At 46.9% G+C, this 71,168-nt stretch overlaps 2 protein-coding genes across 2 annotated transcripts in view; one reads left to right on the forward strand and one right to left on the reverse strand.

Moving 5' to 3' along the window:
* Window positions 1-1,399: 1,399 nt before the first annotated feature.
* Window positions 1,400-40,687, reverse strand: MYH16 (myosin heavy chain 16). Its single transcript, XM_073214261.1, is given in 39 exon segments — window positions 1,400-5,407; window positions 6,367-6,371; window positions 6,415-6,509; window positions 6,511-6,605; window positions 7,172-7,762; window positions 8,289-8,346; window positions 8,458-8,572; window positions 9,499-9,542; window positions 9,544-9,692; window positions 10,652-10,840; window positions 17,970-18,077; window positions 18,171-18,301; window positions 19,380-19,386; window positions 20,645-20,670; window positions 20,673-20,760; window positions 21,885-21,938; window positions 21,940-21,979; window positions 22,340-22,452; window positions 23,379-23,407; window positions 23,410-23,445; window positions 24,200-24,317; window positions 25,929-25,963; window positions 25,966-26,107; window positions 27,537-27,655; window positions 29,222-29,356; window positions 29,359-29,493; window positions 29,821-29,959; window positions 30,748-30,824; window positions 30,827-30,850; window positions 32,286-32,310; window positions 32,313-32,386; window positions 32,765-32,828; window positions 33,787-33,861; window positions 34,592-34,685; window positions 34,999-35,026; window positions 35,632-35,760; window positions 37,879-38,089; window positions 40,479-40,531; window positions 40,534-40,687. Coding segments are annotated over 39 exon segments (4,137 nt in total). The 3' UTR covers window positions 1,400-5,074.
* Window positions 40,688-57,782: 17,095 nt separating this feature from the next.
* The window catches only part of KPNA7 (karyopherin subunit alpha 7), a 24,427-nt gene continuing 11,041 nt past the window's right edge, over window positions 57,783-71,168 (forward strand). Inside the window, exons 1-5 of the mRNA XM_037017971.2 lie at window positions 57,783-57,868; window positions 58,923-59,051; window positions 67,289-67,371; window positions 67,783-68,051; window positions 69,380-69,462. Coding sequence (XP_036873866.1) covers window positions 57,803-57,868; window positions 58,923-59,051; window positions 67,289-67,371; window positions 67,783-68,051; window positions 69,380-69,462 — 630 coding nt within the window. The 5' untranslated portion in view covers window positions 57,783-57,802. The remainder of the gene's footprint in view (window positions 57,869-58,922; window positions 59,052-67,288; window positions 67,372-67,782; window positions 68,052-69,379; window positions 69,463-71,168) is intronic.

Genomic DNA, 71,168 nt, shown 5'->3' on the forward strand with positions numbered 1-71,168 from the left:
CACAGATAGGCTCTGTGCCAGGTTATCTTGTTTAAACTTCATTCCTATGAGGCAGATGCTGTTATTATTCCTCATTGAATCGTTGAGAAAATAGGAGGTGATATAGGTTAAGTTGCCCAAGGTCAAGGTCACACTGCTGGGAAAGTGGAATCCATAGCTGTCTGACGTCAAAGTGTAAGAATTAGACTCATTTATGTAATTACAGAGATGAAAAGTAGATCAAAATAAGGGCAAAATATACCGTGACAAGTTCTGGCTCAGTATTAGGTGGGACTTCTGAACCGTAATTGTCAGCAAAACTGCAACAGGCTGCCTTTTTCCACCGGGAGGGCTCAGGTACAAGTTGGATCACCATTTTTTCAGGGCGGTTATGGAGGTAAACCCCCACTTGGCCGAGAGTTGGTCTAGACACCCTCTGAATGTCCCTTTGAGTGCTAAAATTCTAATACAATTCTAAGATTCCGTGATTTGGTGTCTCCTAGGAAATCCACACACACAGTTGGAGACCCTACCAGCAGAGGGCAGTGTCTCCACATTTGGTCCATTTGCACAGAAGGAACCCAGTGTTTCCGCTGGAGCACCAAGCTTAGAACCATCACAAGGAGGACAAGGGCCTGTGTGCAGGTAGAGAGGGTCCCCAGAAAAATGCTAATATCCCTTCCTCTACTAGTCTGGACAATGATTTCTGCCTGCCAGTGGATTGGAGGAAGTCAGAGTGCTGAAAGTCAAAGGGAAGGCGCTGTTTCCAGCAAGCGGGGGAAAGTTGCTTTCTGAGGGCTGTGAACTGTCAGCCCTCTGCCTCTGCACTCCAAAGAGAGTGAGGAGAAGAACAGGGTTGAGAAGTGGTAGAAGGTGACAGTGGAAACCCTGTCATACTTGGGAAGGTTGGCAGACCCAGGAATATTCAGCCCAGGGAAGAGAAACTTTCAGGAACCCTGAGGACTGTCTTCCATTAAGGTTGTTCTGCAGGGTTCCGAGTGGATGCCACCAGGGGACAGGCCTCAGCTTGATTTAAGGAAAAACTTTCTGACAATGTCAGGTAGGACAACCTTGGAGCACCTTGTTCTCCATCATTCATTGACTACATGTATTTATGCCCACTAGGCCTGGCACTCTAGTTGCTGAGGTTGTGGCAGTGAATAAAACACAGAAACCTGGCTGTCCTCACAGAGCTGACCTGCCCATGTCTGAATATCCCAGGATATACTGAGGTGGAGCTTGCCCGCGGCCTCATAGGTTGTTAGCCTGGATGGATCTTAACATCCCTTCAGATTCCATAATTTGCTCGTTTTATGAAACCTTGTTCATCTTCCTGTCTCTGATACACCCTTTCAGAATCTGCAGAGAAGTGACACCAAGTCTCACCAAGACTGCAGAGTTTTCATGGTTTCCAATAGAAACAAGTCTGTGAACTCTGATATATTGTAAAAATTGCCTCTCGAAAGTCTTAGGTTTGGAAGTCTTAGAAAAATAAAATTTCTTCACTTAAAAACAATCTTTAGTTGGTCTATTTTCATGTTTCTTTTATTTAAGCTGTATTGGGTCAAAGCATTAAAATTGCCAATGTGAGGAATTATTTCTAGAGAACAGCCAGGTCACACAGACATTACATATTCCATTCTTGACATGAACATGGAGGATCTCAACTAAAACAGACCCACTGTTACTGGCATCCAAGAGCGTACAGAGCTTGTGACAGTCTCAGAGAAGCCACACTAATTTTAGCTCCTCCTGGCTGGATATTTACATCCTTAAACCCATTACCCCCGCCCCCCTGGCTCTCTCTCTTCTTTAGCACCTGTTTCTTTCTGGCTTGCACTTTCCTTTGCATAGTAAACATTATCAGGATAGACCCAGTTTTCTATTTTTGTATATTTTTCTTCTCAATGGTGTGGTCTGCTGTTGAGATCTGCATCACCCTGGAAGAAAAAAAGAGGGGGAGCTGGGAGTTGACATCTTTGCCCACTTCTTGCTAGAAAGACAGTACCCCAGGATGCCAGGACTGCTTCTGCACAGGCTTCCTGCCTTGTAGTGGACACCATTGGGTCACACCTGGCTCTGTGAGGCTTTGAGGCCTAACTCCACCCAGGTGCTGAGAGGGTGTGAGTGTGAGTCCTGACGTGCAGTGCCCACCATAAGCCCAGGGGTCTTCTGAGGGGCCAAGAGGCTCATTCTGCCATTGTGACGTGTCTTCCTGAGAAAGAAAAGCTGCTGTTCATCATATCCCACAGATGGGTTTTAAAAATTGGCAAGATTTCTGTATGGAGATTGTGGAATACTTGGGCTCAACAGGGCCCTTCATGGCCTCCCTGACACCTGTCCCGTCAGCCTCGGCTCCTGCCCGGTCCAGCACTCTTGTCCCATCCTGAGCCCCTCCTCTGGCCACGCTGTACTCTTTGTGAATCCCACCTCTGCACTTTGGCATGTCAGACCCTCTGGAACTCATTTCTTTACCTGGTGAGGAATCAGTTTTATGTTTTCTTTTACATTTTTATTAATTTTTTTTCATTTGTATTTATTTTAATATCAGAGTCTAACAGTTTCATAAAGTATGTTGATAATGCACTTGGATGTCATGGTAGCATCAATTGCTATAAAAATTTCTGAAAACTTCCTCTCAGTTTCTATACGTCTGGTGTTTTAAGCAGGTAACAAACAGGGACCACCCACTGAGTGGCACTGCTCTAGACTCCTGTGCGGGTCACATTCTCTGTGGAGCTGCTGCATTCAGCCACCGCAGGTAAAACCAGTGGCTCCTCCCCTGTGATCTCTTCCCGTGAGATGTAAACACCACATGTCACAGAACATTTGCTCACAGCCTTGTGATTGAAGTGTGCATCTACCTCTCTGCCTGATTCTGAGCTCCACGATGGAGGACATTCTTTCTTATTCATCTCTGTAGCCCACAGTATAGGTCTATCCCATATTCAGAGCTTGGTCAGTATTTATGGGACCGAATACAGTGCCACTTTGGAAAATTCTGTGGGATGTTGGCTCAATGCTGACTCGTGTACTAGTTTGCTTTAGACATCTCATGGCTAATCTAGCCCTGTGGCCAATGAGGGGAAATGGCAAAGAGTGAAGATGGATCAGGACTTGGCGAGCAGACCCCAGGGGCCCAGCCGCATCACCAGTGGGTACTGTGGGCAGTGCTGTGGCCTGGGGGTGTGGAAGGAGACAGACCAACGATCAGGGCCAGCAGAGCCCAGGAATAAAGTCACCAAGCCAAGGCAGGGGATCTGCTTTACAGGGTGTCTAATACTGGCCACTAAAACTTAGCAGGTGGAAGGAGCTAAAACTCCTGCATCTGGGTGGTATGGGAAGCAGCCAACGAGTAAACCCCTGCCAAGGTGAGAGCTTAGGAGAGGGACTCCTTTCAGGTGTTTGGCCTGAGGGAGATAGTTACACAGTCATGTGCTTCATCCAGAGATAAGCCTCTGGTTTCCCTATATTCCCAAGCTAATCATTACTTGAGAGTAAGAGAATTAAGGAAAGATATTCTGTTCTATTTTTTGTTTCCTCCCTAACCAACTGGCAAGAAAAGCCTCAGCTTGAATTCAGAGGTCAGTGGGTTATCACATTTGGCTACAATCCAAACTGCCCAGCCCTGAAAGAGAGAGAGAGAGAGAGAGAGAGAGAGAGAGAGAGAGAGAGCTGTAAATGAGCAGGGAACTTTACCCTAACTGAGGGCTGGTTCAATCAGATGTCTGAACATGAAGCCAGAAAAGGTTCCCCGAATTCGCAGAGGTAGAGCATCAGCCCATCAGCAGGGAGACTCCATCTCCCTGCTCCTCACAACCCGAGCCAGGTCCTTGATCTTGAGTCATCCTGATTAAAGCTAAACAGTAGTTGAAATAAAAAATAATATAATATAATAATAAAAGCTTGCCTTTGCAAGGCAGGGGGCTGGTATGACCATGGGCAAGTCACTGAACTTCTCTGAGCTCATTTTCCTTACTTGAGAAATGGAGATGTTTGTATCTACCTCATAGGATAAAAAAGACTGTGAAAAACACTTACCACATGCCTGGCTCTTGTAAAAGTAGGAGAAACCTCCATTCCCTGGCTCTGTTTCTCCACAAGGGATTTCTGCTGCAGCATTTGTTCGCAGACTTGACCATCGCTATGAATACCTGGAGGGCTGGCTCACCATAGATGCTGGGTCCACCCCAGGCTTTAATGCAGCAGGTCAGAGTGAAGCTCAGAATGCTAACTCCCCTGGGCAAGCTGATGCAGCTGGTCCAGAGGACCGTGTTCTGGGAACCCCTGCTCTCAAATCATGTTCTTTGCCTCTCTCCTCACCTTTCCCTTGCTCCTGTCATGGGAAGAATGATTTAGCCTGAGATTGAAGAAGGAACCAGGAAAACAGGGTTGAACCCCCTCTGGTCTCCTTTGAATCTAGCTGCAGGGTCAGTGGGTTCTGGCCATTCCTCCTCATGGAACAGAGGCTGCTCCCCAGGGAGCTGGGCTGTGGTTGTTCAGCTTTGTCGGCACCTTTAATTCTGGGGTGAAGAACAAGGATGCCCATGGTGGACACCCATTAAATTCTCAATCTAGAATTATAGCATAATACAACTAGCTTTTTGACTTTTATACATTGGTCTGTATTGTTTTCTCAGTTGATTCTAGTTAAGGAAAACTGATTCTGAGATAAGAAAGGATTATTATAAATTGTCCACCTAAAATCCCACTTGTATTCAGTGCTCAAGAAATGGTAGCCATGATTATTATTTCCTTAATGTTAGAAACCTAAATTCAGATGGTACTGAAATGCTCAGGGCTAATGATTCTGTAGGGGTGTGAAGGTGAATATACCCTGCCCGTGAGCTTGCAGATGTCCCTGTGGACCTCCACTGAAAACAAACATGTACTTTGTGCCTATTTGCCGGGTTTCGTGTCAGGTGGCATTAGATGAGGGACCTGCCTTCACAGAGCTTCTGCTCAGCTGGGGGAGTGTCATGACCACCAGTACCTGTGATTCAGGTGGACAGCACCACGCAAGAGCTTTGAGAAGCCAGAGGGAGTGCTGCAGCTGGAGGGACAAGGGAAGCTTTGGGGTTCCTGAAGCAGGAGATCAGGCCCTGGCAGACTGGAAGCTGGGAAGCAGAGAAGTGGGAAGGCGCACAACAGGAGCAGGGCAGGTGAACTTGGAACTTGGGCGTGGAGAGTGGAGCCATACCACCTCCTGGCTGTGGGGAGGAACACAGAGGCCCTCCTCAGAAATGGTTTTGAAGGAGCCTGTCTTGGACACCTGGATGATCTCCACTGAGATAATGCCTTTGCCAGCCATGTGGTGTCTGGTGAACAGCTTGTTGCGAGTGGTCTCGGCCATGCTGGCCCGCTCCTTGGCGTCATCCAGCTCGCACACTGTCTTCCTGTAGCAAGCCAAGGTCTGGTTGACCTGCAACTCCTGTGACAAAGGCGTGGTGGAAGGAGGGGTGTAAACCTAGCTCGTTCTGGTTAAGTGAGCATTGCTACCAGTTTAGGTGGATATTTGAGAGTGGCATTATTCTGTAAGTCTTGTTACAATACACAGCAGTCCTAGGACAGGAACATTTCCCAGCTCGTCAGAGACAACTTGTGTCTTCAACACTTGCAGCTGATTCTTTTTGGTCTTGATGTCTGTATTTCAAAGTAAAATGTGCTCTGTTGCTGCATCTATAATTTGTGGTTTCAGGCATTAGTTATTGGTGTCCCACTGTGGAAGATGGGATTTAGCATTTCACACCCCTCATTTCCCAATAGAACATTTTGATTAGATGCATATTTACTGGAAGTCTAGTCTTTATTGAGCCTTTTGGGAAGGGCATTGGGTGTGTGGGTGGCTGATGGATTCAATGTGGTGGCCCCAGAATTGGCAGCAAATGACAGCGGAATCAAATATCTATGTCCGGGGATGGGGTGGGATGTGGACATGTGGTGTAGGAGTGACACTTGAAGCCTCCATTTGCTAACCATTTGATTTTGACTTTTTTTTGCAAACATAACATACATCCCCCATTCTGGTCTGTTCCCCACTTGCAGAACAGACTAAACATACCAGCCTTCCTGCCTTGTGTCAGGAGGATCAAGGAAGGGCAGGTCTTGTGTTTAACAGTGTCACCAGGAGGGAGAGGCCACAGGAGGCAGTGGAAGCAGAACAATGGCCACTAGGACCTTCCCTGAGCTTAGCTCACCCCAGCAGAGGGGACTTCAGTTGGCATGGGTGGTCTTTGTGGGTAGTCTCATTTATCACACATCTTCTCTCCGGCGCGCAGTGCTCAGTCCACTTCCCTCCTGACAGTGAGGATGAAGTGCCGTGGGCGTGGAGCTCACAGGAGTCGTCCTTTGGCCAATGCTTGGTTAATTCTAATCAAGTGTTAAGACCTGGGCTGGGAAGGGAAGGAGAATCAGGGATGCGCAGTGAGCAGCCACCACTCTTCAATCTGCTGCTGTGCACCTTCAGCTTGTTCTGCAGCTTCTCCACCAGCTCCTGCAGGCGCTGGTTGGTGTTGTGGTCCCCCTCTGTCAAAGACAAGGTCTTTGAGGTGGCACTCGTTCTTCCGCAGCGTCTTGTCCATCTCCACGTGCCATTCCTGCTTGCCATCCAGCTCAGTCTCCTGTTCCTTGATCTGATGGAGGGAGAGAGGAATGCAGCTGCAGGAACATGTTATTTTTGAACTTCGGAGCTCCACTGAAGGAGCTCTGGGCCTTGGGCAGGGGTGTCGTGGCTCTGGTGTCCACTTCTGGCCCAGGGTGAGCAGGGGAGCCCTGGACACGAGGGCTAGGTGGGCTCTGCCTTTCACGGGCTGGGCCTTGGTTGTCACTGTCCCTGTGCCTCAAGTGTCCTCCTCCAGGAAATGGGGCAGGCAGGGGTCAGACAAGGTGAGCAGACCTCCTGGGCCCTTGCAGCTCTGACATCCCAGGAGGTAAAGACTAAGGCTTGCTGTAAGTACAGGGACAGAGGAGGAATACTGGGAACTCTGCTTGATGGCTAAGGCCATTCGGGGGAAAGGTGGCAGGGAGAGGAGACCTTTGCATAAATAAATTAGAGCTGTTGTCTCAATTTCCTTTTCTTTCCTAGCAACTGAATAAACCCGTTCCTCATCAACCACGGAGTTTTGGGAAAAGGAGCCCTCTGCCCTTGCCTGGCCGTATCTCCCTTTCCTCTCCTGGCTCAGCTCAGTGCTGCCCTCAGCTTGGCTTCCGGCTTCACGATCCTGTGCTTCCCTCCTTTCAGCTGCTCAGCCTCCTCCATCTCGGCCTGCAAGTCTTTGATGGTGATCTCATTCTTCTTCTTGATTCTCTGCAGGTGCATGCAGTGGTCCTGCTCTCGCTGCAGTTCTTCCACTGTGCGGCAGCTGCAGGGTGGGCGGCTGGGAGGAGAGCAGGAGCTGGAGCGGGGTTCCCTTCCCGGCTCATAGAGCCTTTGAGAGACAGCCACCTTGTCTCCTGGGAAGCTAAGGGGTTCATGAGGCGAGCCTCGCTGACATGCTCCTGGGGTTTGGGGGAGGGGACGCCTGGTGCTCGGAGGAAAAGGTGGAGGAGGCAGGCCAGCCAGTCCCGCGGGCTCCCCAGCTGGTTCTGCCCAACCACACTCATTGCTCTCTGCGCCTTGAGGGGCACAGCCCAGAGGGTGGGGAAGGCATGATCTGGGATAGGGGATGCAGGCTGGTACCTGCCCCTGTGTGGCCTTCAGCAAGTTGTTTTGCCCACTCATTCCTTTTTTTTTTAAGGTATCATTGATATACATTCTTATGAAGGTTTCACAAGAAAAACAATGTGGTTATTACATTCACCCTTATTATCGAGTTCCCCCCATACCCCATCGCAGTCACTGTCCTCCCCATTCATTCTTGCATTCATTCCACAAGTACTCACGGAGGGTCTGCTGTGTCCTCGGTGTGGGTCTATGCTTTCAGGACGTAGTACCAAATACGGCCAGCAGTGTTCTGGGAAGCCTGGTGTTTCAATCAAGTATGAGATCCCTGACCATAAAATCTGTATTTACTCATCTTTAAAGTGGGATACATAGTATCCACCACTCGAGGTCGTATGTGTGAGCCCCCAAAGGGACACTGGGGCAAAAACCCCTGGTGGCACATCTTGCCGACGTCCATCCCTGAGCCCCTGGGCATGGCACCCATCTTGCTTCCATTAAGACTTCCCTCGTGGCTGCTTTAACCTCCTCCTTGCCAAAAAGCCTGCCCAGATGAATGAGCCCACCTCTGTGGCTCCTGTGATCTGTGTCCCCAGGCCTCAACTCTTACCTCCCACGTGATCATGTATAGCTTGTAATTATTCCTTACTTTCACGTTTAGCTTTTCAGAAAAGCCTCTGGCCTCCCCAGAGCATGGCCCATCCTCACTGGGGGTGTGCTGAGATTCCACAACGACCCGTGAGAGGGGAGACAGCCTTCCCTGGCCTGGGTGGCCGGGTCCTCAGCAGGCAGCCTGGCTCGGGGTGCTCACCACTTACTTGGCCCTCTTGTCAGCTGAGCTGAACTCACTGATGAGCAACTCATGCTCAGTGGAGATGCACCGGACATTGGACTCCAGCTTGCACTTGACCACGAGGAGGCTTTGGTTTTGGAGGAAGAAACGAAGACACTGCTGTGAGCCAGGAGTCTACACAGCCCTTCCCGTATCCAGGAAAGAAAATGACCTTCTCGCAGACACAACTGCCAGATCCTCCAATAGGAAATGGCCCTGGACCCCCTGCTCACAGTGAGAGGGCCTCTCCCCTGCATTCTTCTCTGGGTTTCAGAGGACTTGCATCATGAGGAGCCCAGGAATAACCTTATTTACGCTTGGGGTGGGTGGCAGTTCTAGAACAATCCTGAACTCAGCTGGGAAAACCCAGGTTTAAGCCCCTGTTCTTCTACCATTTGGATAAATTACTTACCTCTAAGCTTTGGTGGTCTTATCTCTAAAGTGGGGTTGTAAACCCTGTATGTCCTGTGCATTTTTTCTTCTGATGAATTCACATGAGATGGTAAGTAAGGTTAAGTGGTGATGGTGAGGGGCTGCGTGTGAACAGTGAGCAGTTCTGGTGTTACCACTGGCCGCAAACAGGGTCCCTGATGTTGACTGTGGATAAGCCACTTGGCTCTCTGGGCCATGGTTTTTCACTGGTGGTAATGGTGGTTCTTAAAATTGGCTGAATCATCAGAACCCCTGAAGAGTTTCTAAAAGTTTAGATTTCTTTAGTCCCATCACTGACCCATTGGGTCATCTCCAGGGGAGTCTGAGAATCTGTTTGTAAAAGCTGCACACTACCATGTGTGTGTGGTTACTACTGTGCACTGAGAAAGGGTCCAGGTGGCACATTTCATGTCACAGGTTTTACCATAACAAAGAGAGCTCTGCAGGTGAGTTCCCAGTATTTGCCAAGCGGGGACCCTTCCTGCCTCTGAGTTTCGAGGAGAGCCACAAGGTTTGGGCACTCTCCAGCCCTCACCCCACTGCCCCAAGTGTGAGTCCATGTGGCCCCACCCCGGGAGCTGCCATCCTCCCTGGGCGTTGACCTCGCTGTGCTGCTCAGTGATCGCCACCACATGTTCCCAGCCTGCAGGAATGCTTGCTGCCCTCCAGGCTGGAGCGCCCCTCCTCCAGCTCCGTCTGTAGGAGGCTCAGGTGCCGCTCCTGCACATTGTATCGTTCCCTCAGCTCCTCGTGCTGCCGGGCATCCTCATCCATCTGGACCTGCAGGTCCTGGTGAGCACGAGGACTGGGCTGAGCCCATTTCCTGGGTCCTGGCATGGTCCAGGGCTGGCTAGACCTGAGGGTGCTTTGACTTACCTAAATCAGACTCAGCAGGGAGCTGGGGTGGGGGTGGTGAGGTGGAGGCCACAGAGGAAGAGTATGGGGTGTAGACCTGCCTCTGGGGAGTTCATGGTCTGAAGAGGTCTCGCTAGCCAGGACCTAGGTGTCTGGAGGACACTAGGTAGGTGGTTACTATGAGATCAGTGCTTTCTTGATGATAAGAGCCCCTGGTGTTTCCATCAGCGCCTTCTCAAAGAGGCCTTCCTCAGTGACCTTTGATATTACACCCCAGGGACCACTACTAATCTCCCTTCCCGTCTTGTTTCCCCACAGCACGTATCACCAGTTTAGATACTGCAGTTTGTTTTATTTGTTGCTTATTGTCTATCAGCAGGGATGCCTGTTTTGTCCATCCGCCTATCCATAGCACCTAACAGAGCACCTGGACAGGACAGGTCTCCACTAAACCCATGTTGAATGGATGAATCCAGCTATGTATGCTTTATAGACCAGCCCGATGACAGAAAGCAGTAAAGGAGGACTTAGCTCTGTTTGCGTTTATTTCTTAAGGTGAGTGGGGGTACATGGATGTTTGTTATGTTCTTTATTTTTCTGTATCTGAAATAACTTAGAAGTGAAAAATGATTTTACAAAACTAAGGCAAGACCAACTTCATGTTTCCCTCCTTTCTTTCCTCTTTCCAGTGGCTCAGGATATGCACTTTGTTGATGGGGCCTCACATTTATTCACTCCCCAAGTCTCCTGCATCCTGGACCACCAGCCACCCTATGATCTCACGTCCATGCCTTTATCCTAGCTGGAGGTACATGTGGAATGGGCTCCCTGTGAATTTGCAGGCTCAGGATGGCTTGCTTTGTGATGAGCTTTTCCTCCTCCCAGATCACGGCCTTCATTTGCTGTGGCAGCCTTTGCAGTGTCTTCACAAGTTTGCTGTTTTTCTTGTTAGCATCGTCCAGCGGGATTTCCATCTCATTCAGATCTGTCTGTATCTTCTTCTTGAGCCGAAGTGCCTCTACCTGGCCCTTGGCCTCCACCTCCAGGCTGGCTTGCAAAGACTCGATTGCCCACTGGTGGTTCTACCTGCAAGTCCAAGCAGAGAAGTCCTTGGCATACTGGGCCCGCTGTTCAGTCTGTATTAAACTTCCCTAGGTTAGAGGTCTCTGAGCATCAATGTGGTATGGCCACCATGTTGTGAAATTAAACTGTATCTCCCCTTAAAGCATTTAATGGGGGTGTATCACACTTTGGGAAATGGAGTGGAAGGTCAGTGTTTGCCATGTGTCTTTGTGATCGCAATTCATTTATAACATGCAAAACAGCACTGCAAGGAAACTGAGGCTTGTAGATAGGAAAAATGGACCCATTTAGTCCATGACAGAGTCAGGATTCAAACCCAGATGCTAAGGCCCCTGTTTTTTTTCATTACAAAAATGAGAGCTTTGACAATACAAATCAGATTTACATCTCTCTTCAAAACAATAGTTATTAGTTGATTTTATTTAACAAAAATTGATTGATTATAATCAACATAATAAACTTTTCCATAAAGTCCTTAAATAAGTTGCATTGATCTCATTTTATAGGAAGGTACTAGAAGAGGTAATTTAGATGTTCGAAAAATATTTGTTTTACAGAGGCAAATAGATGTTAGCACGTAAAGACCCTGTCACCTGCCCCACATTGTATGTACCTCTGATCTACCCCTGAACACCCACTAACTATATGGAGGCACATTGCTGGATTTGCAGCATCCTTGAGGTGTATTCAATTTCCAGATATGAGAAAGGGTATCATGACATTGTCAAAAGTGAACAAAATCATGATTCACTTTGACTTAAAAAATAAATATAAGCAAAATCTACCAAACATGTTGAAAAAAATTTAAAGATCTAAATACATAGAAAGACATTCATGTTTATGGATCAGAAGACTTAATATTGTTAAGATGGGATTCAGTGCAGTCTCTATCAAAAATCACAACTGGCTTCTTTGCAGAAATTGACAGGCTGATGCTAAAATTTATATGGAAATGCAGTGGGGTCCAAAGTAACCAAAACAGTCTTGAAAAAGAAGAACAAAGGTAGAGGACTCACAGTTCCCAATTTCAAAGATTACTACAAAGCTTCAGTCATCAAGACAGTGTAGTCCTGGCATAGGGTTAGACATACAGATCAATGGAATAGAATTGGGAATCCATAAATAAGCCATCATATTTATAGTCAATTCACTTTCAATATGAGTGCCAACACCTTTCAAGGGGGAGAGAATAGTCTTTTCAAAAACTGGTTCTAGCAAAAATCTCTTGGACATAAACATGAGCAACTTCTTCATGAACATATCTACCCTGGGCAAGGAAAACAAAAGCAAAAATGAACAAGTGGGACTACATCAAACTGAAAAGCTTCTGTACAGCAAAGGACACCATCAATAGAACAAAAAGACATCCTACAGTATGGGAGAATATATTCATAAATGACAGATCCGATAAAGGGTTGACATCCAAAATATATAAAGAGCTTACCTACTTCAACAAACAAAAAGCAAATAATTCAATTAAAAAATGGGCACAGGATCTGAACAGACACTTCTCAAAAAAAAGAAATTCAGATGGCCAACAGACACATGAAAAGATGCTCCACATCACTACTCATCAGAGAAATGCAAATTAAAACCACAATGAGGTATCACCTCACACCAGTCAGGATGGCCACCATCCAAAAGACAGACAACAAATGTTGGCGAGGTTGTGGAGAAAGGGGAACCCTCCTACACTGCTGGTGGGAATGTAAACTAGTTCAACCATTGTGGAAAGCAGTGTGGAGGTTCCTCAAAAAGCTCAAAATAGAAATACCATTTGACCAAGGAATTCCACTCCTAGGAATTTACCCTAAGAATGCAGCAGCTCAATTTGAAAAAGACAGATGCACCCCTATGTTTATCACAGCACTATTTAAAATAGCCAAGAAATGGAAGCAACCTAAGTGTCCATCAGTAGATGAATGGATAAAGAAGATGTGGTACATAAACACAATGGAATATTATTCAGCCATAAGAAGAAAACAAATCCTACCATTTGTAACAACATGGATGGGACTAGAGGGTATTATGCTCAGTGAAATAAACCAGGCAGAGAAAGACAAGTACCAAATGATTTCACTCATATGTGGAGTACAAGAACATAGAAAAAAAAAACTGAAGGAACCAAACAGCAGCAGACTCACAGAACCCAAGAATGGACTAACAGTTACCAAAGGGAAAGGGACTGGGGAGGAAGGGTGGGAAGGGAGGAATAAGGGGGGGGTAAGAAAGGGGGCACCATGATTAGCATGTATAATGTTGGGGGGGCACAGGGAGGGCTGTACAATACAGAGAAGACAAGTAGTGACTCTATAGCATCTTACTACGCTGATGGACAGTGACTGTAATGGGGTATGTGAGGGGAACTTGGTGATGGGGGGAGTCTAGTAAACATAATGTTCCTCACGTAATTGTAGATAAATGATACCAAAATAAAAAATAAAAATAAAACAAAAAAACAGAAAACTGGTTCTAGGACAACTGGCTGTCCACATGCAAAAGAATGAAGTTGGACCCCATTAGGTCTTTATGGACCAAAGACCTAAATGTTAAGAGCTAAAACTATAAAACTATTGCCTAATCTAGGAAACATCAGCATAAATCTTTATGACTGGGTTAGGCAATGGGTTTTTAGATATGACACCTGCTATACAAGTGACCAAAGAAAAAAAATAGAGACACTGGGCTCCATCGAAATAAAAAATTTTTGTGCTTCAAAGGATATTATCAAGAAAGTGAAAAGACAACTCACAGAATTGGAGAAAATATTTGCAAATTATGTAGCTGATAAGGGTCTAGTATCCAGAATATATAAAGCACTCTTACAACTCAACAACAAAAAGACAACTCAGTTTTTTAAGTGGACAAAGGACTTGACTATACATTTCTCCAAGCAAGATATACAAATAGCCAATAAGCACATAAAAAAAAACAGTCAACACATTAGTCATCATGGAACTGTGATTTTAAACCACAGTGAGATGCTACTACTTCACATTCACTAGTTTGGCTATAATCAAGAATATAGATAATGATAAATGTTGAAGAAGATTTGGAGAAATTGACATCCTCATACACTGGGAATGTAAAACAGTGCAAATGTTTCAGAAAGAAATCTGGCAGTTCTGCATGAAGTTAAACAGTGTTACCATATGACCAGAAATACTACTTCTAGGTATCTATCCAAGAGAAATGTAAATATATGTCCACACAAAAACTTAGATATGAAAATTTATAGTGGCTTTATTCATAGTAACCAAAAGGTGGAAACAACCCAAATGTCTGTCCATTGATGGAATGGATAACAAAAGGTGGTGTTATCCAACAGTGGAATGTTATTCAGGAATAAAAATGAATGAAATACTTGCTGATTCACACACTTCAACGTGGATGAAGCTTGAGAACATTATGCTCAGTAAAAGAAGCCAGGCACAAAGGACCACATGTTGTATGATTCCATTGATATGAAATGTCCAGAACAGGCAAATCCAAAGAAACAGAAAGTCAGTGAGTTGTTGCCAGGGCTGAGGGTTGGGTGGGGTGGGGAGAAATGGGGCACAACTGCAAAAGGATATGGGGTTTCTTTGGGGGGAGGATGATAAAAATGTCCTAAAATTGTAATTATGATTGCACAACTAAAAACCACTGAATTTTTTCCCTTAACTTGGATGAATTGCATGGTATGTGAATTATAGCTCAATAAAACTGTTGCAAACAGACACCCACAAGAGCCATTTAGTGACAAAGCTAGACATTTAAGGTGGGGGTCAAGTTTCACCCAATAGTAGCTGCAGAGTCATGGGACTTCTCCCAGCGGCTCTGCCTACAACCTTCTTAGGAGTGATTGTGGGAATGTTGTGAACTCAAGAAGTGACGGTGCAGGAAGATTTCAGGCAGACAGGTTAGGCGGGGTGCCACTGTGGACAGTCCCAAATGTGCTGATCTCAGAATCACAACAGATCATATTTGTGTAAAACCTAGTGATGAATCCAAAAATTTCTTGAACCCTCAAACAGCATCATTGGTCACTGAATTAAAAAGAAATCTCCAAATCTAGCACTCCTTAGCATTCTTACAAATCAGTCCTTTTCCATGACATGTTGGATGTTTTCTAAGAGTTCATGAATATTTATGTAACTTATATCTGTATGGCTTTGCAGGTTCCAATGTGCTTTCACAGCTACAGCCTCCTTTAATCTCCACCACATCCCAGAGCAATCATGAGGAAGGTGTCGTCATTCTCATCTCTTAGGTGGGATAATTGCACCTATCTGACAGGGTTTTTCCCCAGGTTTTTTATTGTAAAATACACATAACTAAAAATGTACTATCCTAACCATTTTTAAGTGTAGTGTAGTGGTATTAAATACGTTCATAATGCTGTACTACCATTACCATTATCCGTCTCCTTATCCATCTGTTCATCTTGTAAAACTGAAACTTTATACCCATTAAACAATAACTCCCCCATTTCCTTCTTTCCCCCAGCCTTTGGCAATCATCATTCTACTTTGTGTCTCTATGATTTTTTTAAATTATTTTGGTATCATTAATCTACAATTACATGAGGAACATTATGTTTACTAGACTCCCCCCTTCACCAAATCCCTCTCACATACCCCATTAGTCACTGTTCATCAGCGTAGTAAGATGCTGTAGAATCACTACTTGTCTTCTCTGTGTTGCACAGCCCTCCCTGTGCACCCCCCCCGCACATTATACATGGTAATCGTAAGGCCCCCTTTATCCCCCACCTTCTCCCTCCCTTCCCACCCATCCTCCCCAGTCCCTTTTCCTTTGGTAACTATTAGTCCATTCTTGGGTTCTGTGATTCTGCTGCTGTTTTGTTCCGTCAGTTTTTCCTTTGTTCTTATATTCCACAAATGAGTGAAATCATTTGGTACTTGTCTTTCTCCACCTGGCTTATTTCACTGAGCATAATACCCTCTAGCTCCATCCATGTTGTTCCAAATGGTAGGATTTGTTTTCTTCTTATGGCTGACTAATATTCCATTGTGTATATGTACCACATCTTCTTTATCCATTCATTTTCTGCTGGACACTTAGGTTGCTTCCAATTCTTGGCTATTGTAAATAGTGCTGTGATAAACATAGGGGTGCATCTGTCTTGTTCAAACTGGGCTGTTGCATTCTTAGGGTAAATTCCTAGAAGTGGGATTCCTGGGTCAAATGGTATTAATATTTTGAGTTTTTTGAGGAACCTTCATACTTCTTTCCACAATGGTTGAACTAATTTACATTCCCACCAGCAGTGTAGGAGGGTTCCCCTTTCTCCACAACCTCGCCAACATTTGTTGTTGTTTGTCTTTTGGATGGAAGCCATCCTTACTGGTGTGAGATGATATCTCATTGTGGTTTTAATTTGCATTTCTCTGATGACTAGCAATGTGGAGCATCTTTTCATGTGTCTGTTGGCCATCTGAATTTCTTCTGTGGAGAACTGTCTATTCAGCTTCTCTGCCCATTTTTTAATTGGGTTGTTCACTTTTTGTTTGTTGAGGTGCATGAGCTCTTTATGTATTTTGGATGTCAACCCTTTATCGGATCTGTCATTTATGAATATATTCTCCCATACTGTAGGATACCTTTTTGTTCTATTGATGGTGTCCTTTGCTGTACAGAAGCTTTTCAGCTTGATATAGTCCCACTTGTTCATTTTTGCTTTTGTTTCCCTTGCCCGGGGAGATATGTTCATGAAGAAGTTGCTCATATTTACATCCCAGAGATTTTTGCCTGTTTTTTTCTAGGAGTTTTATGGTTTCATGACTTACATTCAGGTCTTTGATCCATTTCGAATTTACTTTTGTGTATGGGGTTAGACAATGATCCAGTTTCATTCTCTTACATGTAGCTGTCCAGTTTTGCCAACACCAGCTGTTGAAGAGGCTGTCATTTCCCCATTGTATGTCCATGGCTCCTTTATCATACATTAATTGACCATATATGCTTGGGTTAATGTCTGGAGTCTCTATTCTGTCGCACTGGTCTGTGGCTCTGTTCTTGTGCCAGTACCAAATTGTCTTGATTACTGTGGCTTTGTAGTAGAGCTTGAAGTTGGGGAGCGAGATCCCCCCCACTTTATTCTTCCTTCTCAGGATTGCTTTGGCTATTCGGGGTCTTTGGTGTTTCCATATGAATTTTAGAACTATTTGTTCCAGTTTTTTGAAGAATGCTGTTGGTAATTTGATAGGGATTGCATTAAATCTGTACATTGCTTTGGGCAGGATGGCCATTTTGTGTGTCTCTATGATTTTGACTAAGCATTTAATGTAACTGGAATCATACAGTATTTATATTTTCAAGGCTGGCTTATTTCACTTAGCATAATATCCTCAAGGTTCACCTATATTGTAGCATGTGTAGGAATTTCCTTCATTTTTAAGGCTGGAATTTTAATCCAATATTCCATTGTATGTATAGACCACATTTTGTTTATTCATTCATTCATCAGTGGACACTTAGGGTGTTAACATAGTTAAACCATTATGAGTAATGCTGCTGTGAACAATGGTGTACAAATATCTCTTTGAGCCCCTGCCTTCAATTCTTTTGAGTATATACTCAGAAACAGAGTTGCTGAGTCATATGGTAATTCTATTTAAAACTTTTTAAGGGGCCTCACCATTGCTTTCCACAGCAGTTTGTACGGTTTTACATTCCCACCAATAGTACACAAGGATTCCAGTTTCTCCATGTCCTTGTCAATTCTTGTTATTTTCTGTTTTTTGGATAATAGCCATCCTAATGGGTATAAGGTAGTATTTTATTGTAGTTTTGATATGCATTTCCCTAATGACTAGTGATATTGAGCATCTTTCCATGTGCTTATTGGCCATTTGTGTATCTTTGGAGAAGTGTCTTTTATGTCTTCTGCCATTTTTGAATTATTGTTATTATGGTTCATTATCTCATGGGTTTTTGTAGCAGGTACTGTATTTTCGAGTGTTTGTAAACCAGAGTGGCATATCAGTATAAGTGCCATATCTGAGATTCAAGGAGGTTCACCTTATTTGCTCGAGATCACATGATTAGTAGGTGACAGAGAGCTAGGTTTCTGGACTCTGCTCCATCATGCTACCTAAAGTCAGCTTCCAGTCCATCAACCACATACCTCGTAGCTTCAAATTCCTCTTCTTTCTCATGGATTTTCCAGTCAATGTCAGCTTTAACCTGGGCCAGTTCCAGCTGAATTTGAATCACCTTGCTGTCTTCAACCTGCCAGGAATATAAACATTAGTCTGTCTGGCCAAGCATGTGTGTGGTCCCTGGTCAAGGGTCCAGCCTCTGAGGTGATGGCCATGTGGTTACCTTCAGGGACTCAGTTTCTTCCAGAGCCACCTGGAGCTCTCCCTTCTCAGTCTCCAATTTTTTCTTCAATTTCTGCATCTCATGCATGCTCTGTCCTGTACCCAGCTGATCAAGCAGTTCCTTTATCTCCTCTGAAAAAGGAAAATTCCTGTTTACAAGGCATATGAAGACTACCAGCTTCTCAGGGTCATGGCATGCGGCACAGACATTCCTTTGTTGGGGCCAGAAGCAGACACTCTAGCCTCATTGTATCAAAAGAGATCTGATAAACTCCATTGTTGTATTGTGGAGCCTCTGGGCTTGGACACTGGAGAACAGTGGGCTCAAGCTTCTCTTTTTATAGATGACAAAGAGTGAGCAAGCACAGAGCAGCTTTGGGGCCAGTGCCCAGGAACTCCCCAGGCCTATTAGTCCTATATGAGAGGCCTGCCTTCCTCAGGCAGCCCCCTTCCCCCAACCAGGTCTCAAAACCCACCTCACAAGACCACTGTTGGGAAGATTAGAGCCTTTCTGATCTTCTTTCTCAGTTGGAGACTTCTCAGTTGCCCACCCAGAGGAACTCCCAGGGACCTACAGCACTTTGGAGTAGGCACAAATCTCAGCCCACAACCAGAGATGTCCAAGAAATGAGACTGTCTGGATTTCTCCATCACCAAACTCCTTCTACACCAAGCATCCTTGCCTTCAGAGAAATCTCATTTAATCCTGAATCTCCCTGCTGGGGTTCTAAGTTCTAGGGGTTTTGGAGAGCACTGGGGGCATCACCTAAGCCTCAGCTGTTAGTGTCCACCTGGTCTGGCATCACTGACACATCTGTGGCCCACATGGCTTCCCATCATCTGGGCGTGGTGGCTGTTTCTGGAACATTCTCTAGTGCGCTGCTCTGGGACTGCCCTCTGCCCCCACAGCCTGTGTGGCTATTCTCCTCCATGGCTCCCACCAGGCTGGGGCTGCTTTCAAGGTTTGCTCCCACCTGCCAGGTGAGGTGCATATTCCTCTGCTCTTAACCTCCAGGTTACTTGGGAGTTTTCTCATCGGTGCCAGGAGCTGGTAGGGGAGTGAGGAGGCAGGGACCCTCACTGGTACCTGGTATCAACCCCCTCCTATTTTCCTTCCTCTCCTAGTCCAGGCAAACTTTTTTTGGTTTAGTTGCTCATCCCAATCTCTCTGTCATGTATTTACTTTAGGTTCAAGTCCTTGGGTACTTACGCTTTTGGTGTTAAGAAAGCAGAATCATCCTGTTCTGTGTTCTGCCCCTGCCAGCAGAGCCTGCCTGGTCTTCAGGGAGCTAAGCTGTCCCCAGAAGCCCTGGGCCTTTACCTAGATATGAGGTGCCTCACACAACCCTTGAGCAACAGCAAGATGCTGTCCGTGTGCCTGGGCAGGAGCTGAGTCATACTGGCAACGTCAGCCCACCTTCCCAGGCTACATGACCAACAGTGCTCTGTGTTGCCTGGTGCTGTGAAATTGGGCACGTCACCTCCACCCACTTCTCCAGGCTTTCTTAAGTTTCCCATCTGTGAAAGGTGGGGTGGGAAAGGAGCTGTCTCCAAGGTTCTCTCCAGTCCAAGGATTCAACAATTCTGTGATGAAACCTGTGTTCCTCTAAGTCAGTTGCTACACACAGCATGTCTTAGTTGGAAGGAGGCCAAAGCTAACAGTTCTGGCAAAATGTTGCAATTTTGCTAATGCCCACTTGCTACAAAGCAAGCTCCAGGGAGCTTCAGATTCCTGTTTGCTGGGATGTCCTCATAGCCTGTGTCCCTGTGTGTGTTCCCATGATTGGCACACAGGAGGGGCTCTCTGAGCATTTGCCTAGTGACCAGATGTGATGGATGTACACGTGGCCCAGAGCTTCCATGCACATTGTGCCATACCAGGCCTGTGCATCTGCCTGTGCCTCCCATGTTGCATGTCGCACTGTAGATCTAGCTGGCCCTTACAATCCTGACAGGATTCTATGGGGCCAAGAAGTGGGACAGACACAGGCAGGCCAGGCCCCATGAGTCACGATCAGGTGGCCACTCTGTCTGAGTCAACCCCGACTCACCTGCCAGCTCAGGTCTGGAGCTTTCAGGTGGATGGGCTGGGATTAAGGTGCATCACCCCCAGACGTCACCCACACACACATACAGCTGTGCCCTGGTCAAATCTGGGACCTTGATTCTGACTGACTTCTTTTATTCTTAGCAGCCTGGGGCTCACACAGTCACAGGAAATACTCCTCTACTTATTAAGTACCTCTGTCTAAGCTGGGTTCTGACCCACATTACTGCTCATCACCCCCAAAGCCAATAAGATTGGCCTTAACCAGTCTTGGTTTTTAAGAGGGAGAGACTGAGTCTCTCAGCAGCTGAGAGGCTTGCCCAAGGCAGACAACTGGCCTACACTGAGCTGAAATTAACACCCTGAAGTCCACCTTCTTGGGACAAGGCTGAGTGGTGTGGGGAGGGAGCACCATCAGAACATCCTACCTTGGTGTGTCCAGTTTTGTATTCACATCCAGGTCAGTGGACCCCAGAAGCAGCTTTGAGGCTTCCTTGTTGTCTGTGAGCCCCAGAGGAATCACACTGGGGTTCCGCACTTGGTACTTGCCGGAAGAGAGATGGTGACAGTCGCCATCATTCCCAGGCTGGCAGCTCAGGAAGCATGTCAGTGTGGACACCCATTGATCCTGAGATGGCCTTGGAGTCAGGAACTGGACTTGTCTTGCAGATGCCCACGGCAGGCAGAGAAGACTTTGGGGAGCAAATGTTGGTGTGGGTTGGGAGTTCAGGGGAAGGTGCTCCTAGAAATGAAGACACCAAGATCTTTCCTTGCTGGTCCTTTCTTCAAGGCTCAGGAGAACTGCTTCTTGTCTGACCTGCCAGCAGCCCCCATTGTGATTTAGACAAGTCTTTCTCCAATTAGGAACTTCACAGGGCTTGGACAAGATGACCTCTAGGGACCCTTCCTGCTCCATTAGGCTGTGTTCATATACTCTTGCAAGTGGGGAGCAGGTAGAACTAAAATAATCCCTAAAGTGGTCATCTTAGTTTGGGGTCCTCCAGAAGCCAGCCCTGAGACAAGGATGCAAGTGCAAGTAGTGTATTTGGGAGGTGATGGAGTTGGGAAGTGGCGCAGGGAAGCCAATAAAAAGCATGTTATCAAGCCAATTATTACAATAGGCTGCTGGAGCTTAATGCTGCTGGGAGACTCTGGGAATGGTGGTGTGTTGGGACTGGCTCCCACTGGCTCATAAGAGCCAACTGTGTACATCTCTCCCTAACCACACTTTCAGTGATGTCACATTGATCACTCAAAATCAGCCAGAGGAGTATTTACACCATGAAAACTGGCAGACACTACAAATCAGGGCTTTTTTTTTAAAACCCAGAGAGCCTGTTGTTAACACTTACCAGCACTCCTAAGAGCCAGTATATAACACATCTTAGAGCTAGCTCACCAATGGTTGAGGGCTGCTCCTGAGGAGGCATTCATTCCTGGTACATTCATCCTGCCAGGTAGCAAGGCAGCCTCTGGCAGCCAGAGAAAGCCCTTAGGCAAAGAAAGGCAGGTGCTGGCAGTTGAAAGTTGGGCCAATGTGTACAAATGTAGTAACAGTGAGGTGGTATCATCATCCTATCCATGGTGTGTCCTACGATGGGACTCTATTTAACACTAATCAATCTGTGGGAACTCAGAACTGTACTCAAGGTATCAGGAAGACATCACTCACCTCTGTTTGAACTCTGGGTACTGCATCCTGTTCAGGAAGCCCTTCCTGCAAAATACGGATGCCTTCCAGGACTCCATTGCATCCACCATGCCTGCCAAGGGGGAGGACATAGGATTAGGGATCACGACTCTATCATGGCACAGGCCACTCCTTGCCACTCGAGGCTGAACTGAACATCCACGTTGTCAACCCATCTCCTCCCATCACTGTCTGGGGAGTCCCAGGGCCCCCACCATTACAAGGCCAAAGGCTCTCCTGAGTGTGACTTCTGGCTGATGCCCATCCAGCCAGAACATGATTTTTGCTTTACAAATAAGCTAGAATGTGATATTTGGATGATCTACTGTTGGGGAGTCTTTCAGTGCCCCATTTGCCCCAATCATCCCTAGTGATTAAAAATGAACTTAGTTTGGAGCAGACACTAGCTGCATAGCTCCTGAGGACTTCCAGCAGGGAGACAGGCCCCCATGTTGTGCCTGGTGGCTCGAACTCACTGGGGACAATGCAGTGGGCAAAGTGGGGGCAGGTGCCGTGGAGGGTGGCCATCAGTGTGTTCAGCTGCTCCTGCAGATGGAAGGAAAAGAAAGAGTGAGCAAAACTCAGCATTCATGTTGCAGGACACTCACAGTCAGGAGAGCTTCTTTGGAATTTAATTAAAATAAAAAATCAGTTCTTCAGTCACACCAACCACCTTTCAAGTACTCACTAGCCACATATGGCTAGCAGCTGACATATTGGATGGTGGCTGCCATATTGGGTAGCCTGTTGGACAGAAGAGAACGTTTCTGTCATTGCAGAAAATTTATTTGGGTAGTGCTGCCCCTGGAAGTCCAGTGACTTGCCCGAGGTGACATGGTTTACAAGAAGCAGGGCCCCTCCTGATTCAGTGCTGGCTAATGGGAGAGTCTTGGTACTAGAAGGAACTACACATGGTGCCCGTGTGGACAAACCCCTGCCATTGTTACCCTCCTTACTGGACAGTCCCTTGTCCTCTGCTTGGATACCTCCAATAAGGTGGCCCATTCTGCCTTAAGGCAGTCGGATCTTTGGGAAACAGTGAAGTATTTCTTCATGCAATATTTCCCCATTGGCTGCGTTTCTGCACTTTGATGTTTCCAGAAATGTCCAAACTTGTGGATGTTGTGACCAGTCCAGAAGACCTGCCAGCTAGCTCTTGGGCAGAAGATCTCAGACACTGATCTTTCCACTGGCCATGCCAGGCAAGTCCAGGAAAAGGGAATTCTGAATTTCAGTCTGAAATGATGTGGTTGGACTGGACCATCTCTTTCTGCCCTGTGGTCCTATGGATCTGTGACTATTTCAGAAGGAAACGGACTCTGAATGAAGCAGGTGAATGTGGGCATAAGAATGAAATCACCCTGTCCTGGGCTGTGAGGTGGCAGCCAAACTACCACACTATTGAAAAGGAGGGTCAGTGGTAGGGAGGGTTCCCTGGGTATCAGGGGGCTTCTGGGGCAGCCTCTACTCACGCTGCAGAAGCTGGAGATGGTCATGAAGAGGACCCTTTCTTCTTCTTCTTGCTTCCAGCTGAGGAATAGGGATAAGTGTGTCAGTAGCCAGCATGGAGGCAGACAGCCCCACTCAGTGCTCTGTATCAGGGACATGCATTCTCTGGTTTAAAAAAGGCTTTTCTAGTTGAGGTTCAGCCCTCACACCAGGAAAATGCGGTCTACCAGAGAGTGGGTGAATGAACTGATTGTGATATAAATGCCAAACAGAGTGTTATGCTTTCTGGAGAGTGTGTAGCCCTTTGTGATTTAGGGCTGGCACAGGGGCACAAACCGTTCCCATTGCCTGGGGAGGAAGAAGAGCCACCACACCATCTGGAGGAATCGCATGTTGGTGGTGAAAACATCTCTGAGCTCAAGGAGATTTACACTTCTTGCCTCCTGAGTGGCAGTCCCATTGGGCAGCTCCCCCACAGGGTGCTCCCCTCTGGGCTCCATGACCTCTATTGGGTAGGAGATCGGGCTGGGTTTGGCATTTGCCTATGACAGAGGAGAGCAGAGAGGACAAAATAAGCACATTTAGGTGGCATCTTCTCTAAGGTTGACGTAGGCTCCACTCAGAGGTGATATGGGCCCAGTGATCAAATCGGCTGCTGGATGCTCCCAAAATGCATCCACATCTCTGTTGCACTGTGATCCATACTGCAAGGAACTTGGCATTCATTCACTCATCCATTCAGTGACTGCTGAATAAGAGTTTTGTTTTCTTCTTTCCATTTTGGCCACCAAAGGGCATTAGCAGAGAGAGACTGGACACAATAAGGGGTTAGCTGTATCTGGAGCCTTTTCTTTGAAGAGAAGGCCCAGGAGCACCAGGCTTGATTTCTGTAACAAGCCCACCACTGTCTCATTCAGGGGGTCTTTGTTCTTCTCCAGCCAGCCTGTGATGTTGTAACCCACCTGGATGGGGACAAGAGCTGGTGGTTGCCTTTCAGCCTGCACCTTCCGGGTCCCACAGCCAGAACCTCTCCCTACAGTTCTGCCTGCTCTGGGTTCCCAGGACCAAACTTCACCCCATCTCCTGGGACTTCATATCTTAGGATATTCCTGAACCCAGGTCTGAGGGGGAGGCTCCGTAAACCTCTTTCCTGGGCATTTGTAGTTTCCTGTTTGTCTAGGATACACTGTCTCTGAGCTTTGCCCACAAACTAGGACTCCCCGGCTATTCTCTGCTGGGCTATGCTTTTCTCTTGCATGTCTTACTTTGCTGGCCACACTGAACCTCCCTGGCCCCTGGGTCTCCTACCCAGTGGACTGAGCCTGGACGATCCAGTGGCCTTGACCACCAGAATCCTGAGCTGCATGAAGAACTCCCTGTAAGAGTATCTGATCCCTCCTTGCTGAGGCTCACACATCCCCTGGCAATTGCCTGGTGGAAGCGGGGGCTCCATCCATTCAGAATTGGGGGTTCCAGATATCCAAGTATTTGGACATCCACTAATTTGTTTCTCATTTTGCCATATGGCCCCAGCTGAAGAGGCAAAGACAAAGGAGACTTTCAGATCTTTCCACTGTGCACAGAAAACCAAGGGGAGCAAATGAGAAGCCAAAACCTTTGGGTTTGCTTTCTCCTCTGCAGGGTATAGACGTTCATTGCCCCTGGGCCTCCCTTTAAGCCTTCTTGGAAGTGCACAGGATGCATTTGACTGGATAGTCCATTGCTATAAATACAGAGCTCTTATTTCTTTGTGGGAGGTGAGGTGAAGCACTGCAGTCGGGCTCCAAGCCTGCCAGTTGTTCTACGTATTGGCAGAATCCATTTCACGAGTAGTTGGCATTGTTATGGTTGATGAGATCATAAAATCTCAGCCCCAGTAGCCAATCCAATGGCAGTCTTCCTGACAGCTCTGTCCTAAGGCTGCCGTTTCCCTGAAGTTAAGCCCACAGAGGCTCACCAAACTGGTGTTACAAGGACCACTGGCATTTAGGGCATCTCCTGAAACCCCAAGGAAACCAGACACAGTCCTACAAGCTTGCTGAACAGAAGTTGTCTCCCCTATCAATTATTCAAATAGAACCTGGTTGCTCTTAATTCCTTCCAACCCAAGGACTTAGTTTATCATGAATGAAAAAGCCACTCCGTCAATGTTGCCTTGTTAGTTTGTTGACCACCAGCTGTCAGCGGGACAAGTTAATCAATTGGGGAATAATTGACTGGCTTATGAAAAATTTTTTTCTTTTTGTGAATGTTGTCTTCTCTAACCAACATTGAAGTTCAGCCATCAAACCGAGGGCTTTAGACAGTGGTGTGGCCCTGGCAGGTCTGAGAGCACAACACGCTGGTCGCTCCTTAGCAGGCCCCGCGGTTGGATTGCTTTGGAACTCTCAGGGGGAAAAGGGTTGAGGAAGTATGATCCAGGGCTCACTCCAACAAGCTGATCCCCCTGTTATATCCCAGCGATGTTCGTTGGAGGCAGAAAGCCTCAGGAAAGGCTTGGCAGTATGGACCTACGGTAATAGAAGCTGACAGCAGGCAGCAAGCGGCCACAGGGGGCGCCGAGGCAGCATCACAGTGCCTGCGCAGCGGACGAGCTGGAAGTGGGCCCCGGCCCCGGGCCCTTCCCCGCCTTGGGCTTGAGGGAGTTGCTGGACTTGCCCAGGTGGTTGTCGTACATGGCCGCCTTGAATACGGCGCCAGTGGCCTTGGGGAAGACACACTTTTCCTCCAAGATGGAGAAGATGCCCATGGGCTAGAAGGGAAGAGAACAGATGGTGTTAGAGGAGGATCCCAATGGGGCCGCTCAGTCGTTGGCCTGGGGTCGATGGGAGGGCCGCCCCAGAAACCTACTTGGCTAGCCAGGAACAGAACTCTGGGCAGTGACCTGGGAATGGTGCTGGCTTGGTGCTCCGTGGTCTGGTCTTCAAATGCCACAGCCCTTCAGTCTTGAAAAATGCTAGAATTCATCAAGTCCAGCAGAAGGGAAAACTGAAGTATGAAGGGGCTACATAGCACCCCAAATGCTAATCCCACCCAAACAGTGGTTCCAGGTGGGCTTGGCCCTCAAAAAAATGGTGAAATCAATGCCACCTGCCCTCTGCATGGATGTCTCTCCTACCTGCTTCTGCCCCTCAGTGGTTTTCCTGGCTGCCAGGTCCCTCATTGGTTCTAGTTCTCTTCTCACAAAAACAGGGAGCTCATAAATGCTGTTAGTGACTTAATATTCCCACCATCCATGGGAGCAGTCTGGAATTCTAACGAAGACTTACCTCAAAGCTCAAGCCTGAGGACATCTCAGGCTCTCGAACAGCTGGACAGGGAGGATTTGTAGGTGTTAAGAGAACAGTTGTATTATGCACACAGCCTGTTTTGGGGGACGCTTCTCCTGGGAGTTTAATGCTGGCCCCGCATCAGAGACCCCTGGCTGCCTTGATGATAACTTCTCTGTGATGGGCCCAAGGATGAGCCTCAGAGACAAGATGTGTTTGTTCTTTTTAAAAATTTTTTACTTTGAGATAATTTCAGGCTTGCATTCCTACATACCCTCCATCTAGCTTCTCCAAATGTTAACATAACTTCTGTAAACTAATGAAAACCAGGGAATTAACACTGATATAGTACTACAGACTTTGTTCAAATTTTATCATTTGTCCTGTTCATGTCCTTTATTTAGCCCTTATCTGCATTTAACCAAATAATATATAGTCTTAAACTAGACCATTTGCTAAAATATTCCCTATGGTACAATTGCAGGATAGACTATTAGATTGCCTAGGTTAAAAACTGACTGCCACTCACAGGTTGAATGACTGTGGACAATGTCTTTCCTTCTCTGTGCCTCACTGTTTCCATCTGTGAAATGGAAGTGATAAATTAACCCCCTGCATACAGCAGCCAGTAAGTAAAGGCATACAGCAGCCCAAATAACAGTGCCCATTGCAGTCACTTGTACCCATTTTGCAAAGAGGAAGCTAGATGTCATACCAACCAAGGTCATCAGCAATGTTGCTGACTGCCCAAGTCCATGTGCTACCTCCCCACAGGCCCCAGTGAAGTCCCCTCCTGAGGTGTGCCTCGTCAGGGCCCTGGCCTCTCTCCAAGACACTCCTTTGATAAGCAGGTTACCTCCTGGAAAGGAGGTTGATGCAAGCCTGCAGGTCAAGGCCAAAGTCAATGAAGACCCATTCAGGGCCCTCCCTCTTGGACTCCTGCTCCAGCACGAACATGCGGTGGTTGAAGAACTGCTGCAGCTTCTTGTTGGTGACGTTGATGCACAGCTGTTCAAAGCTGTTGAATTGTGCTGGGAGGGCAGAGGGGGGAATGAGGCCAGACACAGTCACAGCCCCTCCCAGGACCAAGGGATGAGCCATAAGCACAACTAAAATTGCTAAGGGCTAACCAGTGCCAGGCACCACTCCAGATGCCTACACCCTGACTGGCAGTCCCACAAGAAGCCCTTCTCTGTTACCCTCCCTACAAAGCACTGCTGCTTTGTGCTTTGTAGGGAGGGTAACAGATGCCAGGAACCCAAATTCTGACACCCACCCTGGGTAGCTAGTGAGAATCACTGTGGAAAGAACCATTTTCTTTCCAGAGATGGAAATCATTTAAGAGACTTTATGGATATGACTCCCTGAGTGCCCTCATCAGTCTCTGCGTAGTTTTTCTCACCCTCATCTGTAGGATGAAGGAGTTTGAAGGGGTTTACAAGCACCTCCCCACCTTTTTTTTTAAAGCAGGGACTGCTTTCTCAGAATGAAACCTCATGCTGAAGCCTCATATGCGAAAACAGGTTAAAGCAGAGGCGCTGTTGTGTCACTCACATGCACCAGACCCTGGGCTAAGCCACACCTGCTCCAAAACCTTATAAGGCAAGAATGATTAGTGTCCCCATTTACAGTGGGGAAATGGAGGCACACAGCTTGGAAGTAGTCAAGCTGGGGTTTGAACCCTGTTTGTCTATTTCACACACTCTGCTGTTGGCCCAGGATGTCCTCCTCCCCTAGTCTCACACTTTCTGGCTATCAGTGGCTGCCTAGGACTCCAGGGAACACACTTTTGAGAGTCTAAAGCTCCTTCTACCCATGAAATTAAGTGATCCTATTGTAGATAGCAGCCAAACTAGCCTTTTAGAGCCTAAAAGAAATTGGGGTAAACTGTTTTAAAACAAACAAACAAAAACTCTATCTGTGGCTACTAGAAATCAGAATGATAGGATAGCAAAGCTGGAATGGATCTTAAAGATCATCTCTTCCAGACTGCTCATTTTAAAGAAAACTAGCTCAGAGAGGGGAACCCACTTTCCTAAGGACACACAGCTAGTTGGCGGCCAACCTGAGTCCAGAACCAGGTCTACTGACTCCTAATCATGCTGTCTCCAGTTACAAAGGTAAAAATCTTCCTGACCCACAATATTAGACTTGTGATGAGACCCGAGCCTCACTTGTGGGCAAGAAGTGGGAAGCTACCAGTGCTGCACTAATAAATCAGCTCTCTCTTTCTAAAATAAAAAAAGCCTGATTTGTAGTGTTGGCAAATTTCCATGGTGTAAATACCCCATGGCCATGTATCAACATAATGACAACTGGCTCACAATATTCCTGAATATTTAACAATCAGCTCTTATGACCTAGTGCAGGGGGGCTCCAGCACACCATTCTTCTTACCCATTTTGTTCACAGCATCCTTCATGACTTGGCCCCATACAAATGAAGGACCTTCCTGGAGGCCAGAAGTCAGAGACCCAGAAGCAAACTGAGATTGACCCACCCCAGGTCCAAGGTGAGCAATAAGAGAGCCATGGTGAAAGGCAGCTTATGAAAGGAGGACGGCCACCCCAAAGCAGAAATTAAATGCAAGGCCAGGCACACCTTAAAGATCTCGAAGCCGGCGATGTCCAGCACCCCGATGAAGAACTGCCTCTGCATCTTGATGTCCAAGGTCTTATTGATACTGACCACCTGCCACTTGAACATCTTTTCATAGGTGGCCTTGACCAGGGCCCGATGGCGTTGCTGCGTCGTTCCGTGTTCTGGCCCTTCTGCCCAGACGCATTGCCTGCTTTGACCCGGGGCCTGGTGATGCCCTTCTGGAGCTTCCTGGAATTGAGACCCATGAGGTGGGCGACTTTGCCAGTCACTCAGTAAGGATGGGAGAACCAGGTGAGTGAAAGAAAGATGGTGCCCTGCCCTGGGGAATCATAGCACCATCTGTGTGGTTAGGGAAGTGGGCGTGGGGGGAGAGACAAGGTCTGAGGAGGTTTCCACACTCAAAGTCAAGTGGAAAAGCAGAGTGTAGAAACCAAAATCATGTCTCTGACTCTCTGTCATGTTTCTAAGAATGTCAATGTCTGGACCTCCGAGGAACATTCTTGGTTTACAGCATGTCTCTGAAATGTGCATGAAGCCCAGGAGAGCCGTGAGCCCCTGCTGCTGGCTGTCTCCTCAGCCCCAGCTGAGCACCTACCCCCCGGGGTGTCCACTTCAGCTTGCTCCTCTCTTGGCTTCTGCTTGAACTTCATGTTGTCAAAGTGCATGATGCCCCCAGTCAGCTTATAAATGCCCATCTTCTCTTCAGCACTGAAGCCTAGCACATCAAAGGCAACCTTTGAGGCCACAGGGAGGAGAAAGTCGAGAAACTCCTGCTTTCTCATTCCACTGAGTGGAGGCCGTGGCACTGCAATGGCGGGGTGGCACCCACGGGCCACTGTGGCAGGGTGTGGGCTCCGGAGGCCAGGCATGCTGACCAGGGAGAAGTCTATTTTCCTCCAAGGAGCCCCGACCGGCTGCTCTGTGATATAGTCGCTATATTTAACCTCTGTGGCCTCTGTTTAGTCATCTGCAACATGCGGATAGTAGGTGTGCATAAGGATAAACCAGAATGATGTGTAAATGTTTAGTCTAGTGCTTGGCACATAGTGGGTGCTTGACAAATAATAATAAAGGGAAGTAGCATTATTATTACCATTATTATTACTGTTAAGTCTTCCTGCTAGGTACCAGGGGAAGGGGCAGGCAAAGTGTGTCAGGAGTCAGTTCTGCTGTCCAGGGAGGGAGTACACAGAAATGCCCAATGGAAGCCACAGGTGCGTGGTGTCAAAGAGGAGGAGAGGGGCCGTGGGGACTGAGGAGATGAGAGGGTCATTTCTAGCTGGGCTGGGAGGAGGAAATGCAATGTGAAATATATGGCCCCTTAGATCCCTGTGGAATCCTAGCTCAGCTCTGCAGAGAGAAACCCTGCTTCCTATGACAGGCTTGGGATAAATGCCAACTCAAGGGAAGATCCAGCAGCTCTGAGTGGTGCCCCTCCCCAGTTCTGGTGGCAGTGCACGCAGGGCCCCAATGTTTCTGTCTTGGCTCTCCTGCCTTTTGCCAGCCGCACCTGCCCACTTACATCTGTGATCTGCCGCTCCTCCCCGTAGTCCATGTTTTCCACCCTGGTGATGCCCTGGCTCACTCAGTGGTACTCCTAGGGTGGGGGACTAGCAGCAAAGTCTCTGCTGAGAGCAGGAAAGGTGAGCCGCTTGGGAATATGTGGGTTTCTTCTCTTTCATTTTTAACTCATATCTCTAAATGCCTTTCATGGGCCAGGCATGATGGGGGCTTCCTGGGGATTACATAGCTGAATGAGACATGTCCCTGCCCTCTGAGATCACCCAGAATCGTGGGGCACTTGAATAGGGTGCACAAGGAACTTTAGAATGGCAAGAGGGTCTCAGAAACTTGGTTATGTCCTTCCTCACTTGGCCCAGTACCTGGCACCTAGTGGGCACCCAATAGCTATTTTTGGAATAAATGAAGTCAAATTTTGCTCCTTTCTCTCTCCTATAAAAAGCAGGTCATACTTCAAGGTGGAAGGTAACACAATGATTGTAGGCAATAACAACCACTTGCATATAATATGCATGAATGTTGTTGCTTTTACAAAGATACACTCACTTCTATTTTTCCTCAAATATGTGCCCCTCTGGGTCTTTGTTTTTCCACTTTTGGAAGAGACATGGGTACAAGAAATATTTTCCTTTCCTTTCCTTTCTTCTGTTGAGAATAACTACAGCCCAAGGAGGAGAATAAATGGTAGCTATCACTCTGCTTCAAGGTTGGGAGGGCAGTAAGGCTTGGTAGGGAGTGTGGTAAATAGGAGAGCCTGAGCTCCATCCAAAGAGGCCACCACCACTCAACTGCCGTGATTAGTGCCACATTGGAGGTCAGGCCCATGGCTACTGGATCTTCTGCTACACAAGAGAAACCAGGAAATCAGATTTTTATATGAAATATTCCAATTTCAAAATGCCATCCATTACTTAAAAAAGATACTGTGTACGACACAGAAAAGTCCACCTGTGAGTGGAGGATGGCACCTAGTCTCTGGCTGGGTTAGGAGGTGTGTATGTGGAAGGTTGAGTGTTCCTTCCTCCAACCTTACATCCTGAGTAAATCTGCTATGGATGGTTGAGCATGTTGGTGCCTGCACAAGGGCATCCTGTAAGTGGGTGAGTGTAGTGTGCTCACTGAGCTGTGTACCCAATGTGGGCTGTGTCCACCCAGAGGGGAGCCTCTTGTTACTGCACATGCAGTGGCCCCTGGCTGACCTCTGCTGCTATCTGAGCGTTGGGCCTAGAGACTGCAGGTCCAAGACCTGGGGAGAAGTCTAAAGCCCTATAGGCTTTTTTTCCCAGGTCTATGTCTCAGTCATGAGTTATAGGCATCCCAAACCCCATCTGTGAAATGGGCCAACAATGGTGTTAAGCCTCATTAGCCTGTTGGGAAGATGATGTGTGAGTAGAGCTCCCTGTAACCAATTCACTCAAAGCTAAAGAGATTTGTGCAGAACCACAGGGGTAACACCAGACCCTGGCACATGGGGATTTTTTATTGGAACAAGAGGAAAAGCAAATTAAGGGGCAGGCAGACAGACATAAAGATCTTTACCAATAAGTTCAGGCTTCTTGTTAGAATCTGGTACTGGTAGAAAATGTGGTAGCCCCTCTCAGCTGTTTGCTGAGAGATGACATGAGATTTCTCTAAGAAATCTGGAAGAAGATGTGCACAAATATCTATATGCAGACCCATTCTGCCTGGAGTGCAGGGCTCTCTGGAAAGCAGGGCTCCCCTCTCCAAAAGCCCTGTGCAATAACCAATCATGGGTCCATTCTTCCCTCTCCCCAGGACATACAGCTTCCGCAGGGCCTGACTGCTGACGGAGGGGAGCTTGGGAGCAGGGCCAGCCTCCTGGGTGTGAGACTGGCTGCTTTCAGAAGGGCCCTCCACTTGGTCTAATGTTTCTTTGTTGCTGTTTGGAAATTCTTGCTTTTTGAACAAGGGGCCCCTCATTTTCAGTTTGCACTGAGCCCCGCACATTCTGTAACTGGTCTTGCCCAGAAGAACCCTCCAAAAGGGGCCTGACTCACAGCTCTCCATGTCAGCTCCAGCCTGTCTGCCTGTAGTTCCGGAGTGGATTCGGATGAACCTGCCCTGAGCGGGGAGGAGAGGGGAGGTCCGTGAGGGAGGGTACATAGTTCTAAACCAACACAGAGCTCAGGTTTGGCCACTGTCACGCACTGGCAGCTCCCCCACCGGATTCCAGGGGTGCCATGGGGCGTGTAACTAGCCAGATGTGGTGGAACACAGAGCTGTGGCTTTCCCACACAGGTGGGCAGAGAAGGAGATGGACAGGCACAGAGCTCAGTTTAGGGTCTGTGGGGGGGACTGTAGTTTTGGGGCACTTGTGGGGAAGAGGAGCACCAGCAGGAGGGTCTGGGACCCTTTGGAAGCCTACTTAGAGCCAGGCATGGTGGGAATTTGGCCAGCGGGTAGACAGCACTCTAAGAGAGTAGAGACACTGCATCCTCTCTCTGACCTCTGCAGAGCCGTGCAGAAATTCTGTTAATAGAAGGCTCTGTATATCCTTCTCTGCCTCTCCTGTCCATTTGCCCTCCCCTCTGTTCCTCACCTGCCCCCACCTCTTCCCCGCCCAACCCTGTTTTTCTAGGTTCCCTGCCAGCCCACTGGCTCAGGCAAGGAGAGGCCCCAGCAGGAGATCAGGAGTCAGAGGGAAAGGCCAGGTGTTTCTTCTCCCTGGAAGACACCTCAAGTGGTGCTGAGCTCCCACCAATGGCCGAGCTAGAATCCACCAGGGCCCTGGGGACAGCCCCTGTCCTACACCTTCCCGTGGGGCTGGGAGACAGTTCTGGGGTCTCTATCACTGTGTTACCAAGCCTCTCTCTTACTCAAGCCCATGGATTTAAATACTGTCATGGGATCTCTTTAATCTCTTTGATACAGATCCTGGAAAAAAGGTGCCATGACTTACTTCATCCCATTCACATGTTTAAATCAGCCCCAGTTTCCTGCCTGGAATGGGGTGATGACACCTGCCCACCCCCCCACCCCCTTCAGGGCCACCGCTGGGCGCTCACACCCTCCCACATACAGAGCAGGAGGCGTTGTTGCTCCTGAAGGCCTCCAGCACAGGGTTTGCCTGGATGATTCGATCCTCTAGGGACCCCTGGCCTAGAGAGGAACACAGGCTGGGTGGCTCCTCGTCTGCTGCCTGGGGACCCAGGGATTTCAAATGACAGTGACTTGTGTGCCTGGAACCAGAGGGGAAAGGCCTTGGGGAAGCTGGGACATCAGGGCTGGAGGGGACCTGGGAGGAGGCACATGGCCTGAGAATTGTCCCCACTGGAGCCCCGGACACTGGAGGAGCACCTGGGGAGACGCTAGGCCTTGATTCTTAGCTGCTGTTTGCTCACTTTGCTGTTGGTGGGGAGATTCCTGAGTGAACTTGAAAACCCTTCCCTAGGGATCCTTGGTTTTTCTCCCAAGCTCTGTTATTTTGTTGTTGTTGACTTTTTACAGGCTCCACTGGTCCAGCTAACCCTCCTTGTGCCCCAGCGTCACCTGGACCTGCAGAAGAATCTGAAGGGGGAGCCAGTGACCCCTTTTCTTCCCTGCTAAGCATATGGGGCTCTGTCACCCGTCGTTCTGGGGGACAGACATGGCTTGGGGCAGCAGAATCCTTCCTGTAGGAGGAAACCCATGTCTGCGGCCACCTTCTCCCTGTGCGATCCCACTAAGTTGCTTCTTCCTAAGCCTCTGCTCACGCGTACAATGGCCCCAACCCTTAGAACAGCTGGGAGGGGGGCGTGGCTCTGCGGTGTGTGTCGCTACTGTGTGTGACTGAGGGTGGGGTGGGCTGGGGATGACAGGCTCTCAGTCTGCCCGGGCGGCCTCGCCGTTCCATCTGAGGACTGTTTGCCAGTTCCTCCGAGGCTGTCCAAATACTGGATGACCTTCGTGTTTTCAGTCTTGCCAGCACCACATTCTCTGCTGCAGGTGGAAAATGGGAGCCGACAAATGAAGCACAAAAGGGGGATGGCAGCAGAGATGCAAAACAACAAAAGGTGCAGGCTGAGTGTCACCACATTCCACCCCTCAGCCAGGACAGACAGGTGGGGGGTGGCTTGGGGCTGAGGCGAGGGGGGTGCTTAGCAGGTGCAACCTACTGTCCTGCGGAGCCTACTCACTGCCTGCAGATTTGCACATAAAGTCCCACCAATTAATTCTAAGAAGGCTTAATTACATGTGTGAGACACAGACCTAATTATGTGTATATAGACAGAGAGACAGAAGGGACACTTACGTGATTAGCATAGACTGATATTCACAATCTGCAGGGAAGAAAACAGCAACAGGAAGATGTAATTAGGAAACACTTAGGAGCTAGATATTTGACATCACCCTAGCCAAATCATTCTCATCTCCCTGCATCCCACCCAGCTTGGAGAGTGGCCACAGCAGCCCATGGAGGCCAAAAACCCAGAATCCTGTGGGGTCCACGGACATATGTCTAACTCTGCAGCATATAACCATGTAGAAAAAGGGCCAGGAATTTACCAGCCACTCCATTTTTACCAGCCCTGTCCCATAAAGCTCCCTAGTCATAAAAACCATAAAGAGCAATGGTAATAAAAATCACTTCACAGGTTACTGTACCACAGGGCAGAGATCATACTGGGAATAGTTAAGTGTTGCCTTGAGTTCTGAGACAGGGTGTGAGGCAGGGCTAGTATTTGTCTCTGAGTCCTCGCTGAGTGGGGGTACCTGGTATTAATGTCACATGCTGCTGCCACTCACATTTAGCAAAGATCTTGAATGGGTGGTGTGCAGTCAGGGTTGGGATTGGGTAGCACATGGTTTTAATATGTGTGGAGCCACAATGGCAAAGGAATTTTCATTGCCCACCCCTCAGCCCCCTCAGCCCCACCCCACACACCCATGAGCATGTCGTGGTAGGCGTTGTCCGAGAGGGAGAAGAGGTGGGGCCGCATCTCTGTGCACTTCCTGCCTTTGTACGCGTTGACCATACCGGCCCTGTAGATGGGCAGCGACATATAGGGATTGTCTCATGCAGATCAAGTCCGAGTAGGTCCGGAGGGAGGAAAGAAAGATGGTTAATTGCCTTTCCTTGGTGTCCTCTTCCATCCAGGGCCTGGCCTGTCATAGAGCAGCCTGGAGAGAGAGGGTGGTATCCTCTCTGGGGGCAAAATCTATGTCTTGAGTCTCTTCTATTCAGTAAGCAAAACAAGTCTTCTCTTTAACATATACTTGTTTCATTTTCTTTAGGTTTAATCATTTGTATAGATAACATAGTCACTGTATGGACAGATACACAGCAGAAATTCCCCCCAAATGTTCAGTACTGGCCCCCCCTCCTCCCACAGGTAAGCACTGCTAGTTTCTAATATCCCCTTCTACGGTTTTTGATGTACCTACAAATACACTCAGAGCCACATACTGATCCCCACCCCTTGTTTTTAAAGCAAAAGATAGCATTCTCTACTGCTTTATGTCTTGCTTTTTCCATTACCGTATCTGGGGGATTTTCCATGGGAGTCCACAGATTTCTGGGGTGCCTTGACAGCTGTGGTGTCCTCGCTGCATAGGCACCATCGCCTATGCAGTGAGCAGCTGGGTTTGATCTGCTCTTAAGAAGAGACACCAGCTTTTCTTTCCAACCCAAGGCAATTCCATAAGGAAATCATTCCATTAAAAAAATTCATAAAAGCCAATGAGGTAGTCAGATTATTAGAGGGAGTGTCAGTGAGGGTGGGAAATGGCTGAATCCTTGGGTCCCCAACTTCCCTTCTTTTTGGACACTTGTTTGGACCCGATGCCTCCTCTCTGTGCCCCTGTCAATTCAGCTTTGAAACCTTCCACTTTGGTCCAAGTAGAAATAAACACACACCACCACAGCTTGTCCTTAGCATAGCTGCAATCAATTGAGTTTTTTAAAGGAATCTTATTATATAGAAAGTGATCCAAGGAAAGAGAAGCAGAGAGGAGATACAGAGAACCCACTTGCCCAGCCGAGAGTATGACACACAGTGTCTCATCCCGGGACACCAGCCGCTGAGTCGCTCTGTCATTCCCGCCCTGTCTGAGGGGCCTGGGGTGAGGCAGACGGGAGTCTGGAAGCCAGTTATGTCCCTGTTTTGGTCAGAATGAAAAGGAGAGAGTCTCTATTCCCCTGTGCTGGCAGGAGGGACGTAAGAAGGAAGCAGCTGGGCTGTGGAGTGGCCCCTGCCTACCAGTGTCACTCAGAGACCTGTACTTTAGGAGGAGCCTCCCTGTCCTGGCCCCTCAGGCCATGCTCCACAGCACCCGCAGCCCCTCAGCCCAAGGACATGGTGAGCCTCCCGCAGGGAACAAGGGCCTGGCTGCAGGGGAGCCCCAGGGAAGCTGCAGCCCCAAGCTTGGCCATCAAGCCTGCACGGATGTTCTCAGACCAAGTTCCGTACCTGAGGCCCAGTGATGCCCCCACTAGCCTGTCGGCCCGCAAATGTCCCCAATAGCTTTCCAGAGATCTTCCATGCCTCCTGGGGCTACAGTGCTGCAGGGAACCTGAACCTGAAACTAAAGAAACATTGAACTAGGATGAGAGGAAGCAGCCGTCTTAGCTGTCACCATAAATCCAGGGAGGGCAAGTCCCAGTGACCCCTGACCTTGATGTCAGGCCCTCACGCCAACTATCCCTACCAAATAGGTATCTTTCCTCTTAGGTAAAGCTAGCTAGAGAAGCACACACCCAAACTTCCTTACATCTCTTGCTGAGTGTGGCCACCAGCACCTGCAGGAAGCCATCATTCTGTCTGAAGAGTTCCAGGACGGGACTGATGGTAACTTACTTTGCGCATCTTAGCACAGTGCTCAGTGCTTGTTGAATGACTGAATGACTGGATGGTTGGATAGAATGGAGAAAGAAAGGAAGGAGGGAAAGATGGAAGGATAAGTGGATGGCTGCGTGGACAGGGAATGACATCTAATAAGGCCATATGAAGTAGTCAAGGAGAAAATGATGTTTTGATTGGAGAGTTTGCAGGGGTGAAATGGGAAGGAAAGTTCTGGATGACATCCTCAGCAAAAGGTATTTCAGCTCCCTGTGGAGATGGTGCCATCACTGAGATGTTGAAGGCTTGGCATGGAAATAAAAACATGTCAAAAACATGGTCCCAGCCCTTGCCTATCAGGAGAGGGACAGAAGATCTGCAGCCACCCTTTCCTCCCCACCCGCAGCCCCAGGTGTTCACATAGATCCTCATGTTGGTGTAGCGTTGGCACAGATTGTTCAGGACACTGACCTCATTCAAGAAGGTCATGTCCACCATGTCACTTGTCTGGCAGAATTTAGGTGGATTCATCTGCTGGACATCATCCTTCTTTTTAGTGACAGTCTGGGGGGTGGGCAAGACACAGTAGCACGTGAATTAGGAAATAGTACCATCACAGGCATAGTGGCATCTGGCCCAGGGTACCACACACTCTGGTGTCCCAGAAGCAGCTAGAGTCAGGTGTCCAGTGGGCCCACCTCCTCGTCCACCATGGCCCCTGTGCAACTTGGGAGAGGGAGGAACTTCCACTTCTGAGGCCATATGAGCCCTACTGCCTCCTCCTTAAAGTATGGAGAACAGTAGCTGCTTTGGCTTGCTGCTAGGAGAATTACATGAACTTAAATGTGATTGTGTAAAAATGCAAACTATGAAGTTCCCTCCCTACATTCAGAGCACCTCTGGCCTGGACTTGTCTTCCCACCAGTCCTCTCTGATAGCTCATCAGAACTTGCTCTTTGATCTCAGGGACGCTTTGCAGAGACGTGACTCTTGGCTGTCTGCCTTGAGAATTAGTTGTGCTTTCTAAAGGGCAGTGGACTTTTTCATGTAAAAAAAGAGACAATTCCCTGCTTCCATCAAACCATCCTGCAGGATAAAATTGAAAGCAAGCAAACAAACAAGGCAAAAAAAAAAGACAATGAATGTTGAGCAGTAGATGCATCAGGGTGAAAATATTACAGTGGTCAGAGTCTGGAGCTCCTGTGCATTGTGGGTAAATTCCATCCCCACTCTGCACCCTGATTTCCTCATCTGCAAATGAAGCTCTTAAGTTCCAGCATCTGGGACCAAAGCTCAAGACAAGGGATCCAGAAAGCAATAACTTTGAGCAGCCTGCAGCCTGAGATGTGAGGTCTGATCACATACTGGGATTTCTGGAACTCTTAATAATTTATGAGCCCAACAGGCAGATAATTTGAAACCTTGACAGTTCTGGAAAATCCTCCCAGTAATGGTCACCAACAGTCACCACACCCCTAGTAAATCAAGCTGGGTTTTTATTCAGAGTCCATTGCTGGTAGTTTCCAGATCTCTGGGCCTCGCCCACAGGCAAATACTTCTCTTTCAGCTCTGGTAGAGGAATGGAGGCCTCTGTCTTTAGCTTAGAAACCAGGTGAGTTGTCCTTTCTTTCCCAAGCCTGGCTGGATGGCGTCTCCACTGGGGATGCTCACAGAAGGTGAGTGCTGTCCTTAAGTAAGTGGTGCCCTTAAACTGCATCCAAACGGAAGCCGCTGGGGCTCCACTCACATGTCCATCATTCCTTGCAGCACTGTCATGCTCTGCCCTTCTGAGAAGTAGGTTCTCCTGAGAATGAAGCTTGACTTTCATAGTAACCCAGCTATGGACTCATCTCTCTCCTGCCACTCTCCTTGAAAGGACACAGGGCACAAAGGAATGCCAGCTGCTCTTAAGTTCTGATCATGGAAGGTCTCTGGCTTCTTTTATTCCAGAATTAACCAAGGATTGACCTCATACTCTGTCTTTGCAGCCCACCATGGAAAGAAGGCATGGTAATGTGAGGGGGCACCGGGGTGTGAGTCAGATACAGCGAGGTCTGAATCTGAGTGTGTCATTTGTGCTGTCTTTGTGACCGTAGGTATGTTACCTAAAGTTTCCTTGATCTCCTGCAAAATAGGGTCAATCAATCCTACTGCAGAAGGTTATTGAAAGAATTAGGCAAAATGTCCAGTGCCTCACCAGGTACCTGTGGCAGGGTAGGGATTTACTAAGCCAAATTTTCTGTCAACCCTCTCAATTCACCCCAGTCCAACACAGTGTGGACTACAGAGAGAGTGGTGTGCTGGCAAGCCGACTGTATGAGGGGGGACAGTTCCTGATTTGTACTGTTTGTCACTTCCCATCATGTAAATATTTCCACCATGGCTGATGTCAAGCTGCCAAAGGCTTGACCACTGGCAGAGTCCCTGAATGTGTAGTTGGGTCCTTGTAGGCCAGGATAAGCCGGCTCCAGCTCACCATCACTGTGCAGCAGGGGCTTGGGAGCCATTTGTTGCTCGTGCAGGTTGGCTGGGCTGTTGTGCGCCCTGTGTCACATTCGTCATGCCATCACGGGCAAATAGCACAACTACTGATGGGCATGATGCTCATTCCCACTCTTAGAAAATAGATTCCACATGAGAGCTGTTGAGACTTTAACTCTCACAAAGTTTCTTTTACGTGCATGCACTGTTTTAGAGCACACAGAGGACTTTCATGACTCCTGTTATGTTTGAATCTCTATTTTGAGAGAATCAAAGCTTGGAGAGGGACATGTCTTGCCCAGGACCATGCAGTTTGAGTGTGGTTGAATCTGAACTTGAACCCAGCACACAGGACTTGGAGGCCTGTGCGCTTCTTGTCACTCTGCCTCTTGAGCGGAAGTGTGGACAGCAGAGCCTGGGCATCTGCTGCTCCCAAAGGTCAGGCTCCTCCTGGAGGCTGTTCCCCACTCACCTGGTTGGTGACCATCTTCATGGTGACCTGGTTGCCCTGCTCAGACTGGATCTCCCAGCAAGGAAGCCCTCCTCCTCCTCTTTGACCCAGCAGGAGCTTTCGATGTCATCAGGCTTGCTCCTGGCCTCCATCCTCTCCTTTTCTGGAGGAGCCAGGAGGGGCATCGGGTCCACGTTGTCCCCACATTCACCTTTGTACCCACCAGGCATCGTGGCTTGGCTGAGGGAGGAGCAGGAGGTAACCCGGGTTGGGAACCAGGACGCCCCTGGCTGCCATGAGGAGAGCAAGGGCGGTTTGCCGAGTCTGGCGTATGGGCCAGGGCGGATGCCCCGGAGGCAGGGGTGCTTCCCGCAGGTCATTTTGGATGCCTTGTGCCATTAGGTCTTAATAACCGAGAATAAGAACTAAGCTAATAAATCCTCAGAGCCACGGATCTTGACTAACCACAAGAGACATCTGCATTGGTCACCTCCTATGTCCCTCAAATTAAGGCTGTGAAGCCGGGGTCGGGAAGCTCATTTTATGCAGGAGAAGACAAGGCCCAGGAGAGGGTAAAGCAAGGATTTTTAACCATAAAGTGGGACAGGGAAACAATTACCATTTTCACGTAAGGGTTTTCACTTTCCTTTAAGGTACAAACAGAGGCCACAAGGCACAGTAAAACCAGCACTTCTGTGGTTTGTCCCCAACAGAAATACTGCTGTTCTGCTTCCATTTTAATGTAGTTGCAGACACCTCAAAATATTACTCACCCTCGTGTCAACTTTGACATCAGGGTCTTACTAGACCCTCAGTTAGATGTTGTTATTTAAATCCAACAAGGAAATATACTTTTAATTAGTATATCAAAAATTCGTTTTTAAATTTTTGATAACTGTGTCTTAAGACCACTGGTTTTCTCTGTAACCCTACGTAGTTTATTTTATGCATTTAAAGACTAATCTGAGCCGAGGTCCACAGGCTTTGTGAGATGCTTAGTGAGTGCCTGGCACAGAATGATTGCCTGGGTTTAATGATCACCTCTCTCCAGATGAGGCCAGCCTAGGGTCAAGCCTGGGCTTCTTGGTTTCAGAATCCAGACAGTTTCACCAAACCACCAGGAAGGAGAAGTGGGGACTCAAAGTAGCAAAGAGACAAGTCAGAGGTAGTCCCAATTTATCTTGGGGAAGCTTCTGGAAGGCTTGGGGAGTGCGTGGTTCTGAGCCCCTTTGCCAGCAGTGCTATTTTCAAGGCCAAGAGTACAGCCTCCACCTTTAAGTAAGCTACCTAGAAATGGAGAGTCTCATGACTGTGCCCCGAGGCCCTGGCTGCACCAAGCTATGCTCGGGGAAGCTCCAGCTCTTCCGGCGAGGGGCCCCAGGGTTTCTAGAAGAGGCTGATCCAAGTGGTGGAAGCAAAGTGAGACACGTCCTCCTCTTCTCTTCTCCCCCTGGGGCCCAGCTTAGAGCGTTCTGGCTTCCCCAACCACAAAGCTGGTCCATGTCACAGAAAGTGAGAATGAGAAAAGGGACAGAGGTCCTGTGCCATCTGCTGATGTCTGTAGTCCACTTGAACAAAATGTGTTAAATTCATGTAATAAAATGCATAGGAGCACCAACGAACAAATGACATTAAAGTATAATTAACAAAATAGTAAATCTGCATGATATGGTAATAGGTGTACTTCTTTACTAACACGTCAGATAACACAATCTCACAGCAGGTCCGATAACCACTGTAGTTTTGAAGTAACAGTGAGAATTAGCAATCTTTTGAGTTCTCTGCAACAGCTGTAATAAGATATGAAAATGTTGGTGGCTTCTGTTGCTGACAAAGTCTTGTACAAGTAATACAATTGTGTTTAAAAGGGGAGGAAATGATACAGTTCAGTTAAAGGTAGATCCCCAAGCCGGGATCAGAACCCTGCCTTATCCCTCCTGAGTCCCATCACTGGGGAGCATGGGGCTGGGAGTTCTTGGTTTCTGCCAATAGCTTCCAGCAGTCTTTGCCCAGCATCCAGGAGATTTGGGTCTCTGCTCTGCCACAATTCACCTTGGGCTGCTCAGCGGCCACGTTGGGCCTCCACCACCCCTTTCTGGAAGATACGATTGCCCAGAATAACTTCCTTTTGTCATATGTTGTCCCTGGTGGCTCAGTTGCCTTGTCTTTTTGCTCTCATTTTCCTGGTTCTGTTTAACATAGATGGAAGTCACCAGGGAAAGGAGACCAAAATCCACATGAAAAGAAAATGCACATATCAGCAAAATCAGATTAACATGCACTAGACTTGTCATTAAAACAACTGCTGGTGTCTGCGGGCTGGGTTAGTTTTTAATTGTTCTGATGGGGGATGAAGGACCAGAAATCCTCCTTTGTTTATTCCTATTAGGTTGCCTATATATATATATTTTTTTTTAATGGTGGTTTTGCTGTGAACCATAAGCTAAGGTGTCATTGCTATGTCCCGGCCTGGTGGCGCGGTTGCCTGGGGTGCAGATTCCTGGGACCAGGCACTGCCTAGCAGGCCACGCAGGCCTCTGACACCACGTCCCACCCCATTCAGTGGCCACCAACCTCCTACTCAGTGTGATCCCACTTCTCAGCAGCCCCTGCATCTAAGCCACTCCCATCCCCCACCAGACAACAGCTCTTTCTAGGCATCTTTGATAAGCAAGACCCACTTTGTAAAAAATCATGAACCACAAAACAGAAAATTCAGCTCATGGAATGCAAAAGCTAAAAGGGGCCTTAGGTGGAAGAGAAGCATTACAGGGTGTGGGAAGGGCTGGTATTGAAGCCAGCATGGACCCAGCATCCTCTCTGTCCACTCATGGAAGGAGGCTCCTGCAGTGAATGGGGGCTGGTCTGGGTTCAAATCCCGGCTGTCTCACTGTGGAAGGCAGCACGAGTCCCAGCAGCCGTCTCCTCGCCTGCAGGTCGAGGGCCCGTGGAGTGTGGAATGAGAAGCCCACTCTGCAGTCCCAGAAAATGCTCATCCCCTGTTCCACCTGATAATCTCTCATCATTATAACCACGTTCCTCAGGCACACCCCTCCCATTTCCATGGGCCCCAGCATGCCCTGTAGTACCCACCTGAGACCACACCAGGAGAGACTGAGTGTCCAGCAGAGGCTGGCCACTCCCTTTTATATCTGCCCAACAGGTCTGAACCAGCAAAATGATAAAAAAGAAAAGAACTCCTCAGGGTTCCAGTAGCGCAGCTGGCCTCACCTCCCCAGGCCTGACTGGATGCTCCCGGGTCCCTTGGGGGCATCAGCGAGGGCCCTAAATCTGGGACATTTGCCTTCCTCCCATTGCCCTTGTGGCAAACTGATGACCTCAGCCCCCGGGTGCAGGTTTTGGGCAGAAATGGAACAACTAGCTAATGAGTTTTCCTCTTAAAGTTGTAACTGCACTCATGGAGGGGACTGACTCTCAAGGATTAAGGCATGGGTTGACTCCTCGAAAGCATTCAGCACAGATGAGCCTGAATAGCCAGTTGGTTTACCCCTTTACGTGGTCACATCGGAAGACCCATCTTCGCTCTTCGGACCCCGGCCATGGGCCCCTTCCAGCCTCCCGCGGCCAGCAGAGGCCATGACGCATCACGGGGCGGTGCCAGCTTTGAGGTCTAAAGCCCTGCCTCTAGTTCCTCCATGGTTTCCCCTGCATTTCGTGGCCTTGAGCAAGTCCCTGCTCTCTCTGGGCTTGCCTTTCCCATCTGGGAAGTGGGATGAATGGACCCTAAGGGTCCTTTGTACCCTCTCAAGCTTGGAGATGGCCTCTGGCTCTGGAGGGAGGAGCTGCCTGCGGACTTCCTTACTGGTATCTGCCATCACTCCTGTCTCCACCCCCAGGTCCCTAATTCATTTTTTTTTAATTGAGAAAAAATTAACAACATAAAATAAACCGTTTAAAGTGAGTAACTCAGTGGTATTTAGTACATTCACAATTCTGTGTGACTACCAACCCCTTCTATCTAGTTTCAAACATTTTCATCAGCCCAGAGGAAACCAAATATCCACAAAACAGTTTCTCTCTCAGCTCCCTGCAGCCACCTATCTGCTGTCTTTTTGGTTTTGACTATTCTGGGCATTTCTCATGAATGGAATCATACACTATAGGACATTTTGTGCCTGCTTCTTCCATTTAGCCTAATGTCTTCAAAGTTCATCCCTGTTGTAGTTCATTCCTTTGGGGCCATTGCATATAAATACCACAACTTCTTTAACCATTATTCCATTGATGCCCATTGGATTGTTCCCACTTTTAGCTGTTGTGAATAGTGCTACTGTGAACCTACATGTACATGTATCTGTTTGAGCACCTGTTTTCAATTCTCTGGACATTTACCTAAGAACGAAATTGCTGGATCATTTGGTAATTCTGTCTGGCTTGTTGAGGAACCACCAAACCATTGTCTACATTGGCTGCAGCATTTCACATTCCCACCAGCAATTCACAAGGGTTCCAATTCTCTATATTTTCACCAACACTCATTTACCTTGTTTTTATTATGGCCACCTATTGGGTGGGAAGGGGTATCTCACTGTGGGTTTTATTTATATTTCTCTAATGACTAATGATGTTGAGGATCTTTTCATATTCTTGGTCATTTGTATACCCTTAGAAAATTGCCTATACAAGTCTTTTGCCCATTTTTAAATTGGGTTGTTTGTTTTCCTGTTGTTGAGTTGTAAGAGTTATTTATATGTTTTAGATACTAGATCCTTATCAAATACATGATTTACAAATATTTTTTCCCATTCTGTAGGCATATTCACTTTCTTGATTATGTTCTTTGATGCACAAAATTTAATTTTAATGAAGTCCAATTTATCTATTTTTCTCTTTTGTCACTTATGGTTTGGTGTCACATTAAAGAAAACACTGCCAAATTCAAGGTCATGGAGATTTGCCCTTTGTTTTCTTTTAGGAGTCGTATGGTTTTAGCTTCTATGTTTGTGCCTCACTTCACTCTTAAACGAAAAAGGAACCCACCTGAGTGTGGAGCTGATGTCCTTTTTTGTCCCTCTGGGTTTAGGCCTAGGAAGCATCTCCTTTAAACCTAAAGAACCTTTTACTTAGTACATATTAATGTTTTGCATGTGCTTTCTATTATTATCTGATCCCTACAGCATGTTATTGTATCTTGAAAATTGGAATCCTGCAATGAAGAACCCTATTAATGAGCAATTATGACATCTACCTTTACTAGCACCTGCTCTGCCTGAATACTTCACACCTGAGAATGAACCGCACGTCTCCCGTGCTCGGCCTCAGTTTCCCCAAAGGTAAAACAAGATTTTGGCTGAGAGGTACCTGCAAGCATGGCTGTTGTCAGTGTTGCTAATTCCTACCAAACATCTCCCCAAATGGGGTTGTTTTTAATTTCCTTAGCAGCAGAACTTCTAATGGGCAGGTGCTTGTGTAGATGTCTGGTTTGTAAACAGATGAAAGTGGAGCTTCTCTGGGAAGAGCAGGGGAGGAGGCCTCTGCACTTCCCACCCTCCTTGAGGCCTTTGAGGACAATACCTAAACACCCAGGAGAGGCTGCAGGGGTGGCCCTTACCTGGCAAACAGGGCCTGGAGTCCATCCTTGGTGTGCCCCACCCAGGGTGCTTCTGGCTTATTCCCACGTGGTCCTCATCCTCTGGCCAGTGAGAAGGGGACCCTGCCCCACTGTGATTGTGAGAAGGATGGTCCCTGGCAGGAGGTTTCAGTCTGGGCCCCAGCAGGAAAGAGCACACTCTCATGGGTTCATTGCCTAGAATTTAATGAAGAGCATATTGACTAAGGGAGGGCAGGGTTAAGGGATATGAGCAGGGCATGGTGAGGTCACTGCTGGAGGGGTGATAGGAAAGCCACCACGCCACGGACATGGCTGTAGGAAAAGCATGGCCCTCGGGACGGCATAGCTACTTTCTCATAGACACTTTCTCTGCCTTCGAGGAGTTTGCTCCATTGCCTGTTGTCCTCAGGGGCAGAAACACTGAGCTGAGCACTGTAAGGGGAGACAGACTGGGGAGAGCAGAGGAATCATGGGAGATAAAGGTGGACAAGTGGTGCCACCATCAATCCCGTGCCTCTGCCCCTTCTGCCAGCCTGAGGACCCCATACTCAGGGCCCGTGGAAGGCCCCCCAGTGCCAGGACCAGGGACCAGAACCTCAGATGGAACCGAGTTCTCCGTCAAGGTATGTTGAAGTAAGTCAGACCAGGTCTGGGGCCCGGAAGCCAAAGCTACAGATTTCCTACTGTGTGCAGGCCCTGAGCTGGGAACCAGAAGCTCCTGGGACACACCTTCTTTCTATGAAGTGAATCTCCAGCTATGGAAGCTTTCCCAGACTGCACGAGCCCCCACTATTGAACATCCAACAGTCATTCTTCCCACGCATTTATTGGGCAACAAAAAGGGCAAGCCTACTGCTTCTGAGGCTGGGCTGCCCCTCCATGATGCCGCATTCCCAGCTGTTGTTTGCTGCTTTGGAGGAAGGAGGATCAGTACCCTCCCCGGAGGGTTGCCGGAAGAAGCCCTGGCAGGTGGAGGGAAGTTCACAGTGTGCTCCTTGAAGATCAAACATGGACATGGAGACTGAGCCCAGAAATAGCCCCTTGGAATTCTGCAGGGTCATCTCAGGGAGGGGAGAGCCTGGGCAGCCCTCCCTTGCAGGCTCTGACATGGAAGATGGGGCCAGAGACAGGCTCCTTTGAACACAGTGCTCTAGAATTGGGGCAGAGACACGTTGGGACCCAGAACAAGCCCAGCTTGAAAAGTCTCTGATTCCAAGCTAACTGGAGATTCCCTAATTAATTGTAGTTCTGCGGGATCCCAGAAATACAGTGGTCAAGGCTGCTGAAGATATATTTCTCCAGCTGCATTTCTTTCTTTTTCAACTGCATTTAGGCTTATATCTCAATGTGATTTCATTTGGCACTAAAGTGCCATTCTCATTTTATTATCTTGAAAATATATAAATCTAAGTATCTAAAAATCTTTTCAACTTTTCATCCCCCCAGCATCATTCTTCTTTGTCATGAAGTATTTATTCTTATTTTTCCAAAGGAGAAAGTCTCTTTCCTTTCTGTTAATCTCCCAAGGTCAAATAAAGCCCAATGTCTGAAAAGCTCAGGTGAATCAAAGCCCAGCTCACCTGCATAATCTCTCATCTATCCGCCCATCCACTGCCCATCCATCCCTCCCCCACTCATCCAGCCAGCAGCCAGCCAGCCATTCAGCACAGATTTTCGGTGCTCCCTCTGGGGCCAGGGCCGGGGCCAGAATGAACCTTGGCGTGTTCTCCTGTACTCCGAGAGGACAGTGTGGTCTCCACCCGCCATCACAGGGAATGGGACAATCGTATTGGACACACAGTACTGTCTTGAATACCTACCTCACTTCCTTATCTGGGATGATGATATCATCTACCTCACACACTGTTACACAGGAGAGTGGTAACACTGCACAGAGAGGCCCTGTGTGGTTATTAGAGCCTAGCTGCTCAAGCACCTCCAGCTGTGAGGTCTAAGTTCCTTGCAGCATGGGCCCTGGCTGGTTTACTCCTGCGCCTCGCAGGGACCGGCACAGAGCAGGTGCCCCATAGCTGCTCCTGGATGGAGCCTTGTCCATGACCTGGCTGCTGACATCACATGGCACCTGGTGAAAGCTGCCCGTGACCCTGGACTCCGGGTACTGCCATCCATTGTTTCCAAGAAAGAGGTGATTCTGTAGACTGCTCCCACACCCCCAGAAAAGGAAACGCTCAGAACAAGCAGTGGACAAGAACATTTAGGAACATGGTGTTGGGCCAGCCCATACAACAGGACACACTTTTAGGAAATAACTATTGTATTGAGGGATGCAGGCTCGGATTTTACTGGCAAGACCTCAGACCTGATAAATCATCAGTCTTTGGTTTCCCTTTGCTGCCTTCTCACCCCACCTTTTTCTTTTCTTAATATCCCCTTTCTTCCTTATCTCCTGGGTCTGGGCCAAATAGCATCTACCAAGAATCTGAAATTAGCTCCTTAAGGGAAATTAAGGTTTCCCCAGACCCTGGGGACTTTCTGACACAAATGTGCACACTTCACACACACATTTGCAGGCACAGACACAGAGACAAACACATGCACACAGGCCAAGGATGTTGACAGCTGCATTCATCAGGGGCCAGTGGATTCCCAAGGACTGACCTCAAAGCACAAAACCTTCCCTGAATTCCCCAAGGAACTGTGACATCAACTCTCCAGATCCAGGATTCTTTTTTTTTTAACCCTTTTTATATTAATAATATAATGACTAGGCATTTACAAACACCCAGTTATGTGCCAAGTTGGGGGAATGGTGGGAGCAGTTGGCCAGGGATATGGGTAACAAACGGGTGCCCCAACTGTGGAGGATTTGAAACAATAACGAACACTGAGTAGAGCTCATTCTGCTTTATTAGCGTCCTGTGCTGGCCGCTGTGAACCGGGTCGATGGGGAATACGCCTCCCTGCCGGGGAAGACATCTCTCCCCTCAGCCCACACTTGGAATATCACTGCAAGTAACAGTATTAATGATACTACAAGAACATGAAAAGCGTGTCCTTAAAGCTGAAGGAAAGAAATTCTGACACCTGCTACAACATGAATGGACCTTGAGGACATTATTATGCTCAGTGAAATAAGCCTGTCGCAAGAGGACAGCGACGGAAGGATGGTACTTACACGAGCTCCCTGGAGGAGTCAAACTCAGAAACAGCAAGAAGGGCCACTGCCAAGGGCCGGTGGTCGGAGTGTGGGCAGTTAGTTTAAAGGATAACAGTCTCAGCTTGGGAAGATGAAAAGATTCTGGAGATGGGGGATGGTGGGGATGGTTGCAACACAATGCCATTGTACTTAATGCCACTGAACTGTCCATTCAAAACTGGCTAAAATGGTAAATTTTATAGTATGTGTATTTTACCACCATAAAAGTAAGCAAGCAAGAAGTCAGGCATGATCCCAGCACAGGGGGGACACTGAGGCAAAGATAGGGCCACACAGACCAGCCTCCCCCATTGTGGAGCCTTGGGCAAGTCACGCTCCCTGTCAGCCTCTTCAGCTGCCCACTCTGAGAACTGGGATTGGTAATTTCTATGTTAGAGTCAAGGTGGGTTAAACAGACCAGGTAAACAAGCCCATCTGGGTCATTCAGTCACGAGAAGTTAATGTAGGAGTTTGTTGCAGAAGCGATGTAGGAAAGTGCCTCCAGCCCAGTGGGCCACTGGCCCTGTGGTCAGCCCAGAGAAGAGGGTGGGTGACCCAGTAGTGGGCCCAGTGAAGGGAGGGTCTGATGGAGGAAGGAGCTGGGAAGGGGAGGCGGATGCCAGGCTTCCAGCCTGGGTGGACAGGGAGGCCCTTACACAGCATTGGGGCATAGGAGTGGGGAGGACGATGGACTTCTGTTTGAAGACTTGGATTCCATCCAAAGTGCTTTCACCCTGCTTGTCTCCATCCTTTGGGCAGTGACTGTGGGTGCTGTTGTGGTGAACTGATGATATTTATTCAGAGGATGCCGGCTTGATGCTTGTCTTGGGAAGAGTATTGAGCAGGCCCACCAGACCCCCTGGGTGATGGAGGAGGGGCTCCCCTAAGCACAGCAGGGGTGGGGCAGAGCCTGGCTCTGGGGCCAGCATGCCCACTTCTGCACTCAGCGAATATAATGAGCAGTGACTCTTCCTGGCGTTGGGCATGAGGTAGTGAGTAAAACAGCACCCCAACCCTCATGGAGCTTAGATAGTTCTGGGGGAAGGGATGGAAAGCAAACAAGCAAGTGAATGTGTTGCATTTCAAACGTAAACAAGTTGTGCTGGGGAGAACAGCAAAATGAAGTGGGCTGGATGGGAATGCGAGTTGGGACAAGGTTCCATTTTAGATGGGCTAAACCAAAAATTGTCTCTTAAAAACTAGGAAGGATGGAAGGGAGGCACAGGGAACAGCAGGTGCAAAGGCCTTGAGAACAGCATGGGTCTGATTGGTTTGAGGGTCAGTGAGGAGGCCAGGTGGCTGGAGTGGGGGAGTGGTGGGAGTGAGGTCAGGAGCAGGTGGGCTGCGGTGGGGGCAAGGCACCGCATGAAGGGGCTCTTGAGCCCTGGAGTATGTAAGCAGCAAAGTGGTGTAAACTGACATGCATGTTTAAAGGACTCCCTTCGACTATGTGTGTGGAAAAGCCCAAGCGGGCCTGGACCAAAGCAGGGAGGGACAGGTGTGATGGGGTCCCAGGCAGAGGAAGGTGAGCCTTCTCAGATGCCTTGGGCAGAACAGAGAAGCTTGGGGCAGTCCCTCAAAAGCCTTGGATCCTGCAGGGTCAGGCCTCCTAGAGGTTATCTTGAACCCCCTCTTCTGATGCCACCACTCATCAGTCACCTCAGTTTGGAACCACAGCATCAGCCTGTGCACCTCTGTCATTGTCATCTGTCTTGCCAATGGGTATCAGCCCCAGGCAAGTTCTCTATGAATTCAGTGTGACCAAAGAAATTGACAGCAAAATGTTCTTGGGGTGAAAGGGTTATACCCAACTTATTTCCAGGTAGCAGGTCAGTCACTAAAATCCCATTCACTCAGAGCAAGTCTGTATGCAGCAAGCTGGTCTCTGCCTCTGAGCCCCTCTGTCTACACAGCCGTCCTCTGGGCCTCTGTCCTCGGTGCTGCCACCACTCCAGCCTCTGCTCTGCTCTCCTGCAGCCTTGCAGCCCTGCCACCATGTCACGATGTCATGCCCAGAGCACTGGGTGGAGCTCTTTATATAGATAGAGTCAACAGCCATGTATTGCCCACAGGTGTGCAGTGAGCTAGTCAACCAGGGCCAGGTGAGAATCTTGGCCACAGGAACTCTCATTTTATCCACATCATCCATCACCACTCCAATGGGTCACTGTATCCTGCCCCAGCTCTGAACCACTGGCCTTTGCTGCATCCCCACCTCAATGTCCTTCATGGCCTCTAGACCGGCTGTGCAGGCAGAGAGGCCCAGAGGACGGCTGTGCGGTCAGAGAGACCTGGTTGAGGGTCAAACCCTGAACTCCATGCTTCACCTGCTCAAAGCCCTGACTGCTAGGCACCCCTCCTCTCCTGTAACCAGAGCATCCTGCGATCAGAGCTCCTTGTCCTCTCACTGCCTGGCAGCCACCAGCCATGCCTATCTGCTGGCCCCTCCTGCCCACTCTGGAAAGAGTCCTCCTCTTCCCTGAGGCAGGCCTAACTATTCTAAAATGGCCACTAAGAATGGCTATTGATTTTGCCAGGTGGGATTGTGTATTTTGGTTTTAGTTTTCAAGTCTTTATCTGTTAGAGATTCATTCTGAGTATTTATGAGATTTCCTATAACACATGCCAACAAAAATCAATAAATTTAAAATTTAAATGTTGGGGGAGGAGAAATAAGATTGTGTTGGTAATTGCTGAGCCAGGGTGACAAGAATTTGAGGATTCATTTGGACCATTCTCTCTAATTTTATGGATTTGAAACTTTCCATAATAAAAATGTAAAAACAAGGTGAATCGGAGCACAACCCTGCTGAAGCCTCCAGGGGCTCCCTGCTGCTCTCAGGACAAAGTCCAAACACTTTCAGAGTGAGTAAGAAGGTGGGGTGCCGCTCACTGACGCTGAATTCCTGGCTCATGATGATAATAAAAAGCACCAGATTTGTAATCAGTTTTATCATTGGTTTAAAATCCCCTACAACAGTGCAACCTCTTACTGCCTGGATCAGGGTGGATGGCTCCTGCTGCCCTGTACACAAGGCTGTCTTTGCCCTGGCACCTGACCCTGTTGTCCCTCTGGCAGTCCTAACAGCCTCTGTTCCCAGGGGAACATGGCCATTTTTCTTGCCTCAATGCCTTTTCCTCTGCTGTTCCCTCTTCTTGGAGTATTTTTCTTAGGTTTTTCACCTGCTATGTCCTGCCTTCTTTGAGGACTTGACTCCAGTATCACCTCCTCCAGGAAGCCCTCTCTGACTTCCCGAGTCCTGTGTTGTCTGAGCTGTGGTTCTGCCCCTGCTCTACCCATTTCTGCTCCTGATAGGAGGGTAGGGACCAGTTTATCTTGTTCACTGTTGCATATCAAGGCTCCACATATAGTGGGAATTCAGTATTTGTTGGATAAATACATGAAATTTGGTTCCTATTTCCATTTCAATACAAAACAGACCCATTCTCACTACCACCCAATCTCCTTGCCTGCCATAGGAATAAATACATGCTAACTGCTCAACATCAACTTTAAGCCTGATACACCAGTTTTAGGAAGAGACCACTCAATCTAGCCAGATTCCAGAAACTGTTACCACCCAGAATGCAAACCCTTCCCTGGAGGGAGAGGCCCCCTGTCCCTCACCTTTTCATCTGAGGGTCTCAAAGGCTGAAGCCCTAGGCTGCTACAGTCTTAACTTCCCAAAGTCTACCTGGAGGGGCAGCTCCTAGGAGGCCTAGGCTGTGTTTTCTGAGGTTCCACCTGTACCTTGTCTGGACATAAGAATCACCTGGAGAACTTGGGCCTCTGCCTAGACCAACTCAGTCAGTCTCTGGGCCTGGGGCCCAGGTGTAGGGTGTTCAGCACTCCCCACATGATTCCAATGTGCATCCAGAGCTAAGAACCATCGACGTGGATCAGAAACCCGCCCTGTGGGGAAGGGCCAAGTGCCCCTAAACACCTGCCAACTGCTGAAGGCATTTAAGGTCTACCAGGGGCTGGAGACTGCAGCTCTTTTGCCAGGTGAGTCGGGACTGGGTGGGGGCCCTGTCTGCATGGGAGAGAGTGCCAGGGGCTCCTGAGGTGGCTGTGTGTTCCCCAGTCCTCTGACCAGACACCTTGCTCTCAGGCAGTGAGCCACGAAGCTATTTGGGGGCCCGGCAAGGCTGCTATGGCCTTGCCCCTCTCAAAGCCTGCCCAGCGGGGCACCTCCTAGAAGGCCTAGGCTGGGTCTTTCCTGTGGAACTCAGCCTTGCTTTACACAGACTCGGCCCTGGGCTTGTTTCCCGGGTGGGCAAGGAGGATGTGGCCGTCATTGGGTATCTGTTCATTCTGGTAGGTGTGGGGTCTGTGGAGTCATGTCCAACCCCATGGCAGCCTGTAGATCTGTGTGCCCTGCACGATGGCTTCTGTTCCTGCTCCCCGAGATGTCCCTTGGGATATTTTCTCTTGTGGGAATTGTCCCCCTGACTCTCTTTCACCCATAAGGCTTTCCTGAGCCTAGGAGGTGGGATCTCCTGCCTCCCCTCTGGGCTGCTGTGGGCCCTGGAGGCATGCATGGTTGTGTGTCTCCCTGCATCTAGCATGGCACCTGGACACATTTTGTCCATGCTGGGAGCCAAAAAATGCTGAGGTGGGGACCTGGTCCTGGGACCTGCAATCCCCTCCCTCCCTAGGGACCTGGCCCAGCGGTGCCTGCTTGCTGACCAGTGCACCTTAGAGCAGAGGTGGGCTTGGTCCTTCATGGGCTCTAAGTCCCATTCATTCCAGCCCAATGTGTATTTTTAGCTTAAATCCCACTTTGGCTGTTAACAGTGCAGATCTGACTGTAGGACATCAAAAGATGACTGTGGTGCTCGTGACGTGGAGAAACATGTTGCAGAACTGTTTATTAAGCTCAGTTCTGTAATCAGACCCTTGTTGCGCATGCAGAGAGGGCAGTGCAGGTTTGGAAAGGAGGAGTGAGGTTATGGGGGTTGAGGTCAATACATTTCTGAAGTATTTAATTGTCTATACCACAAGCATGTGTTAATTTAAAATCGGAAAAATACTACTTTGTAGAAGCCAACTCTTGCATGATGAGATGTATATTCATTTAAAACAGTGTTCAGTCCTTGAGAAGTGTTCACAATCAAAGCTTGGATTGATCTAGAAAAGCATAGAAAGAACCAAAATGGCCTGTAATGCCCCAGCCAGAGAAAGTGACTCAGTGCCATCAACAAGACTCGCCCAGGGTCCCTTGGCTAGGTCTCTGCCACCTGATGCCCAAGGTTGGGGTCTCAGTGTTGGGGGAGCAGCAGAGTTGGCCTGAGGCTGGCGGGGCATGTGTGTAGATGAAGCCCTGAGGTTGGTGACAGTTGCCTACGTAACCAATTTGGCTTTCTTTGCATCTCAAACTTAGAGAATTGATGAAGAAAGTACTTACTTTGGTCTTGTGACTAACTCAAAGCCCCCAACTTGGCATTTTCACGCTACTGGTAAAGGATGGCAGGGTAGCTGTCTCTCCTGCATGCTACAAATAGGAACATGAGGGGAAGGAAGCACATTTGAGCTGTGACCACAGACACTTCTGAGAGCCAGAAGGATTTGCTTTGCAGCTGGTTTTCCAGACTGTCCCCAGATGAAGTGGTTTGGCCAAATCTGTGACTTGGAACCCGCTCCCTCAAGATGACTCAGGGAGAGGGGAGGGTCCTGTCCAGTCTGAAGCTGAGGTTTCTCTGCTGATGCCATCTCATCCTGGACTTCTATGTGCTATTTCCTTCAAAGGAAGGTGGCAGCCGTCCACACCCTGGGTCCACCACTAAGGTTCCTATGGCCCTAGCTTCTGGGATGTGGTAGAAGGATGGAAGATTCTCAAGGCAGTGCTCCTAGACCTGGGTGTCCCCAGAAGCAAAAGCATTTCAGCCCCTTGGACCACAGTGGCCTCTTATGCACATTTGGTCTCATTAGCTGAACTGGTTGGGCCACTTATGCAGCAGTGAGGTAGCAACGCATAGCAGATATGTCAAAAGCAACCTCTGCTGTTTCCATTGCCTGAAACATGTGCTTTTTTACTTTCCAACATCTGACCTCATTTGTTAAGTGCCACCATGGTGGTGACTTGGCATTCTCCTAATCAGGCCTTGATACAGATTGTTGGCCGTAAAGCTTAGTTCCAGGGCATGGAGGCAGGAGTCAGATCTAGGCTGAACTCTTGACTCTGACGTTTAACAATTCTGGGAACCCTGGGTTTCTGTGGGAAATGGCATCCGAGATGGTTACCCACATGTAAAATGGGGCCACCTCTCCCTTACTACTCATGTTGCCTCATTTAATCCTAGGTGTCTGGTATTCTTGGCACATAATAAATGTTTTCTGGCCATTGCTCCCAGAACTAGGCCCATAATACTGGTCTACTCCAGACCTGTAAAATGCCATGTGTCTTATCGCTTGGAGATGTAGGTTATGGCTTCTCATTGAAACCCAGATCTCAATTCCAACTGATAATCTTCTTGACCCTGATCATTATAGCAAGTAAATAACTCTTTTGAGATGCTCTTTTAAAGGGTGTCATGATTAATAGCAATGATTTACCTTTTGGTCATAAAAAGCAACTCTTTTCTTCCTGAGGGGCAGAATTTGTTATTACTTAGCAGTAGATGACAGGAGAGGACGTGATTACTCACGGGCCTAAGCTTCCGGTGGTGAGACGGTCCTGCAACACAGTCCTTTCCTCTTTTTGATGTGCTGGCTTCCACCACACTGCTGGAGGCTAAAGCCTCCTTCAGCTTTACTTTCAACTGAATTCATCTAAAGCCTCAGATTGTCTTGAAACCAACTTCTGTGAGACGCTGCTCCTGGTAAATACACAGCAACCAATAGACTGTGGATGTCGCTGAGGCCCCCCTATCCTATGTGGGGGTGTGTGGGGAGGTGGTCAAATGATGACAGAATAGTTGAGCACTTCCTTAGTGCTCCTTGGAACCCTTGTTTCATTCTCTACCTCCCGACTGCGCTGGGACAGAGGGAGGGGTAGATGGGTCAGTTCTGGGAAGTAATTTGCATTTCCCACTTGCAGACAACTTGTAAACCCTTCTTACCCAAGCTCTTAAGGAGACTAATGATTTAATAGGCAAAGTCACCAAAATGAAGCCTCTGTATGAGGCTCTCTGCTGGCTTGTTTTATCTCACTGTGGCTAGTTGATGGCACTTTGGTTTCGGGACCGGGCCCTGGTTTCCAGTAGTGCCTCTGACACTGTTATTCATTTTCCTCTGTCTCAAATTCCTGTCTTGCTCCTGGTTCCTTCCTGGTTCTTCCTTCTCTGAGGCCTAATATGAATGTCACCAAGGTTGAATTCTTGTTCTGTTCTTGGAGACTTCATCTCCTTAAGGCAGCAGTCTTGGCTTTCTACTCACTTATGAAATCTCTAAATTGTCTACACTGTCCCATTGAAATCAACATGTCTAAATTAGTCTTTCTTGCCAAAATTGTTCTCAGCTGTTGCTCACTCAAGAATAGAATCAATAGATTCTGGCCATCTTTATCCAGTTTTCTTTTTCCTGTAATGTGGTCTGGCCCACACTGTGTACTTGGAAGCAGACGTGTTCATTGCATGCTTGTAAGAAATGCTGTTCCCTGCCCTATTGTAGAAAGTTCAGTGTTGGCCTGATTTGAATAACCTCCTCCAGCTGAGAGTATCATCCACTACCCTCATCCAACACATCTCTGAGCACATAGTTACTATACGCCATGCACTGTGGAGGGGCTGAGGAATCATGCCTAAGATACACGTGGTCCCATTGTTACTGGGAGCACGGGGAGGAAGATGCAGAAACAGGAAAATACTGGGTGGGGGTAAAAGCTACGGAGAGAATAAAACCGACTGGGAAGTTGCATAGACTCTTACACAGGGAAGAATTGTTGCAGATGAAGTGAGCTGGGCCAGCACGGGCAGGGTGCACATCACAGGAAGGCAAGTTTTCTTCTAAGCTCAATGGGCAGCCAGGAGAGGGTTCTTAAGTGGCGGAAATTACACTTACCATCAGATATTTTTCTTTGAAAGATAACATGGTTTCTTTGTAGAGAACAGGTTGGAATTTGACAATGGTAGAAGCAAGGTGAACAGTTGGGAGGCAATTGCTGTCGTGTGGGTGAAAAATGGTGGGGGCCTTGGTGGGGTGGAGGCAGTCTACTGAAAAATTAGGAGCCGGTGCTGCTTGCCACTGGTCTGCCCAGTGTGCGGGTGGGCTGGGTGTGGGGGGAGGGGCCACCTTTCTGCCGTAGCCTAGTTGGGCTCCTCACCAGCCAGCACATATTGTCTGTACAGGGCTCCTTGGATGTGAAAACGTTCTGTTTCCCTCCTGCTTAGCCCAGCCATCAAAGGCTCAGTGCCAGCCAGAGTGCCTATGAAAGGTTTCCCTCACTCCTGAAGCCCAGGCTAGTCTCCTCGGAGCCCCCACAGTGCTCATCACCTCTGGGGTGGGCGCCTGGTGATGCCCACTGAAGCTGACTACCCTGGTCTGCCCTCCTTGCCACTGGGAGCCCTGTAAGGGCTTAGAGCCTGAAGTCTTCAACATAGTAACCTACACACTGGGCACTGAAAAACCTCTCTGTGATTGTCCTGCCTACAGGTGGTTCTGTGCTTCCCGTCAGTATGCCGACTTTAGAAGCCCCAGAAGAGAGGCTGAGAAAATTTAAGTACCGCGGCAAAGATGCCTCTGTGAGTACGACGCCATGCCTCACTCTACCAAGGACGAGTACAGGGAACAGTACGTGATGGAAACGCAGCCGATGTGCAGTGGCGGTGGGGAGATGGAGGTGACAAAGAAAGCAGAGTAAAATGTTCATTGTACATAGCTGCATGATGTCCAGTGAATAATTTGTTCAGCTTTTCCATGATAACATATTGAGATGGGGGAGGACAAAAACTAATGGACCTCGCAGTCAGACAGCCGAACTCAAATCAAGGTCTCCAGGTGATCTTGAGACTATTGAGCTTGAGAGCTTCAGTCATCTTTAGGGAATCAGCCTGAAGGCCATTCAAGCCCTGCTCCAGTCCCCAGCATTTAAGGCGGACACCACACTGAAGAAGATTAACATGAAAGAGCTGATCACTTCCCCAGGATTCTCAGTACCAAAATATCTGTGAGTTATGAATAGAGGGGTTTTAGGTTGACAACTTTATTAATTATAAGGAAGTCAATCTGTGAGGTTTGCCTATCTAAGAAGAGTGTTTTTTTAATAAAAATTTTAATCTTCAGTATGGTTTTTAAATTTAAAATTTTAATCTTCAGTGTGGTGTCCAAGTTAAACTCTGGGGACTGGAGCAGGGCTTGAAGGACCTTCAGGCTGATTCCCTAATGATGGAACGAGGACATCTGGGCACGGGCTTTCCCTTCAAAGTCCCCAGCCCCACCTGGATCCGCACAGTTGGGAGGCCCAGGCCTGCTCCGTAGGAACCAATCAGCGCCAGTGAGGATGTGTTCTCTGGGCAATGGGAGTCTTTGCTCAGATGTCCCTACAGCCAAGGGTGTAGATGAGCATCCTTCACTTTGGGTGGAAGATTAACTATTTTCCTAGATGTAGTATAGTAGGAAAAACTAGAAGAGGTAAACCAAGCCTTGACTATCCAGTAGCTCTGTGATTTTAACCATTCCGGTTTGTTATATCTGTAAATAGGAGATCAGATGCTTTGGAGTGTGTCCTGAAGGCTAAACATGGCAGCAACTGACTCCCCAGCTCTAACAGCTCCAGTTCTTTCTTTTCCTCACTAGATGAGGCGGCAACAGCGAATGGCAGTGAGCTTGGAGCTCCGGAAGGCCAAGAAAGATGAGCAGGCCTTAAAGAGAAGAAATATCACCAATGTCTCCTCAGACCCAGCTTCTGAACAACCATCCAAAGAGGTATGTCAGGACTGTGGCATTTAGAGCAGTGTGTGTAAAATATGTCCTTAGCAAGTTTCTCTGGCTTGAAAGTGTTTAATAGGTTCAGAACTTGTAAGCTTTAGTTGAGGGGCTTTAAGGAAAGGGGTGGGGAGATCATGTTAGAGCTAATCCAGGGTTGTCAGAAAGCTAAGTGTCATTACCTTTGTGGCTGTGAGTGTCTGGGATCTATGTTCTCAGGGTGGGGAGGGTAGAGAAGGTGCTGCTGCTAATTGAAAGTTCACTTGCTACCACTCATCTGGAAACAGGAAATGAGGGGTTAAGAAGGTTGTTTCTCTCTCTCTCTTATCTAGTCACTCCACATGTAAAGTTGCCTAGGACTTGAATGCTGTCCTCTATCTTCCCTTCTCCATCTACCTCAACCTACTCAATTCAATCGGGAGTTGACTTCCAGGCCAATACAGCTTTTGTGAACTCTTTGCAGAATGCCCTGACCAGGAGGTTTCCCTTTGTAGACCTCCAACATCATTGTATCTATGTGCCATTTATGATCCACCCCTGTATACATCCCACCTTAACCAACCATGTGCACCACTCCACCCAGCGAGGCTACATATCTTAGAGGGCAGAGGTTGGTTCAGTCTGGGCAAGCGGATCTGATGACACATTATCAGCCATCAAATGGAACACCTCTAATCACTCTCTGAATTGTGGAAGGACTCTGAACCGTATCTCTGCTTCGCCTAATGTGTCCAGAGAAGTCTCTGAGATTCCTGCCACCCAAGGAAGGTGAAACTATGAAACAAAACTATGAGAAGAAAGGGTGGTTTTCCTTCTTTCCTATATTAACAGGTTCCTTAAAAAAATTAAAGCAATTCTTAGACCACAGAATTCGCCCTTTTAAAGTATATAATCAGTGATTTTTAGTATATCCACAGGATTGTGAGACCATTACCACTAGCTAATTTTGGAACATATTCATCACCTCAAATAGAAAGCCCATCACTTCTCAACCCTTCTTCCCCCTAGCCTATGGTGACCATGAATCTCCTTTCTGTCTCTCTGGATTCATCTATTCTGGATAGTTCATATAAAGGGAATCAAATAATAATCAGCCTTTTGTGCCTGGCTTCTTTTACTCAGCATAATGTTTTCAAGGTTCATCCGCATTGTAGCAGGTATCAGTACTTCCTTCCTTCTGTGGTGGAATAGTATTTCATTGTATGAATATACCACATTTTGTTTGTCCATTCATTAGTTGGTTGACATTTGGAGTTTTCCACTTTTGGGCTATTATGAATGATGCTGCCATAAACGTGTGTGTGTGTTCTGTGTGGATGTGTTTTCCATTCTCTTGGACATATCCCCGGCACCATCAGGTGGTAACTGCCAAATAATGGTCCCCTGGGGTCTCTATCTCTGAATCCCCAGAATCTGTAAATGTTATCTTATATGGCCAAAGGGACTTTGTAGATGTGATTAAATTAAGGATCTTGAGTTAGGGAGATTATCCTGAATTATCTGGGCCCAGTGTAATCATAACAGTCCTCAAAAGAAAGACTAAGGATGATTCTGAGCAGAAGGTGATACGGCAATGGCATGATGAGAGAGATCAGCATGATGGGCTTTGAAATGGAGGGGTCATGAGACGAGGGATGCAGACAGTCCCACTAGAAGCTGAAAAAGGCGTGGAAAATATATTGTCTACTCAGAGCCTCCAACAGGAACCAGCCCTGTCAATATGACTGTAGCCCGTTGAGACTTAAGTATGAACTTCGGACCTCCAGAACTGTAAGAGAAGGATTCTGTGTTGTTTTAAGCCACTAAATTTGTGATAATATTTACATTTTAATAGGAAACATGCTGCCAAAGTGGCTGCACCATTGTACATTCTGATATTTTTGCCAACACTTGTCATGGTCCATTTTTGGATTTTAGCCCTTTATTGAGTATGAAGAGCTGTATCACTGGGATTTTTATGTTTTCCTAATGACTCATGATAATGAGCATTTTGTCATGTACTTATTGGCTATTTGTATATCTTCTTGGAGAATGCCTGGTCATGCTCTTTGCCTGCTTTTTAAATTGAGTAATTTGTCTTTTTATTGAGTTGTAAGGGTTCTTTGTATATTGTGGATACAGGATTCTTACCAAATACATAATTTGCAAATATTTTCTCCTCTTCTGGGGGATGTCTTTTCACTTTGATAAGAATCTTTCAAGCACACAAGTTTAAAATTTTGAAACAGGCCAATTTATCTTTTTTGTTGCTTTTGAGTTATGTATCATATCTAAAAATCCATTGCTTAACCCAAGGTCACAAAGATTTATGCCTATGTTTCTAGTTTTATAGGTTTAACTCTTAGATTTAGGTCTTTGATCCATTTTGAGTTAATTTTGGAACGGTATGAGTAGGGGTCCAATTTCATTGTTTTGTATGTGGATATCCAGTTATCCCAGCACCTTGAAGATTATTCTCCCTCCACTGAGTGGTCGTCTTAACACCCTTGTCAAACATCAGGTGGCCATAGATATGGGAGTTTATTTGTGGGCTCTGAATTTTCTTCCATTGATCTCTGTGTTTGTCTTTATGCCAGCACAATACAGACTTGATTACTATAGCTTTGTAGTAGGTTTTTATACTGGGAAATGTGTTGCGACTTTGTTCTTTTTCAAGATTATTTTGGCTATTTGGGATCCTTGTGTTTCTATATGAGTTTTAGAATCAGCTTGTCAATCTCTTCCATAAAGGCAGCTCAGATTTTGATGGAGATGGCATTGAACCTGTAGATCAATTTGTTGAGTATTGTCATCTTCACAACGTTGAGTCTTCCCATTCATGACCATGGGATATTTTTCAATTTATTTAAGTCCTCTTAAATTTTTTTTTATAGTTTCAGCATGTAAGTTTTGCACTTCTTTTGCTAAACTTATTCTTAAGTATTTGATTCTTTTTTATGCTGTTTTAAGTAAAATGTTCTTAATTTCATTGCTAGTATATAGAAATATCATTGATTTTTGTCTGTTAATTCTGCAACCTATCTGAATCTTTTTTATTAGCTCTAAATTTGTGTGTGTGTTTTACTCCTCAGGATCTCCCATAAACAAGTTCATGTCATCTATACATGAAGATAATTTTACTTTTTCCAAGTTGGATGCCTTTTATTTCTTTTTCTTACCTAATTAACCTGTCTAGAACTTCCAATACTATGTTGAATAAAAGTGGCAAGAATGGACATCCTTGTCTTGTCCCTGATCTTAGGGGAAAGCTTTCAATCTTTTACCATTAAGTATGATGCTAGCTGTGGGATTTTTGTAGATGGCTTTATCAGGTTGAACAGGTTCCCTTTTATTCCTAGTTTGTTGAATGTGTTTTATCATGGAAGGGTGATGGATCTTATAAAATGCTTTTCCCACATTTATTGAGATGATCATGCATTCTCCTCCCCTTCCAAATTCCATTAATATGATAACTGATTTTCCTATGTTAATTCACCCTTGCATTCCTGGGTTAAATCTCAATTCATCATGTGAATGGATAAAGAAGATGTGGTACATATACACAATGGAATATTATTTAGCCTTAAGAAGAAAGCAAATCCTACCATTTGCAACAACATGGATGGAGCTAGAGGGTATTATGCTCAGTGAAATAAGCCAGATGGAGAAAGACAAGTACCAAATAATTTCACTCATCTGTGGAGCATAAGAACAAAGCAAAAACTGAAGGAACAAAACAGCAGCAGACTCACAGAACCCAAGAATGGACTAACAGTTACCAAAGGGCAAGGGACTGGGGTAGGCGGTGGGTGGGAAGAGAGGGAGAAGGGGAATAAGGGGCATTAGGATCAGCATACATGATGTAGGCGGGGGCACAGGGAAGGCAGCATAGCACAGAGAAGACAAGTAGTGACTCTATAGTATCTTACTACACTGATGGACAGTAACTGTAATGGGGTGTGTGGTGGGGACTTGATAATGGGGGGAATCTAGTAACCACAATGTTGCTCATGTAATTGTATATTAAGGATACCAAAATTTAAAAAAACTCAATTCATCATGATGTATAATCCTGCTTATATGTGGATGCATTTTATTTCCTAGAATTTGTTGGGGATTTTTGCATATATATTCATGAGGGGTATTGGTCTATGCTTTTTCTTGTAATGTTTTTGTCTGGTTTGACATTAGAGTAATAAGAGACTCAGAATGAGCTAGAAAGTTTCCTCTTCTATTTTTTGGAAGTTTGTGAAGGATTGCTGTTAATGCTTCTTTAAATATTTGGGAAAATTCACCAGCGAGGCCACCTGGAATGGGCTTCTCTTACATGAAAGGACTTTTTTTTCCTTAGGTAATAATTCAACCTCTTCTTATAGGTCTATTCATATTTTCTATTTTTTCTTGGGTCACTTTTGGCAGTTTTTGTGTTTCTAGGAATTTGTCCATTTAATCTAGATCATTTAACTTGCTGGCATATTTTGATTGTATAGTCTCTAATCTTTTCATTTCCATTAAGTTCAGTAGTAATGTCCTCACTTTCATTCCTGGTTTTAATAGCTTGAGTCTTTATTTTTTTCTTGGTCAGTCTAGCTAAAGGTTTGTCATTTTTGGTTTTATTGATTTTTTCCCCCTTAATTTTTCCAGTTTTTGATTCACTAGAATCTAATATTTCCTTTTTTTTTCTTGTTTTGGGTTCACTTTGTGTTTATTATTCTAGTTGCTTTTTAATGGTGTAAAGTTAGCCTATGGATTTGAGATCTTTCTGCTTTTCTGATACACTTATGGCTATAAATTTCCTTCTAATCCCTGCCCTAGCTGCACTTCATTAGTTTTGGTATGTTGTATTTTTGTTTCATTATCTCAAAATATTTTATAGTTTTCCTTTGATTTCTTCTTTAACCCATTGGTTATTTAGAGTATGCTGCTCACCTTCCACAAATTTATAATCTACCCAATTTTTTTCTATTATTGGTTTCTAATTTCATTGTGTTGTGGTTGGAGAACATACTTGCCATGATTTCAGTCAGTTTCCTGAGATATGTTTTATGGCCTTAACATATGGTCTATTGTGGAGAACATTCCATGTGCCCTTGAAAAGAATGTGTATTCTGCTATTAATTGGTCTAGATATCTGTTAGGTCTGTTGATCTGTGGTGTTCAAGTCTTCTATTACCTTCTTGATATTCTATCTATTTATTCCATCCATTGAGTGTGTGGGGTTTGAAGTCTCCAACTACTGTAATTGAATTCTCTTTCTCCCTCCAATTCTGCCACTTTTTGCTGCATGTGGGGGCTGTTATTAAGTGGATATATGTTTATAATTCTATCTGTGTGATAGGTGAATTGACTTTTAATATACAATGTCCTTCTTTGTCATCAGTAACAACTTTTGTCTTAAAACTTATCTAATATTAGTATATCCACTCCAGCTCTCTCTGGTTACTGTTTGCATGATATATTGTTGTCAGTCCTTTGATTTTCAACCCATTTGTACCTTTGAATCTAATGTATCCTGTAGATAGCATATAGTTGAATCATGACTTTAAAACCCATTCTGCCAATCCTTGCCTTTTATTGGGAGTAGTTAATGTATTTGCATTTAATTCAGTTACTAATAAAGTAGGATTTGTGTCTGACATTGTGTAACCTTACGTCTTTTTTATACCTCTATTCCAACATTCCTATCTTCTTTTGTGCTAAATATATATTTTCTAGTTTAATATTTTAATTTCCATGTTGTTTTACTAATTTTACTAATTAGTGTTTACCCTGGGAATAATTAAAATAATTAATACCTTAACTTGTAACAATTAGTTTGGAGTAATACTAACTTAATTTCAATAGTATATAAACCTTTGCTCCTATATAGCTTTGTTCCCTCCCCTCCCCCAACTTTTACTGTTATTGTTATACAAATTACCTCTTATACATTGTGTGCCCATCAATATAGGTTTATATACTTTTTTGCATTATACAGTTGTCTTTTAAATCATATAGAAGAGTTATAATAAATATACTTATATTGTCCTTTATATTTACCAGTATATTTACCTTTATTGGTGTTCTCAATTTACGCATGTGCTTTGAGTTATTATCTGGTTTCTAGTACTGAAGAACTCTCTTCTTTTTGCTAACTGGACACTCTCAGTTTTTATCTGCAAATGTCTTTCTCTATTTTATTATGATAGTTTGGGTATAGCATTCTTGCTTGATAGTCTTTCTTTCAACATTTTGAATGTCATCATGCCACTTTCTGGTCCCCATGATTTCTGGCAAAAAATTAGCTCTTAATCTTATGGAGGCCTTATGCACAGTGAGTTTCTTCTCTTTTGGTGATTTTGAGATTCTGTCTCTGTTTCTGGTTTTCAGTAGTTTGATTATTATTTATCTATGTATGGCTCTCTTAAGATTTATTCTACTTGGAATTCTCAGATGTGTAGATCTGAATTCTCAGATGTGTAGACTAATTTTTTCATCAAATTTGGGAAGGTTTTAGGAATCATATCTTCAAATACACTTTCTGCCCCTTTCTCTTTCCTCTCCATCCTATTACACATATGTTGATACACTTGATGGTGTCCCACAGATCTATAAGGATCTGTTAGTTTTCATCTTCCTCAGGCTGCATAATCTCAATTGATTGATCTTCAAATTCACTGATTATTTATTCTGTCTCAGATCTGCTCTTGAGCCCCTTTATGAAATTTTCATTTCAGTTTTTATACTTTCTAATTCCAGAATTCAGTCTCTTCATCAGTATTCTCTGTTTGGTGGGATGTCATTCGCTTACTTTTCTTTAGTTCTTGAGACATGGTTTCTCTTAGTTCTTAGAACATATTTAAAGTATTTGTCTAGTAAGTCCAATGTCTGGACTCCTGAGCAACAGTTTCTATTGATTGCTGTTTCTTTTTTTTCTTGAGTACAAGCCATACTTAGCATGTCTTATAATTTATTTGGCAACTGGTCATTTAAATTATTTAAAATAATAATGTGGCAACTTTGGATAGTCAGTCTCCCCCTTGCCCAGGGTTTGATGTTGTGACTAGTCATTTGTTCAGTGGCTTCAGAACTAATTCTGCAATGTCTGTATTCTTTGTCATGTGTGGCTACTGAATTCTTTGCTCAGTTAGCTTAGTGATTGGCTAATGGTTGAACAGAGATTTCCTTAAACCACTGGAACCAAAAATTCACCCAGTTGTTGCCAAGGGGTTGTGTGTGCATGCTGGGGCATGCCTCCAGCACTCAGCCAAGCTATTGACACCCCTACCTTCAATCTTTACTCCCTGCTGCACAGTGCCTCAAAGTCAGAGGTGAGAGCTCAGGTAATGTTTTGTGAGCATGTGCACGGCCCTATCCATGTACATGGCCTACAAGTATTCTCAGGATTGTGTTGGAGCTTTCAAAGCCCCAATGAGTATCTCATTCCTCAGCTTTTCCTTTTACGTTTTTTGGTTGGTCTTTTGTTTGCTATCAGTTATCATCAACACCTCCCAACTCTGCTCCCCCCCTCTACCAGCTGTGAAGTAAAACAACTTCCTCTAATTGCTTTCAACAAATACTCCTGGGGGAAAAGACGTTTTGCATTGTGTGAGCTCTGAGTCAAATAAAACAAAGTAAATCTTACAAAATCTTCCAGGGAACCACCACATGCCAAAGAATAATTCTCAGAATGAGGTTTTAAAGGAGTGCCAATTGCCGCCTCCACTGGCTGATGGGTTACTGGTTTTCAAGTCCGCTGTGGAGCTGGCGGGGTGGGGATAAGGGGTGGTAGCTGAGAATAAGGCAAGCCAAAATACCATAGAGGTCACTCTTTTAACCGAGATTTAGCTGTTTTTCTTGAATAATCTCTTTCTGACTTGAATAAAACAAATTGCTGCAAGGCTTTGGTCAGTTTTTAGGGTTCTGAACAAATTGATCCCAATTGTGTCAGTTTTCTTTTGCTTTTATAGAAGAGAGAAATTTTTGCAGGTCCTTACTTTGCCATGTTTGGTGGCATCCGCTATTGCATGGGATAGAAAGGTGCTGGGGATCCAAGTGCTGATAGGAGCTATCCCTCCCGCAGAGCATGGGGGGTGGTCCCACAGATCTGTGAGACTTACGAGGCCACCAAATGTTCTTCCTTCTCCTAAGATATACTAGCATGCAGATTGCCACAGACCGTTCAAGCCAGCCTGTTCTAATCAGATAGATGGCTAGGCAAGATGACCTTCATGATTCGTTTTGAAGAGCCTCTGACCTGAATGTGACTTTCCTTGCAGGTCAGCCTCACCCTGCAAGAAATAATCAATGGTGTGAATGCCTCAGATCCAGATATATGCTTCCAGGCCACCCAGGCAGCCAGGTATTCCCAGACTTCTGCTGTTTATATAGGTTCATAGCTGGAAATGAGTCTGGTGGCCTACTTGGTTTCTTGGCAGTGGCAAACTGCCCACACAATATAGGTGAAGCTGAGTCCTTCCAAAAGTGAGACTAAATTGCTCCTCTACACTGTCCTTGAGATATGCAAGTGTTGTCAGAGATGAATTGCTTAATTTAAATTGGCCTCTACAGCAATCAGAGCTCATACCTGAAGGGAAAAGTGTCGCTTCACCACGGCAAAGTGCTATAGGATGAACTTTAGGATATTAAGTAGCTCTAGTCTCCAGCCGTTGGTCTCATTTGATAGCTAGGAATGCCAAGAACATCTATAAAAGAGGTTCTTAATCTTTACCCCATGTGACTTTTTGTTTTTTTTTTTTCTTTCGTTGCAAAGGAAAATGCTGTCCCGGGAAAGAAACCCTCCGCTGAAGCTGATTGTTGAAGCAGGGCTCATTCCCAGGCTGGTGGCGTTCCTGAAGCCATCACTTCATCCCTGCCTGCAGTTTGAGGCAGCCTGGGCGCTGACCAACATTGCTTCAGGGACTTCAGAGCAGACCCGAGCTGTTGTGGAAGGTGGGGCTGTCCAGCCCTTGATCGAGCTCCTGTCTTCCCCCCACATGACTGTGTGTGAGCAGGCAGTGTGGGCTCTCGGGAACATAGCAGGTGAGATTTACCTCTGCGTGGGCTAAGGAAACAGTGGGCTATGCGTTCCTTAGCTTAGGAGGCAGGCAGTGGGAGTTGTGATATGGAACGCTCGCACTCCCACTCCTCCCCAAGTATGAATACCTAGAAATGCTGAGAAAAGTACAACGGACTTTTCTAAAATTGATGTTCAGAGGTCAAAAATTGCGCTGCTGAAACCAAATGACGCCGTGTGTATTGAAGCTACAGGCTGCCCAGAGACTTCAATGCCAGGTACCTCCAGCCTTAGGGTTTAATGGCTTCAGGAACAAATGACAACCCTTTGGCCCATGCAGTGTGAGGGTTTATGACAGACCCTAAAAGGACTCTGTCTCCAGTGAAAGTTGCCAGAGGAGCTTACCAAAAACATTTTCCTTAACTTGGGGAGAAAAAAAATCCCTCCTGAAAAAGCAATCCTAAAATCGGCTGCACAGATTTGGGACTTGAAGCTTGCTTCTGTGCGTGGTCTGGGAAGGCCTGGGCTGAGGTCGTGCTGCAAGGCTGGGGCTCCCGTATTTCTGGCTGAATATAAATTCAGTGCTCTCAGGGGGAAGTAAACTCAATAGAGTCCCTCAGGATTTTGACAAATTAAGGTCAGCCAAATATTGGCAATTTCAAGTTCAGAGAATCAACAATTCACCACAACTGAGTCAGCAGAAACAAACAGTATGATTAGACCTCCAAGGACTTCAGATATTGGGATTAGCACACACAGAATACGAAATAACTCTGCTTTTAAAATGCTTGCAGAAATAAACACCTATTACAGAAACTTAGTCTCTCATTTTGCTTGGTTCAGTAAGGGACTTAGGCCTTGCCTGATGGTTGAAGAATGACAGACTTAGAGGGTCTAAAATTGGTATTCTAGTCAAAGTAGCGGACAGGTAATAGCTTGCACCTAACCGTTTTCCAAACTGTTCTGAGTTGCATTTGGAAGTTGCTGCCTCATGCTGAAATCTTCTGGGAAGACAATTTAGTCTGCAATGGCCCTCATCTGCCTGAGAATCATGCTGTGAAATGCCGCCAGGATTTAGAGAATGCTGCCTGGGCCCAGTTGGTCGGCTCATTTATGTACCCACGGCCTCCACTTATAGCAGCTGCTACTGTGTGGTGCCTGCTCTTCACGTCAGGCTTGTCCACCAGCCTGCATGTTGGAGACTCAGGATCTAGCTCATGGCTATACTATCTATTTGCCCAGTGCAGGAATGACTTTCAGCCTCTTACTCTTTGCATAGACTTATTAAAAATTAATCACTCATCCCAGGATTCTCTGTTCTCTCCTTGAATGTCATATTCTGATCTATTTGTAGGTGATGGCCCAAAGTTCAGAGACATCGTTATCTCTAGCAATGCTGTCCCACACCTGTTGGCCCTGGTTTCGTCAACTGTACCGGTGAGTATCTTTAAATTAGAAAGCCTAGCGAGGTAACAAGTTCTTAGAGTTGGGAAAATGGGAAGTCCTTTTAAATCAGTGATAGGCCAAGTGTTGGCTCCCTGGCCCCTTATGCCAGCATGTATAAACTAGGCTTAAGACTGAATATCCCTTTGGGTGGAGTTTAATCCAGATTTGACCGCAGAGGGCAGTAGTGCTGATCTTTATTTTGCAGGCATTGGAAGAGGTCTAGTTAAGTTTTTCTAAGCTTACAGTCCTACAAAAGTACATGACTAAGCTGTCCATTTAAGGAGCATGGATAGGGAATTAGTGGCTCACCAGTTCTGCTCCTGGGTAAGAAGTCTAGGTTTGAAGCTTAGAGTCAAAGTTGATTGATGTGGCAACAATAGAGGATTCCCTGAATTAGGAATTAAATTCAGGTTTTAGATTTGCCTCGAGCAAAAATGAAGAGAAAAGCCAAGAGAATATATGCTCAGCCCTCAGGGTGGGAGAAAACCTGACATGGGTGAACTGGAGAAAGGCTGGCAGGACCAAGGGGTTTGCAAGGAGGCAGCTGCATAAGATGACTCCTAGGCAAGCGACTTACACATCATTTTGGTGGCAAAGGGAAGGCTTTTGGGGGACTTCAAGGCAGGAAGTGAAGTGATCTGGTCTTTTAGGAAGGCCTTTCTGGCTGCTTGTTGTAGGATTATAGCAGAGGGAGATGGCAAAGCAGATAGACCGGGGGTGCTGGATGCTGGACACAGAAGAGAGATCGAAAGAAGCAAGGATGCACCATGTTTCAGGTTAGGTTGTTTAGCTGACTGTCCTCCTAGAGAAATCGGGAAGATAGAGGAAAGAAAGAATCAGAACCTTGCGTACATGTTCAGTTGAAGTGAGTGAGAGGCACCCCTGCAGCAGCGTCAGATGATGGTGCGTGTGTCACCCAGCTGGATCCTCTAGAGCAGGGAGGCTAACTTAACGTGACCAGCTGCTTGCTTTTATAAGTAAAGTTTTGTAGGAGGACAGCTGGGCCTGTTCATTTACATACGCATTGTCTATGGCTTCTGTAGTATTACAAAACCAGAGCTGACCAGTTGCAACAGAGATTTTATGGCCTGCAGGTGGGAAATTGTTGACTATCTGGCCCTTTACAGAAGTTTGCCAACCTCTGACCTAGTGTATGAGGAGAGCCTGGGACCAAGTCCTGGGGGCTCTGACATTCAGAAGTCAGGCAGAGCCTGCCAAGAAGACTGAGAAGAAACACCCTGTTCTGCAATAGAAAAGGAGGTTTGGTGTCACAGATGCCAAGGAGAGCTTTCTCAAAAGGGCTATGAAACACAGCAGAAAGGGACAGTAACTTTAGGACTGAAAAGCAGCTGTTGGATTTGGCGACTTGGAAGGAGTTGATTTCATCACTCACTACAGAGGAGTAGGGGTGGAAACCAGGTAAGGGGTGCGAGAACAAATGGGGAGCTGTGAGGCAGACCATGAATACAGGGGCCTTCTCAAGGATGGACTCTGGAAAATGGCAGTGGGGTGATGGCTGGAGGGGTGCCAAGAGTAGGGATTGAAGGTTGCAGAGTCATTTGTATACCCGTGGAAGTCATCCAGGTGAGAGAGGCAAACTGGGGATAGACTATTTAAAGGCAAAAAGGGGTGGGATCCAGGTGTGGGGTAGGAAGACTGATCCTCCAACAGATCAGAAATATGATTGTGACATGTCA

This window comes from Manis javanica, chromosome 10 (genome assembly GCF_040802235.1).
Source record: "Manis javanica isolate MJ-LG chromosome 10, MJ_LKY, whole genome shotgun sequence".
Lineage (NCBI taxonomy): Eukaryota > Metazoa > Chordata > Mammalia > Pholidota > Manidae > Manis > Manis javanica.